Genomic DNA, 72,089 nt, shown 5'->3' with positions numbered 1-72,089 from the left:
CGGCTGGGTGGTCGGGTTGGTGCCGACCGGTCGGCTCGGGGGGGTCGGTCGGTCGGTATAATGAGGTGTTCTGTTATTGTATTGGGTGTTTTTGGTGTCAGAATCCTTTTTCTTCCCCCTGGTGGTGGGGTTTTTGGCTGTAGGGTATTGGCGAGCGGCTAGGAAATCTTCGGCGTTCATGTATTTTTGGGCTTTGAAGAGTAGGGCTTCCATGGAGGTCGAGGGGGTTTTTGAGAGGGAGAAGAGGAAGTTAGATGACCGCAGACCGGCTATGAAAGCTGTAAGGATGACTTTGTCATCGTTTTTCGCTACCTGCAAGGCTTCAGTGTTAAAGCGGGTAACGAAACTGTGTAGCGACTCCCCTTCAGTTTGACGGATGTTGAGGAGTTAGGTTGCCGGACGTCGCTGGCGCTGAGCTCTAATGAAATGGTTGAGGAAGGAGTCACTGAGGTGTTGGAAGGTGGAGACAGAGTCCGCCGGCAGCTGACTAAACCAAAGTCGAGCTGACCCCTTGAGTGTCACGGGGAAAGCTCGACACATAATTTCGTCAGGGAATGTATGGAGGATCATCAGGGTTCTGTAGGTCTCCAAGTGGTCGACTGGGTCCGTCGTACTGTCAAAAGAGTCGATGGTGGGCATTTTGAACTTGGGGGGTAGAGGTTTGTCCCTGATGGAAGTAACAAATGGGGAGTTGGCTGTGGTAGATGGTTTATGCTGTATGTTCTGCATGACCCCTTGGAGCTGGAGCTTCATGGCTCGGAGTTCTGTGTCCCAGAAAGGGATGTTGTCACCACCGGAAGGCAGCGGGGGCTGGATGCTGCTGGCCTCTCCTTCAGGGGTCGGTGTCGGGATCGATGGCTGTGGGCCCTGAGGTGGCAGGTTTATACCTGGGGGAGGGGGTTGTAAGCCTTCCAAGTTGGGAAGATTAGGCTGCAGGATAGTATGGCTCGGGGTTCGTTCTTGGTTGGGGGGAATATCTAGAGGTGGTTGAGGAGGCATAGGAAGGTTTCTTTGGAGAAGAGCATTAATCAGGGCTTGGTTTTGCTCGGCCAAGCGGTTAATGCTGTTGGTGATCTCGGTGAAATACGGTGGTGGGTTATTTGGATTGGGGGGGTCGGCTTGATGATTGGGAACGTTGGGGTGAGAAGCCATGGATCTAGTCGTGACCATACACCTTGGCAGGTGGTAGGAAAGGGGTTATTGGGGAAGGGCCTCCGGCGACAATGTGCACAACTGGCACGAGAAGTAAGAAGTTCCCACAGATGGCGCCAACTGATGATACTACAGGAGACTTGGACGGGTCGGACTCATCCACGCTTCTCTAACCAGCATCTGAGTGATCAAGCCCACCAGAGAACCTGCATAAGAGTTCAACGGGGAATGGGGAGTCCCCCAGCGAACCCTCCGATGAGCAAGTTAGAAAGAGAAGCGGATTGTAGAGATAGATTAGAGATAGAAAAGATTAACCTTCTTCTTGTCTTCAACGTTTGCGTATATCCTCTGATAATCATTTCGTTGTCCCTTCCGGCCTGTCACATTGGCCAAAAGTCTATGCTGTAGCTTCCCTTGTTCAGGGTGAGGACATGCCGTCCCGACGAAGAGAGGTTATTGCAATAAATGCTGTAAGGGGGCCTCATTAATGGCGATGTGCCGTGGTAATAACTTTGCAGATCTTTATCTGTTGATGTGGCTTGCCCTTCTCTTGCCATGTGTCTTGATGTCATTGGTTCTTATTGCTACATGGGGCTTCAGCAGTGCTGGGCTCTAGTATTTGAGATATGTATTGGGCTCTAAATGGTGGGCTATAATCTTTATGGGCTTACCCATGTCAAGGGTTGCATGTATATCCCTGCTCAGATCTTGATTTTTAGTAGAAGCCCTCGTGCATTGGGGTTGCTATATTTTAATTTTTTTTATATTGTTAAAATTTGTGAGTCATTATTATTATTTTTTAAAAAAAAAAAAACCAGTAAATATGCATTTGAACACTTAAGAATGGCTTTTGTTACAACAAATCTTTCACTTTTTTTTCCTTATAAATCTCCCCTCATTTTCATGCATGCTTGCTTATTTTTTGTTATTCTCTCCACCTCTATTATAGGTACTCAAAGTCTATGTTCCTTCATACGAGAGCTACGGGAGGATGTGGCCGCACATAAACGTGCGCATCGTGGCATCTTTATTCTTATACCAAGTATTAATGGTTGGTTACTTTGGAATAAAGAAGTTCTACTACGCTCCATTGTTGATCCCTCTTCCAATACTCTCCCTGATCTTCGCCTTCGTTTGTAACAAGAAATTCTACCGATTCTTCCAATCCACTGCTCTTGAAATTCCTTGCCGCGAATTGAAGGAAACGCCAAACATGGAAGTAATCTTTAGATCTTTCATTCCACCGAGCTTGAGCGCTGGCAAGGCTAACGAAGAAGAGTTTGAAGACGCGTTGTCTCATAGGGTTTCAAGGTCATCATCGTTCGTTTGATGTAGATTATATTTGTTTGTGTTTTTTCCACTAGTTTCCTGGTGTTTACTGTAAGAAAAATGTTTAGGAGCTCTAGGAGGTGGGTCCTACTCGTTGATGTGATGTTTTGGCTTTAGGTTTTTTATTTACTTCTTCTTCATTTTTTTTTTTTTTTTTTTTGAATTTTCACCTCAGTAGTGCTCAATTAGTGCTTCCAATTAGAGGGATGAATCATTGTTGTTATTGTAACTTTGAAGCATGTAAATTTGACTGGTACTTAAATTGTTTGTTGGTAATTAGCACTATTAGGAAGTACGTTTGTTTCTTTTTTTTTTTTTTTTTTTGGTAACATATATATGATGTATGTGATGTAGGACAATATTTTAAGAATTTTTATAATTTTAGTTTTAATATTTTTGATATATTATTTTATTAGGATTCTTGTAATTTAGTATAAATATTTTAGAATTATTAGGTTTCTTAATTTTATTATTTTGGAATTAGATTTTGACTAGGATTTTTAAATAGTTTAAAATTTTAGTTTCCTATTTTCTTAGGTTTCCTAATTTGTGTTGATTTAAGTTTCCTATTTTATTTTAGAATTACTTTTCCTACAAGTATTAGGTTTAGTTTATTATAAATATGTAAGCCTCATGGCAAAGAGGAACCTTTATTCATTTAATCAATAATATTAAGATATTTTCTCTTCCTTGTGGATTCAAAGTTCTATTTTTCTTGTGGATTCGAGAGCCCCTTTCGTCTACTAGAACTGTTGAAATGGACTGAGCTAGGCCCAATCCCTTAGATGTTAGGTCGAACTACGGGCCGAGGTAATGAAGCTTGGTCCTTTATCCCGACAGTTCGGTCAGAGGTAGTCTACCAATGGCCTGGTCTGGCTGTCCTAGACCAAGGTATTGGAGGAAAGAAGACCGAGGTGTTTGATAGCTCTACAGGGCGCCATCTAAACAGTAAAGACTTACGGTGTTGCCTAAAGTAGCACCGAGCTATGTGAGCACGATTGAGTCTGGCATAGGGCATGACCATGCTAGCTTAGTTGAGTTGCTACCAAACCGAGGTAAAGGGGTTTAAGTCATCTCACTAGGTTGGTAGTGAGTCGGATGTTATCAGGATATGCATTATCTTGGGGGTGTGGTTCCTAGGAGGACTCTGTTAAAGAGAGTTGAAGTCCTACTAGGATTGTGCTAGGCGGAATCTATAAAAGCTCATAACAGGATCTATGTACAGGTATCACAATCTTTACTCTCAAATACACAGAGTTTTTGTGCCTATTGTTTATTTGTTGACTTAGGCATCAGAGAGGTTTCCGGCACACACCCACTGGCTAGCTCACGTTTGTGTTTTCAGGTAGTAAAGCGATGACGTTTGGAGGAGTGCAAACTTAATTAACAGGATTATATGAGAAGATTATTTCATGCTCGTACAATTGGCACCATCTGTGGAAACATCTGGAGGAGTCAGTGGCCGCTGGTCACTTGGACCAGTATATAAAGGGGGGACCACAACCAGTCCCCTAGGACCGCAACAGGCCGAATGGGATACCAGTTGACGGCTCACCCCAAGGCATAATCAACGTGATACATGGGATCATCGAACCCGAGCAGGTATGTAAGCTTAGAGGGATGATCAAAAAGGCTGAGCACTTGAAAGAGGTACTAAGTGCACAACCTACCGTCAAAAGGGGAAAAACGGAGGCAACGAACGTCATCTCCTTTGCTGACAGAGACTTAGCAAGGTTACAATGGCTTCACAATGACGCATTGGTGGTTACTTTACACATCAAGAACTTCGACATCAAACGGATCCTAATTGACCAAGGGAGATCCTGCGAGATAATGTACTATGAGACCTTCAAGCAACTAAAATTGAAGGACAGAGATTTGGCGCCTGCAACATCTCCCTTAGTTGGCTTCAACTCAATGCTAGAATGGCCGGTGGGCAAGATAATTCTGCCAATCAAGGCAAGAACAATGACAAAATAGGTGGAATTTTGGGTATTGAAAGTCCCTTCTATTTACAACATAATCTTGGGAAGAGCATGGCTGCACACCATGCGATCGGTGGCATCAACCTACCTTCAGGTGTTACGGTTCCCCAACGAAACCGGTGTGATTGAAGATGTCTTAGGGGACCAAATCATGTTGAAACAGTGCTTCATTATAGTAAACGACAGCCGGGCTGTAAAAGGGTTTGTACAGATGATAGAAGAGCCAGAAAGCACCGAATTGTCCGCAGACATCGGCAAAACAACCGAACAGAAGGCAGTAGAAGGCTTGATAGAGGTAAGGATAGATGAAAAGAATCCAGAGAAGTTCTTTTTGCTCGGCTCGTCTCTGTCTAACACCGAGAGAATAAAGATCATGGAATTTTTGACTTCTAACATCGAAGTGTTCGCCTGGATGCCGTATGACCTACCTGGCATTGACCCCAATTTCATCTGCCATCAACTTAACATCCATCTAACTGCCAGACCAATCATACAGTGAACTCGCCAACCGGCACTCCACCACGCAGAGATAGTGGCGGAGGAAGTGGGAAACTTACTGGAAGCAGGGACAATTAGAGAAGTGCACTATCCTAGGTGGACTTTCAACACTATAGCAGTGCCCAAAAAGAACGGCAAATAGCGCGTTTGCGTACACTACAAAACAGTTAACAAAGCATGCCCAAAAGACAGCTTTCTCCTACCACGAATAGACCAACTGGTGGACCTAACAGCAGGGCATAACCGACTTAGCTTTCTTGATGTGTATCACGGTTACCATTAGATCGCTATGTATGAACTGGATTAGGAGGTCACATCATTTACAACACCCAAAGGATTATATTGCTACAAGGTCATGCCTTTTGACCTAAAAAACGTAGGGGCTACATTCCAACAGATGATCACCAAAATGTTTGAACTATTGTTGAGCAGAACAATGGAGGCTTGCATAGATGATATGGTGGTCAAAAGCAGAGATGAGGGGGACCATCTCAGGGACCTAGATGAGATGTTTCAAATTTTGAAGTCCCACAAGTTGCGACTAAACACATCTAAGTGCGCATTCGGCGTGGGGTCAGGCAAATTCCTGGGCTTTCTAATGACCAACCGGAATGTAGAAGCTGATCCCTTTCAGATCAAAGCCATTCAAGATCTTGAGAGGCCCAACACAGTCAAGGAGGTGCAGCATCTCACTGGCCTAGCAGCCGCGCTAAACCGGTTCATAAGTCGATCGTTAGACATGTGTCGACCGTTCTTCCAGGCACTAAAGGCCAAGTTTGAATGGGATGATGAGTGCGACCATGCCTTGGAAAGCTTGAAAGACTACATGACTTCTCCTCCGTTGTTAGTCACCTAGTACCAGGTGAGGAGCTCCTTTTGTACTAAGCAGTTTCCCAGCATGCAGTGAGCACAGTATTGGTAAGAGTTGAGGGAATACAGCACCTGCCTATCTTTTATGTGAGCAAGACATTGCTGGGTGCTGAAGCAAGGTACTTGCCATTGGAAAAGTTGGCCTTAGCTTTGATGATGGCTTCAAGAAAATTGTCGTACTACTAACATGCCCACACCGTAATCTTCTTGACTGCCTTCCCCTTAAAAGCCTTGTTTGAAAGGGCGGATTTTTCTGGACGAATTTTGAAATGGGCAGTGTAGTTAGGGCAGTTCGACATAAAATTTCAACCAAGAACTGCAATAAAGGCCCAAGCTTTGGCAGGCTTCGTGGCCGAGTGCACACCAGGAAGTCATCATGTTAACCCGATCGACTTGACCAAGGTAACCGACAGAAGGGGGAAAAATGCCGCAGGAATAGTGCAGCCCCCGAAGCAAGACGACCAACTGCGTAGCAAGCCATTTAGGCCTGTCGAAAGGGAAGAAGGAACAGACTGCAGCACTGCTAGCAAGGACTCACCCAAAAGTAAAGTCTTGAGACGGTCAGACAGTGAGGATCAAAACCCAATGGCAGACATTAACCTGGAAGAAGGCATCAACGATGCCCCTGATCCTAAGACATCATCAGATCCCTCCACTTGCTGGAAGCTATTCGTCGGAGAGATGTGGAAACTCTTTGTGGACGGAGCATCCAACAAGCACAGTGTAGAACTAGACATAGTCCTCATTTCATCAAATGGCCTGACAATTGAACAGTCAATCAGCCTTCAGCATCTAACAACGAGGTAGAGTATGAAGCGTTACTAGAAGGTTTGAAGTCAACACTTCGCATGAAGGCCACCGAGCTAATGGTGCACAGTGACTCTCAATCAGTAGTTAACCAGATTTTGGGCGACTACGAAGCAAAGGATGACAAAATGGCTAAGTACCAAGAGTTGGTCAAAAAGGAGACCATGAAGTTTGAAGTAGTCCAGATAGAGAAAATCAGTCGAGAGGAAAATAGTAAAGTAGATGAGCTGGCCAGCTTTGCGTCAATGGCAGATACATCTATTCCACACCCATTGTTGATTGACTTCCTACCTAGACCAAGTATTGAAGAGCCCGAAGCAGCTGAAGCATGTTGTGCTGAGCTAGGCCCTTCCTAGATGGATCCCATCGTAGTGTTTTTAAAAGATGGCATCTTACCTGAAGAAAAGAAAGAAGCCAACAAAATTCGAGCAAGGTCATAGCAATTTCGGCTCTCTCTGTCACTAGCATTGTACAAAAAATCCTTCACAGGACCTTAACTTGAAGTGTGTCCATCCCAGCAAGGTTGAGGCGTTTTTGTTCGAAATACATGGAGGCATTTACGGAAGCCACCAAGGGTTGGCCTACCGAGCAATTTCACAAGGGTATTGGTGGCCATACATGCAAGCAGATTCAAAGAATATGTCAAGAAGTGCGAGAAATGCCAAAAGTTCGCACATTAAATACATTAACCAACCAGAGAGCTCCTACCTTTGACCAGCTTGTGGCCCTTTGCAATATTGGGCCTGGATATAGTGGGACCACTCTCAACTACGTCAAGAAGCAGAAAATTCTTTCTCGCAGTAACGGACTATTTCACAAAATAGGTAAAGGCAAAAGCACTCGCATCTATAAAAGAGAAAGACATCAAAAAATTTGTCTAGCAGAACATCATAACTCGGTTCAGCATACCGAAGACATTAATATCCGGCAATGACACTCAGTTTGATGGCAAAATCTTTAGGGGCTTTTGCGAAGAATACAAGATAGAATTCTACAACTCCACACCGGCATACCCCCAAGCTAATGGCCAGGCTGAGGCTTCCAACAAAATAGTCTTAGATGGTTTGAAAAAGGGGTTGGAAAAAGCAAAATACAAGTGGGCTGAGAAACTTCCCCATGTTTTATGGGCTTACCATACCACACCTCAGCGGTCAACTGGCGAAACACCTTTTTCTTTGACCTATGGCATAATACCCCTAGAAGTGGGCCTCTCCACTATTAGAAACGAAAATTTTGATCCAAACTTAAATGGTGAGGCCATAGCCCTAGAACTTGACCTCACAGAAGAAAAAAGGGAAAGGGCATTGGTGTACATTGCCTCATATCAACAAGAGTTGTCCAGAAAATATAACAAAACAATGCACCCAAGGCAATTCAAGATTGGAGATTGGATATTGTGCAAAGTGATGGGCAACACTTTAGTACCTGGAGATGGCAAGTTAGGACCTAACTGGGAAGGACCATACAAAGTGATTGGTTTAGCGGGAAAATAGGCATATCACTTAGAAGATATGGATGGTAAAACTATTCCCAGGCCATGGAACACGACCAATCTCAAAGTATTTTATTTTTAGCTTTTTCTTAAAACACTTGTAATTTTTCGTTTTCAATAAAACAAGTAGACTTTTTTCTAGTAAAATTCTTTCATTTGTTTGTAAAAGTTGTTCATAGTTATTGCCAACTAGGGGCAATGAAGAAGGTTGGCAGGTTTGACCAACATTTAGCTCGTCCCTCAAGCTAAGATAAGGATCTAGGCTTAGGGAAGTTGGCATGTTTGACCAACACTTAGTTCTCTTCTTTAGCCGAGATAAGGATCTAGGCTCAAGAAGGTTAGCAAGTTTGACCAACATTTAGCTCGTCCCTAAAGCCGAGATAAGGATCTAGGCTCAAGGAAGTTGGCAGGTTTGACCAACACTTAGTTCTCTTCTTTATCCGAGATAAGGATCTAGGCTCAAGAAGGTTGGCAAGTTTGACCAACATTTAGCTCGTCCTAAAGCCGAGATAAGGATCTAGGCTCAGCGAAGTTGGCAAGTGTGACCAAAATATTTTTTTTTTCAGCCGAGATAAGGATCTGGGCTCAAGAAAGTTGGCAAGTTTGACCAACATTTAGCTCATCCCTAAAGCCGACATAAGGATCTAGGCTCAGAGAAGTTGGCAGGTTTGACCAAACAAAATTTTCTTCTTTAGCCGAGATAAGGATTTGGGCTCAAGAAAATTGGCAGGTTTGACCAACATTGAGCTCCTAATGCCGAGATAAGGATCTAGGCTCAGGGAAGTTGATAGGTTTGACTAGCACTTAGTTCGTCCCTCAAGCTCAAATAAGGATCTAGGCTCAAGAACGTTGGTAGGGTTGATCAAACCTGTTTTTTTATTTAGCTGAGATAAGAATCTAGGCACACATTTCGGTTATAAAAGTTTTTTAGTTTCCCAAAGTTATTTTTTAGCAAGGATGAGTATCTCAGCCGAACTAGGAGGGTATGAAAAGGCATAACCGAGCTAACTAGGCCAGCTGGGCATGCAGCAAAACTGATACACTACAAAGCGGAAAAGTGATGTAAACCGAACCAAAAGATGCTAAAAAAGAAAAGTTTTCTTTCATTCATTTGAAATTAAGTACAAAGGGAGGGGCTTGTAGCCCAGTTACATTTTCATAGAGGGAAAAAAAAAGGAAAAGAAATCATGCAAAGAGGTCATCCAACTCAGCATCCAAGTCAACCCGGGCTTCGCCGCTGGTTAGGCCTGTTTGGGTAGCTACCTCTTGGGATAGCTCGATCTCAGACTCTATGTCGACCATGCTTGGCACAGGTTGGCTGAACGAATCCACCCGAGCTCGTGGAGAAAGTTGAAGATTATTGTTGGTGTTGGCAGGAGGGGCGTTGGATGGATCTGGGGTCTCTTCTTCCTCTCCCTCTTGGAGAAACTTTTGCTGGACTGCATTGGCATAGTCCGCCATATAGCTCGGTATAAAGTGAGGGGGAGGGTTCAAAAAGATCTCAGAATCAGGCCCCTGATCGAGCTTGGCAGCCGCAGCCTTCCACCCATATTTAAAGAAGATATCTTTTGACGCCTCGAATTATTGGACGTAGAGCTCCTCACCTTCTTTAAAATAGTGATCTTCAGCGTCCTCTATCTGCTTCTGCAACGCTTTTATTTCAGTATCTTTCTTCTTCTCCAGCTTCGCCAATTCTCACAGATAGCGATCTTTCTTCTCAGCTAAAGCTTTTTGCTTATTAGCTTTTGTCGAGTTGACCAGTCCAGCCAACCGTGCATTCTCTGATTCCAGCTCGGTCAGCTTGGCTTTAGCCTCTTTCAGTTCGGCTGCTTTGGCATCAACCTCAGCGACGGCCGAACGAGCTGTTTTTCGCAGCTGAAGGACATGTTTGTGAGCTACTTGGCTCTTTTGGAGGGCCTGTACAACATTCAGAACAGTGACTTAAAACCGAGCATTAGGTCCATAATGGTATCAATTATTGGGTTATAGAGTTGGACGCCGAGCGAATTGTCTTTAGCTCAGTCAAACCCTCGTGCCACTCCATGTTGGTAGACAGACAAATGCTCTTTGCTAAGTTGAAGGCTAGAAGGTGATCATTCTCAACACTAATAGAGTCAGAGGTTGTTACTGCACAACCCCTGAAGGACACAATTGATGCCCACACCGGAAGGGATGGAGGATTGGAAGGGCCTGGCCAGTTGTGACCTTGGGGCAGAGTGGTTTTCTGGAAGCTCAATTTTCGGCGGCTCGGTGTCATCCTTATCTATTAGGCGTTATGGGGCAGAACTGGTACAGGGCCATCTGTTTGGCCAAGAGGATGCAGCTTGGGTAGTGGGGAGGGCCACCATAGCGTTGTGTGATTGACTGGCTTGTGGTAGCTCGGTTTGAACCTCGGCAGTGGGAGCTGAGGTTTGCTACGTGATAAGGGCACGAACGGCTCGTCGCTTGGCCATTTCTTGCTCTTCAGTCAGAGGAATGAGGTTGATTTGGGGTAGGTTTGGGTCTGGTTTAGGTGATGGTTCGAGAAGAAAGTCAGTAACTCTAATCTTTCTCCTTCCTCTATACCGACAGGTCGGCTCGAAGTATAGTAGCTCGGCCTAATCGCGGTGGCGGTATCGAAGTGTGGCACGAAGGGCGTCTTGATTGGCGTAAGTATAATGTGATTTAAGCTGGTTTAAATCTGCAAAAAAGAAAGACAAGGAACGTAATGGGTTAGCACGATGGTCATTGGAACAGCAAAGAAAATTGAACCGAAGTGTTCTTACCAACAATTCCTTTATTCCAGTTTATATTAAAGCCCGGTATCTGAACTTCCTGACCTTCAAAATGGCTAGAAACCCAGAAGAAATCATCATCGTTTAAGTCTTTGTCCAGTGTGTTTTGGATAATTTTTTCTCGACCTCTTCTTACTCTGAGGTAGTACACCCAACCATCGTTATTTTGGCCGAGCGAATATTGATGAAATAGCTCGACCAATCCAAGTTTCAGGCCGAGCCGGCGGTTTAGCTCGGCGATGCCATTTATTATTCTGCACGTGTTTGTGGAGAGTTGGGTTGGACACAATCTTGTTTGCCTAAGGAACTCACATATAGGGGGTTGTATAGGGAACCGAAGCCTAGCTTTTACGATCGATATCACTGTAAGTGGGATGAAGCCCAGTTTGCCCCAGGGTGTGGTGTCTAGCTCGACTAAGGAGAGGTGGATGTCATTGGGGATATGGTAGTCTTTTCGGAATTCGGCCATGGACAAAGGCGAGTTTACCAGGAATCGATATTTACCGATCAAATTTAATGGTTGTTGTGTAAAAATGAGCACGGCAGCCTAGCTCGGCCCTGATGTGACTTTGGATGGCTCGGTTGAGCAATGGGGGCAAGGTGCAAAGGTGTGCCTGGCTAACCTAGTCAAGTCTGCAAAGTAGAAATAGAAAGGGGTTATGCCCAACCTGGCTAAATAACAAGTTAAGACTGAAGTCTAAGCTCAGCGGAACGTGGGCATTGTAGCTCACACTGCTGGAAATGTAGGATTTAGAGGCGTTTAATAAATGCCGCGATAGGTCCTAAAAACACCGTCAAATCATTTTGTGACGTTTTGCACCAAACGCCGAAGATGCGGCCGTCGCTATAACTCTATGGCGCTTTAGAAACATCGATATATGACTATAGGTAAAACGCCGCTAAAAGTTCCACTAACGGTAACATGACATCACCATGCTATTTAGCGACGTTTTTAAAACGCCGTAGTATCTCTTTTTCCCAAAAAATCCAACCGTTGGGATACTATTTAGCGACGTTTTTAGAAACGCCATGATAGCCCTCTTTTTTTTTCTTTTTTTTTAATTGTGCTAATTTTATGTTATTGAACTAAAAAAATACCTATAATAAAACTAAAAAATAACACTAATATGAAATAATAACTCCCATCCACATAGTAAAATCTTATCAAATGATAGTCCACAATCATTGTGCAAAAAAAAAAAAAAAAAAAAACATTCACACACAAATCAATTAAAAACAAACATTCACACACAAATCATTTGAATAACATTAAGGAGTCACCAAAATATGATGCCCCTCTATTTGAGCCAAAATAGGAATCCGAGTTCAACAAAATAGGAATCTAGACATTTGAGCCAACTTGATATTCATATTCTCATTCACAATAACCACATTCACACAAATCCTTTTCCTACCATATCAACCTAGTTCACCAAAATATAATGCCCCTCTCTATGCAATGTCATGCATCTCTGCAATTACATTAGGAATTTGAGTTTTGTCTCCAATGCACTTTTTCCATTTATTTCTGTTGTTCCCTGAACTTAAAAACATGTATAAAATTTTTGGGGGGGGGGGAGAGAGAGAGAGAGAGAGAAGTTGATATCAGTAATCATAAACAATAGAAAATGCATCTAACCGTTGATAGCAATTCCAAAATCTAGCAATCAGCCAAGACAAAGTTAATGCATGGGGAAAGAAAGGAATTACTGGAGGGTTCTATATCCATGGGATGACCAAATGGCTCCAACAATTTTACCCTCCTCCATTATGAATATATATAAATCATAAAATTAAAACTAAAAGCCATCAATACTTCAAGTTCTAAAAATATAACAGAAGTAAAAGAGCAAGATGTTTTCAGTCCATAACAGAGCTAGCTGATGTGTAAACAGATGATCTTCTTAATCAAATGTGATTAAAGGGATGGTAGGCTTGATCATGCAATAAACAGAGTTGACTACAGAGTTTAGTGGGCAAAACAAGAAACCCAACCTAGGCAAGCTCAAACAAATCAACAAAGCCAAGTGGACACAACAACATTGTATCTATAACAAAAATAACAAAGCAATATTAGAAAATAAGACATCACTGGTTCAAAGGGGTTGGACCTACAGACAATCATTTCGAGGATGATGATTAACCTCCAACCAAACATAAGAGTTAAACATACAGCATCCTCAAAATATATATAGACTCAAAATATATTTGTCTAGTTGGATGCCAATGTGCTGCAAATTTGATATTTCTTTTCTTAAACTAAAATTTTAATAATCAAAAAGTAGAAATTTAAAGCAGACAGGTTGCATGGGTTTATTCTCTTTTGTGTAATCAAATTAATTATGATTTTACACATATTGGGTGGATATATTGTTCTTATAATCATATTCTCGTATTTTGAAAATGAAATCCATTTTTGCCTATCTTGCAGTGACCTGCATTTCTTTATCAATCAAAGAAGAGCTGTACATTTTGCATGGCTTTTTGGAGCCGGTATCTATCATGGTGGCCTAAATTTTGGAGCACAGCATAGATAGGAGATGACTCTCAAGTCTCATCACTTTTGCTTCCTTTTGTGAACAGAACAATAGGCATAAATTCTGGAATTTATTGTTTACTAGGCTCTACTTCTTTGGTTCTCTCTTGAAAAAATGTCTGAATTTCATTTTCTGCTTCTTCTAGGAAACAAGGTTAAGGTACGTCTTTCTGTGCAGCGCACACACAGACATATATTTAATTACACGTACATGATTTTGAACTTTCTTGTCAATTTTGTAAATATGAACTTCATTATTTGCTGGTAATGAAGTTTTAGCAAATGGATCCTGGAGAGCGTTCCATTTTCTTTGTCCACGATGATGGACAAGTTAGGAACTGACTTCAATATTTGTTCGTCAGTTCCCCTGCTTACTAACATTATAGAGATGTTTGCTGTGTTTTTGTTATGTGTTTTAGGTTGTAAATAGAATCAGTGAACAGATCATAGAGGAACTTTAGTTTGATGAAATACCAGAATCAATGTCAAGGAATATCATTGGATTAAAAAGTTATTTACAACGTTAATATTGTTTCTATTTCCCTCATGTTCTATCACTTTCATTCTAAAGAAACTGTAAAGAGAATATACTTTGACTATTGAGTCATGCTAATCACAACTTAATGAATTGTTAAACAAAATATCAAAAAATTTAAAATCTCAATAATACAACTTCAACACATTTTAAAATATTTTTCTACACTTTATAGATATTTTATACATCTACCAATATTATTTATAGCCCTTTAGATTACCATTAGCATTTTTCCAAACAGTTTAGTCATCTAACTTTTTTTGGGGTGAATGTTAAATGAGCTTCATCATCACATACACTGAAACAAAAATAAAAACAAAAGGCTAAAGAATTTCAATGAAGTCAGTTTTAATTGAAATTATGAGGAAACAAGTGTAGTGAATTACCTCTCTGGGCATAAGAGTTTTTGGAATCACTCTGCAAAAGAATAAATAATGGAGTTTATGAGTGGAGAAGAGAGAGAGAGAGAGAGAGAGAGAGAGAGAAATTACCCTAAGACGTGGCGGCCACCATCATAAACAGCTTGGGAGATTAGACCCATCAACCCAACGCTCCCTCCTCCATACACCAAGTCGATGTTCCTCTCAACCTGCCCATTTATTTATAACTTTATTAATTAATATATTATTCACATAAACACTATGACACATAACTCAGATTCAATCAAGAAACCTTCTCTCTCTCACTCTCTGACTCATTCATTCATGTTTTTCATTCTCATATTTTAATCAACAATGTCATAGCTCGAATGTCTCGAAACAATGTTGTTTTGGGTGTAAAATGACATCATTTTGACACATTTAAACCATTTAGATCACACAAATTTGGGCCATCAAACATTTTTCCATTTTAATTCACTGCCAAACAGTTGGATACAACCAGAACGTCCCATGCCCAATTAAAAAAAAAAAAAAAAACGAATGGTTCCAATAAAAAAAAAAAAACAGAGCCCTTTTGTTCTCTGTTTTAGTCTCTGAAATTCGATTCCACTTTTAAGTAAAAAGAATCACAATAAGAATAAGAATGTTTCTTGACAATTGTTAATCAATTAATTACAAGAAAAATAAGAGACTTGTTTTCAAATTCAAATTGTTTCATGATATTTTGACAAGTGGGAAATGGTTACCAGTTCGTTTCCAAGCTGAATAGCGGCGAGCAGGTAGCTAGGCTTGTTGCCGGGGCTGCTACCACAGAAAACACATACTGTCTTGAATCTTGATTTAGATAAATTAAAAATTATGGCCTTATAAATTAAATTTTTTTAGTGTTGTTAAAAAATTAAATTATATATTAAATAGAATTATAAAATTGAGAAAAAAAAAATAAAAAAAAAATTGAGTCACAACCTTTGTTGAACCATTCATGTTCAATGGAGGTTGAATATACTGAGCAACAACTCAAAGTAGTTGACATAAGACAAAAGCATGCTGATCAGAACGTTAAATCAATATAGAATGAACTACCAAAAAAGTAATTGAAAGTATGACATTTACTGCCATTAACTTATGGCAGTATCTTCATTATAGACATGAGTGAATGAACCACACGTAATTATGTAGGTCCCACTACCTTATGTCATAGGTAATAAAATTTGTTAGAAAAACCTGGATTGCATAGCTTCACTAAAATTTAATCAACCTTTTAAGTTCCAACATCCTACATTCAACTTAAAAAACCTGGAAGAAATCAATACCTTCCTAACAATGCTGTGTGTGTCATATGCAAGACGAGCATCCACTTCTGTTGAAACTCGACCAGGGACAAGCTTTGCAAGTTCACCACCAACATTTACTAAAGCCTACAGATTCCATGCTCAGTTATCAGACCACCAAACTAACCACATATATGTGGATGCACACACATCCATCTATATTTATATATTTGATGGGTGACTAACTACATGTTCAATCACATTAAGGAAAGGTATTACCTTGCTAACGAAACAGGACATTCGAACATCTAAGCTGGCCAGCCCATAACACTCAGAATCTGCCAACGCGGTATCCACCGCACTCTACACCCAGGAAACAAACGCAATCATATTCATAAGCTCATGCGCACATCACACCATGCAAATACATTGGCAACCATGTGAATTATGTAACCATACTGAATTTTTATATGTAAATCTCATCTATAATAAGTGGGAACAGCATTTTTAAAATTATGAGAAGTGATGTACCTTTGTTTCAAAATGAGAGGAATCACAATGAGTCCAATTTTTTGACACTCTTTCACTAGAATTTCAACAAGTCTCACCTATACAAGTATATAGGAATATTAAATAAGAATTTCCTAGTGTATATGTAAAGTAAACTCCCTAAAGTAGAAAAAAGGGGCGAAAAGGTTGCAAAATTACCAAAAGGTGAGAAATTTATGGGAGAGCAACTCTTGCTCTATTTTTTTTACATAAAAGGTGAGAAACTTGTAAATATTTTTAATCAAACAGGCTGAATTGTAATTTCTCCCTGTTTTTCTCAAGATCGCTAATTATATATCACCAATTATATGTCAAAATATTTCTTCTCATTCACTAATTTATTAATTATTACGTTCAAATAAAGAACTAATTATGAGCATTCAAGTGAGTGGAGATGCTCAAAATATATATCGATGACTACAAACTGGTTTTATTTATTTATTTCAAGTCAGGCAACGTTCTCATCATACTCTTGAGTACCCATGAGAAAGAAGGTCCAACATGAAAGAGGAAGGAAAACTTCAAACAAAGCATTACCAAATAGATTAATTAATTGCAAACACCCAAATACTCTCATACATTGTCACTCTGAGATCATGAGACCATCTATAGTATGAGCTATCTAATCCGTGACAAAATTACTAAGAACAAATCAATTTCCCAAACTGTCTTGCAAATCAATTACCACCCCTTCTCAAAAGTAATGAAAAACAAACAAATCTACAAAATCTTAAACCATGCCATTTATTTATATAATTCATGCTAAGGTTCAATAATCTGAAACAAAATTGACTACCAAAGAATTAATTGATTTGAAAAATGTGCCTGAAATGAAGAGCCTAATATCATAGATCAAGAGCACATAAGTTCTGTTTTTCATAGTCATCAATCTAACAAGCATGAGCACCACACATTGAAATGACACCAAGCATAAGTGAGAAAGACATATGTTTCAGATAAACAAAGAAAAGAAAACTGAACGTAGTAGTTGTCATCTAACTTTAAGAAAAAATATACTTTACACCTAAAATTTCAAAATCATGTTATACAATAAAGATTCTTCTCCACAAAACAACAATGGAAAATTATCCTTCACATTGATGACAAATGAACATGTTCAGCATATTCAAGAAAATATCTAACGATATGGATATTCATGGTATAGGTAACTGATAAAACCAGACTAGGGTTCTACTCCTTTTCTTGATGGAGACTGTTTGTCGGAATTTGCTGGGGCAAGAAAGTGAGAGAAAATGAGAGAGGAACTGTGGGAAATCAAGGAAAATGAGCGAGCCAACAAATTAACTAAATGGAATCAAGAAAAGCCTAAATCTCATCTTACTCTTAGACCAATAAATAGAGCTGATGAGGTTAAAGTTAAAGCTGCTAGAATACCATACTAGAATTGGAATTGGAAAGTAAATTCACAGCTTCATAGAAGTTAACAACTATCATAAAACCATAAATGTAATTTCACAGCTTCGTATTCACAAAATAAACTACTCTCATTCTCCAAATAACTTCAATAATACAATTTAGAATTGGAGAGTTAAAACAGCAAATTGATAATCAAAACAAAATACGAAGAAGAAGCGATTGTTGATGAAAATCAACAATATAAATGGAACCAACGTCAGAGCCAAGAGAGAAATCGATACCTCGCTGGTGTAGATGGTGGTGGCGGTGGAGCTTCGAAATAGAGAGAGAGAGAGAGAGCTTTGAGATGAAATCAAAGATAAAATCTCTGAGAGAGAGATCTAGAGATAGAATCGAAATCGTGGTGGCAGTGCAAACCGATCTGAATTGAAATCACGGTGGCAGTGCAGACTGATCTAAAATCGGTGAATCTGTGAAATCGGTGAATTGGTGAATCTCGCTTCCTCGCTGGTGCAGATGGTGGTGGTGGTAGAGCTTCAAACTCAATGAATCTGTGAGATTTGAAGGTGAGATTCAAAATAAGGGTTTTTAGAGAGGGTTGAGAGAGAGGATGGTTTATGTCTGAAGGCCTAAGGGCTTACAAAAGCTTTATTCTCAGATTTAAAATAGGCGTGTGTGGCCTACCGCATTTGGAGGCGTTTTTAAACGCCTTCAATTACAAAACTGTGTCATTTTAATAAAAAAAATATGCGACATTTTTAAAACGTCGTTAAATATTAACAAAAATGACATTTTAAAAAACGCCGCTAAAAAAACACCGCAAAAACCCTTATTTCTTGTAGTGTCACCCTTTTTCGCGCCCCTTTCAGAAGGTTTGAAAGAAAGCCCTACAGTTTGGACTCTCGCGGTTATGATTCTAATCTCACAAGTGCAATGTAAAACTGATAATCACCGAAGAGTTCAAATCTGGAAAATCTTTTGGAAAATTGATTTTAGGATAAAAAATGCCAAAATTGGACTACTTTGCCAGATATGATGTCACCACCTAAATATTTTATTTTGAAAAAATTTAGGAAACCCATGACTCGTGCCAAAGGCCACGCGTTCGTCATCACCAAAGTTGCATTGGCTTGGGAACTTAGGTACAAGAGGGGAAAGTCATAAATTGAGCACCCACGCTCACTCGATCAAAGATCGACCTCTACTAATCATGATAGGATATTTTATAAACATTATGTGCTCTTATTTTGATTATTAGGCTAGCATTATTATGTGATGCGAACAAGCAAGTATAGACTAGTTTATTCAATTTGGAACAATTCAACTCATGCTTGTTTGCGAAAATGGTTTGAATTTGCCACCTCTAGTGGGCTTAAAGTTTGCGGATTTGCCACCAAACATAGTGGGCTTAAAACATGATCTACCACTCAACAAAGTAGGCTTAAAATGTACATTCGTTGAATCGTTACAATTCAAACAACAAGCCTTCATCCACAGGCATTCAAACAGTTTAGCATTTATGTATGTAGCCTCATGGCAAGCATTCTAGACATGGCAACATTCACATTCATGCAAGTATGCTAAAGCATAAAAAAAAAAAAAAACTCACCTAGTACTCCAAGCTAAGAAGATATGAGTTAGTAAAATATGCATGATTCCTGACTATGTTAAGTGTCTAATGCAACACATGCAATATGCAATTTAATAGGCTCGGCTACTAATATGGTATATGAAGCAATTTGAACAACATGCGATTAAACGCGTATTCAAAGAAGTATTGAAATGACAATGCAGTTTGAATGATGCGCCGAGCCTCGGTGCATGCAATACAAATGAATGGATGCAAGCATAAGGTATGCTAATTTGAAACATGATGTTCCTAATCTAACAATCAAAAACGGTTAAGTAAAAGGGAGAAAGACGTGAGGTTGGAAAACATACACACACGCACGCACACTTATTACAAAAATACGCCCTCGCGAAGGAGGTTCCAAATAAATGAAAGCTACTAGCTAGCTAAACTAAACTAATTAAGCTAATTATTACAACACTTTAAATGGATTAACTAACTATTCTAAGCTAATTAAGTAAAACAATTAAATAATTAACTATCTAAGTTAATTAAATATTACAAATCAAACTAATTAGCTAAATACTTAACTAATTAATTACAAAACAACTAAGCTAATTAATTACAACATGAATTAATTAACTAATCTACTTAAATAATTACACCATTTGTATGCATTAGCTACAACTAATTAACTAAATGGCCTCGGGAAACGAGGGATGCATGCATGCTCGGGTTTTCACCCGAAAGGCCATTGTTTTGTTACTGCAAGCCTCTGTTGCACAGAAGCACTTACACTTTCTCCTTCTCCAGATCAACTCTGCTTTACTTTAGAAACACTCTGCTGAATTTTCATTGGTAGCCGACAATGGGGCTGGTCGGCCACTGCTGATGGTCGGTCGGCCAACAATGATAGCCGGTGGGCTACTGATGGTGGCCAGTCGGCTTCTGGTGGTGGTGGTCGGCCACTGGTGGCTTGGACTTCCTTGTTGCAACAGAGAGCAAACAGAGCAAAATAGTGTACTTTTTGAAGGTTTGTTTGTACTGTTACCCTCCTTATTATCAAACAAGTTCAAAGGAGTGATACTCTTGGCTCTTAAACCATCAACCAAGAAATTTCATTGCATGAGGGCCAAAGAACCAAGTTTGTACAAGTTCGATAAATGCACAAACAAGACTCAAATGACCATCACCCTATCATGCATGATCAAGGGCAATGAAGACATAGGAAAATGGCACATTTCATCACTTTTGAGTATGAAATGTTCCATCTTCCTTGTGTTCAAACTAACGTCAGATTTGAACACATGCAATGCAAAGAAGTGCTTATTTTATCACTTTTTACTTGCCAATTTTGTTTACACATTTTAGTTACCAAATCATTCTTTAATCAATTTGTCCATTGGTGAGTGTCCTCTAAGATGAAAGAAGTGTTAACCAAGGGATAATGTAAGGCAAGAGAGAGATCATGCCGTTGATAATGAACCCTCAAAGAGGATTAAACCATTAAGCATAACCTCAATCTCAAGCTTAAAGGATCCCAAGCTTGAAACAACCCTTAAAAGCAAATGAAAGAGTGAAGCAAAGACAGAGGTTGTAGAGATTATAGTGCTGAAATAGAGTGAAAAACAACACCAAAAGATGCTATCAACTCAAACAAGAGGTGTCTATGACCCTAAAACACCAACTTGTGAGGACCATTACACTACAACCATACAAAACAAGACCCAAATGAACTAGCCAGCCCAAAACAGTGCTAAAGAAAGCTATTTCAGAGGCTAAAACATGCTGGACTTGAGCTAAGTTAAGTTAGAAAAACATGCTAACACATAAACTAACTAAGCATGCAAACAAAACACAAGGAGGGGAGGCTAACCCCTCCAAATTTGGACTTCAAAATGGGTTTTTTCCCACTGAAAAGCCTCTTAAATTCGGTGGCTGAAAGGCCCAAAAAAGTTGGTTTGAAAGTGGTGAACAAAGGTACAAAAGCTTTACAAACAAAGAAATAAGAAGGGTAAACCACCCCCTAACTGGAAATGGCCTCAAACCACCACCTTTAGGCCACAAAAATAGAGGTTTTCATAGTTCAAAATCGGTTGGAAAACATGCTGGAATGAAGACAAAAGTAGCTAAAACAATAAGCTAATTCATGGAGCAATTTAAGCTAGTAAACAAGCCAAAGGAGGGGTGGCTAACCCCTCCATTTTTGGGACCTCAAAACCACTTTCTTAGCCTCTGAAAACCTCTAAAAATTAGTGGTAAAAAGCTTTTAAAAAGTTGATGAAGAGATGGAAAACACAAGTGGAAAGGCTTAGAGAACAAGGTTCAAAGAAGGGTGATTAACCCCTTTACCTTTAATAGCCTTAAGCCACAAGCTTCAACTCTTAAAAACAATTGAAAAACACTTCAAAGTTAGTAAGAAAAGATAGAAAAGAAGTGCAAAGATGCTCAAAATTTTACCTCTTGAAGAGAAATAACACTTTTGCTCACAAACCACAAGTCCTTCACTCTCAAAGGCTGAAATTTGGACGCAACAATCTCAGCAAGGAGAGCTCCAATATTGGTTTAGGAAGTGTTTGGTAAGGTGTATATGTTGCAAGATAGAGATAGAGAGAGAATTCCAAGAATTGAAGCTTTTGGAATTTTTTGTAACCTTAAATCAAGAGGTTTGGCCTGGTATATATAGAAAAACAGCCTAACAGGTCGAAAATATCAAGCCTTGAATAACTGGAGCTTATGGGGGATAGCTGGTCAAAAATATCTAGCTTTTTCACCAGTGGTCGACCGGCCAGAAGTGTGGATTGTCGGCCATCAAAAATTTGCTTCCGGGCCCAACTTCAAATGGGCATATCTTCTTCATCCGAACTTCTTTGCAAGTCATTCCTAAGTCTAAATTGAAGCCCCTGAAGTCTTCTTTCCAATGGTGGTAGCCTCATATCTAAATTCTAAGTGTACTAAGACATATGCCTATTTTAGTGAAGGTTGTTCAGTTTTGGCTTAACCAGATTGATGCCTAACTTCAACCAGCCATATCTCCCTCATCCGGACTCGGCTTCAGGAGATTCTTAAGTGTAAAATGAAGCCCCAGAAGTCTACTTTCCAATGGTGGTGGCTTGATAACTTAAGTCCAAGTGTACAAAAGGATAGACCTGATTTAGTGAAGGCTGTTTGGTTCTCTTTTAACGGTTTATGCCCAACTTCTACCCCAACTAGGTTTCTTCCCTCTCCTCCAATTTTCTTTAACTCCAAACCTCTAAATAAGATGTTTTAAAATATTTTTGAAAGAGTTTACCTCTCTTCCATTTATTTCCAATTTGTCCTTGCTCGATTTACCGAAAATATTTTTGAAAGAGTTTACCTCTCTTCCATTTATTTCCAATTTGTCCTTGCTCGATTTACCGAAAAGTGCAATTTTTAACAAAATGCGAGCCTCGGAACATCATAGAAACTTTTGGGAAAAATATTTGAAAAAGAGGGTTTTAAGGTCTAAAATGATTTTGGTCAAAATCATTTTGGTCCAAAATGGGGTGTAAGGTTGGGATTTAGAACCATTCTTGCTGAAGAAATCGAACATTTGCATAGCACAACTTTCATCATCGAGTGATCAATCAGTGGCGCCCAACTCTTAAGGGCGGTAAAAAATGGGGTGTTTACAGGCATGTATTGGGTTTGTGTTCGGCTAGGGACCAGTTGGAAGAACATAATTATTTTTGTCTGGAGAACCGGGGTATAATCGGTTCGGTTAAGGGCAAAATTTTAGCTCGGTTTGTTCGGCCTGTATTCTTTAGTCCGGTCAAGACCGAGCGTAAAAACCACGAACGGGATTTCATTCCAGTTACGGTGTGGTTTTGGATCAAACACACAGTGTAAAGACTTAGTTTAGTCCTGGCTAAATGTGTTTTCAATGTTACACATGGAGTTTCAAGGTTCTTAGCACTAGTGCAATCCTTAAGTACATATGTGGTTGTAACAAGCCCGCGGGGGACCTCGCTACAGCTCGGACTCGACTTTCGTAGTCACGGTTCTAAGTCTGAACCAAAGAGTCCAAATCCGGCAAATCGTTTTGAGAAAAAACAGATTTTTGAAAGAAGTGCCAAACATGGACTGCTTTGCCAGATACAGAGTCGCCACCTAAATATTTTATTTTGGGAAATTTAGGAAACCCTGACTCGGTGCCAAAGGCCACGTGTCCGTCATCACCAAAGTTGCCTCGGCTCGGGAACTTGGGTACGATTGGGGAAGGTCACTTCGTGAGCACCCCCGCTCGCCCGATCAAAGATCGGCCTCTACTAATCGTGATATCTATTTTTGAAAACTTTGTGTGTTCTTATTCCGGTTATTAGCCTAGGTTACTATGTGATGCACACAGCATATAAGTATAGACTGGGTCGCCCGAATTGGAACAAAACATTTCATGCTTTTGAAAATGGTTTGATGATGCTACTCGCAAGTAGGCTAAGACGTGGATTTGCCACCCTCGGGTGGGCTTAGAAAAATGTGATTTTGCCACTATCTAGTGGGCTTAAAACTCACAGTCAATGATTTGTTCCAATTTAAACAACCCGACCTTCACCCACAGGCATTCAGGCAGTTATATCACATAAGCACATAGCCTCATGGTAAGCATGCTATTCATGGCAACACTCACACGCATGCAAGGATGCTAAAGCATAAAACTCACCGAGTACTCCAAGCCAAAATAGAAACCTCATTAGAAATCATGCATGAATCCTAAGTATACAGAAATGCCTAATGCAACACATGCAAAATGCAACTATAGCAGGCTCGGCTATTCTAAGATGGTATATGAAATGCTACAACTATCATGTATTCAATTTAGAATTGAAAGTACAATGCAGTTAGTATGGTGTGCCGAGCCCGGTGCATGTAATACAGATGAATGATGCAAGCATGCTGTCATACTGTATGCTAATTTAAATATGCCCTAATCTAACCATCACAAGCGGATAAATAAAAGGGAAGAAAGACGTGGGGTTGGAAGACATACATCACACTCACGCACACTTATTACAGTTATGCCCTCGCGCAGAGGGTCCGAATAAATAATACAGTCCAAATATTACAGTCCCCAAAATAAAAGAATATTACAGTCCAAAATATTACAGAATTCTAATTAATTAATGAATTAACTAGAAAGCAAATAAACTGGCGTGCAAGCCAGGGACTGTCTTGCTTCTGGTGGATGATGCATGTCCGGGTTGTCTTGCGCGGAAATCCACCGGAATGCCCCAATTAGCCTCTGTTTACATCTGTTCTTGAAATGCGTGCCAAGCCCCAAAAAAAATGCTGATTCTTGATTTTGCTGCAACAGAGAGCAGGAAAGGGGCATAGCAATGTATTTGCACAGATATATGCATGTCTCGACCCTCGTGCCACCAATCACGCATACCGAGGCATGATGGCCGAGGAGTCGAAATGCACAACTCAATATAGGATGAATGCACATGAAACTACAGCTAAAACCTAACTCCATCATGGATAATCCGGAGTGTCGGTGACTGGGGGAATTGAGACACATCCCGTCACTCGGAGTACGAAATGTACCTCGTTTCCCGTGCCCGGGCTAACTCCTATTCCGGACATGATGCAATATGCATGATATGCATGAAATGCAACTAAGATATAATCCTAACATACACAATGCTATGAAATGACATGCCTCGAAATGCGTGTACACGGGCACGCGAATCGAGAAAATAATGGAATGCTAAAAATGAGATGCCTCGAAGTGCGTGCACACGGGCACGCAAACCGAGGCGATGACAGATGCGGTGAAAATGAGATGCCTCGGAGTACGTGCACACGGGCACGCAAATCGAGGCGATAGTAAATGCAATGAAAATGAGATGCCTCAAAGTACGTGCACAAGGGCACGCAAACTGAGGCAATGATAAATGCAATGAAAATGAGATGCCTCGAAGTACGTGCACACGGGCACGCAAATCGAGGCGATGATAAATGCAATGAAAATGAGATGCCTCGAAGTACGTGCACACGGGCACACAAACCGAGACGATGACAGATACAATGAAAATGAGATGCCTCGAAGTACGTGCACACGGGCACGCAAACCGAGGCGATGATAAATGCAATGAAAATGAGATGCCTCGAAGTGCGTGCACACGGGCACGCAAACCGAGGCAATAGTAAAATGATATGAAATGGCAAATGGGCTTATACCAACATGAGCGAGCCTCAGCCACACTCACATCGGATGCCGTCGGATAAAAATGGAGTGTCTCGAAATGCGTGCACACGGGCACGCAAACCGAGGCGATGCTAAAATGACATGGAAATGACAAATGGGCTTATACCAACATGAGTGAGCCTCAGCCACACTCACATCGGATGCCGTCGGATAAAAATGAAGTGCCTCGAAATGCGTGCACACGGGCACGCAAACCGAGGCGATGCTAAAATGACATGGAAATGACAAATGGGCTTATACCAACATGAGTGAGCCTCAGCCACACTCACATCGGATGCCGTCGGATAAAAATGGAGTGCCTCGAAATGCGTGCACACGGGCACGCAAACCGAGGCGATGCTAAAATGACATGGAAATGACAAATGGGCTTATACCAACATGAGTGAGCCTCAGCCACACTCACATCGGATGCCGTCGGATAAAAAATGGAGTGCCTCGAAATGCGTGCACACGGGCACGCAAACCGAGGCAATGCTAAAATGACATGGAACATGGCAAAAATGATATGCAAGCATACTAACAGAATTTCAGCAACAAAATATGGGGAAAAACAGTCCCGAAATGTAGCGAAATGATACCAAATGTATGAAATTGTCCCGAAATACAACATTAGGCACCCGAAATGGCCTATAGCCATGCTAAACATGCACAACATGGACATGAAATGCAAAGACAGAAGCTAGACAGCCCCAAAATAAGCACTTTTCCAGTTATAAACATGGCCAAACAACAAATATAGGTATGGCAAAAATAGCATACAAGAATAGGGGCCAAGATAGGGGTAATGAAGCAAGTGGTATAAGCTAAACCCAAACTGAAAAATCTCCTTCTACAACACTGAAGATGGACCAAAAATATGAACATTTACAGTATATGGCAGCCTCAAAATCAGTATACAAATATGCTAAAAATGGGATGCAAAGCAAGGCCCAAAAGGTGCTATAACATGAAGTATATAAAATAATCACCAAACAGAAAAAAAGTGTGAATGAAACATGAAGTATAGGCCAAAATAAGGCCACTTTCAGTTCGGACCAAGGTCCAAAAACAGAAGCCAAAAGGGCTATCAACTTATGCAAAAATGGGGCCAAATAAGGGATTGAACTACAAGTGACACATGGAGACACCAAACAATGTTGAGCCCTTCTCCAATGTTGAAGAGGGGCTCAAAATAAGCCCTAAATCAGTTTACCACATGCTCTAAAATAAATTGCTCATGGGTTAAAAATAGCATGCAAAACTATGACATACAAGATGGTCAATGAAGCAAGTGTATTATGGAGGGCTCAAACAGGGTTGAGCCCTTAATGAGAAGTGAAGATAAGCTCAAAAAATGGCCCTTTTCAGTTAGGGCCGGAGCTTGAAACAAAAAGAAAGAGGGGCTTATAAATAGAACAAGAAAAAGGGTCAAAAGGGTAAAAGTGTAACTTACCCTTGAAGATTCGAGATTTTGTTGCTTCTTGGATGGATTTGGAGCTTCTTTAGCCTTCAAGAATCCCTCCTTGCTGCTGGAAATGTAATGGTAGTGGTAGAGTTTGGTGGTGTATAAGAAATGAAGGTTATGGACTTAGGGTTTTTTGAAGAATTGAAGAAGAAGAAGATGGAGGTGGCTATGGAGCTTTGAAGAAAAGTTTTTCTAACCCTTGTAGAGGAGGCCATCAGCGGGTTAAAAGGGCCAAAAGGGGGTGTAAAAGGTGGGCGAAATGGAGAGGAAAACTCCCCCACAAAATATCCCCCGGATACAGAAAATATCTGGGAGATATTGCCCAACAGCTGGAAAGGGTACAGTGAGGAGAATACGGCCGGCCTCATACTTTTACAAGAGGTGGCCGGCCGGCCACACCCCCTAGCCGGCCGGCTAGGGGTCAAAAGGGTCAACAATATTTTTTGGCCGGCCAGGTATTGGGGAGGTACCCCTATGTGTGTACAACACAACCATGTAATTGAAATTCCAAGAAAGTGGACCCAAGGGGTTCAACAATGGCTCGGAAAAAGGGGGTCAAAAGGGTCAAGTGACCTTAATGGCCGGCCACCAACTTTTAGTGGCCTCCCAGATGTGTAGATCACAGATATGTGGTTCAAAGTTCAAGAAAAAAGGTCCAAGGGGTTCAACATTAGCCCGGAAGAAAGGGGTCAAAAGGGTCAGATGACCTTAATGGCCGGCCACCAACTTTTAGTGGCCTCCCAGATGTGTAGATCACAGATATGTGGTTGAAAGTTGGCAACACTACCCCTAAGGTATTCAACATTAGCCCGGAAGTTGCAAAAACGGGCGCCGGGAGGCTCCGGAGGAGAGATAACTGGTTGCTGCAACAATTGTTGGCCTCCCACCCTTCAGTGACCTTCCTGGTGATAAAACAGAGGTACCTGCCAAAAATGAACGAAAACCGATGCAAAACGAATGTTCGGGGGCCAAAACACGCAGTTCGGGGCCCCGGAAACTGCCCGTTAAACACCGAAAGTGGCGTTCGGCCACGAAGTGGGTTTCTCAGACCCCAGTGTCCCTCAAAAGGGAGAAAATAAGAAGTATGCCAAAAACCGGAGCAAACAGAGGTGTTTAGGCGGTCCCGAACCGAGGCACACGGCCTGACGGCTCCGAAAATCGGAAACCGGGCTCCGAAATGGGAAAAATGGCCTACGGCCACCAAATGTAGCCCACGGGCACTGAGAGATAGTCTACGGGACCTCTCCCTTCCCTCAGGAAAAGAAACAGAGAAAACCGAGTCTGGTTCGCAAACCGAGACAAGGCACAGAAGAGGGTTCGGAAATCCGGAGGCGGGGCTCGCAGCCAAGACTCTGAAACTTCTGAACGAGCACATCATGCAACATCACCAAGCGCTCAATCGGTGACGTCTGAGTCTTAAGGTCGGTCAAAAATGGGGTGTCTACAGTTGCCCCTCTTTGACAGAACTCGGAAGTCACAAGTGACGGGAGTGAATGTCAAAGCCCAGAGACGACCCATTTTTGACAAGGCCGAAGACTTAGACAAACATACAAAATAAAAAGGTGTGCCCGTAGGCATGCCCGCAGGCATGGGCAAAACGCAAAATGATATGCGAGAAGATTTTGAAGATTGGACTTATACGCTACGCGAAGCCGGTTTTTGAAAGTTGGACTTATACGCTACGCGAAGCCGATTTGAAAGTTGGAGATTCATGCAATGCACTGTAACGTAGTGGCTAAAACGCAATGTAATAGCTAAGAGGTAAAGGTACCTTAAAGGGGCAATTGGCAATGACTTACCTCATGCTGCTGGGGATCTTCCGCTTCTTCTTGGTTGAACTGCAGGTACTACTTTTCTCCCTGACTATGGTCGCAGCTTTCCCTATTCTCCAACAGGGTGACAGACTAGGTTGGATCAGTATCCAGAATTGAGGCGCATACAGATGCTATCTCAATCTATGGGGCTGCCATACAGATTTCAAGCCGAGGATATACCCCTGGGTATTTAAACCAGACTTTAGTCTCGGAAATCCCGAACCTTTGCGTTCTAGGCATAAGCCATTCAAACTCTAGTTTCCACCGTCGCAGTTGGTCTCCTAGGAACTCACTGCAAACACAGGCAGGTGGCTATACCGGACCACCGGAAGTCGTTTGGGCACGACAAACACCAAAGGAATTACACCTTTAGAGGATTTAAGGTCTCCTAGACCGGAGAGTGCTCAAGACAGTGCGAATAAAGATGCAGGATTTAAGGTCTCCGCAGACCGGAGGATTTAAGGTCTCCTAGACCGGGGAGTGCACAAGACAGTGCGATGCAGAAGAATGCACAAAACAGTGCTAAACAGATGCACAAAATAGTGCGATGCTAAAGGTGTACAAAACAGTACGAGCAAGGTGAATACACAAAACAGTGCGATACCAATAAGGTGCGCAAGATAGCGCGATACAATGCACTAACAAGTACAGGTGAGATGCGCAAGATAGCGCGATGGAATGCATGCAAAATGCAAGTAAGGTGCACAAAATAGTGCAATGCGCAAGAAAGCGCGAGTGATTTGAAATGCACAGGACAGTGCGATACGCTAAACAGCGCGATTGAAAATGCACTAAACAGTGCGATGCGCTAAACAGCGCGATTGAAATGCACTTAACAGCGCGATACGCTAAACAGCGCGATTGATTTTGAAATGCACTAGACAGTGCGATACGCTAAACAGCGCGATTGAAATGCACTAAACAGTGCGATACGCTAAACAGCGCGATTGATTTGGAATGCACTAAACCGTGCGATACGCTAAACAGCGCGATTGAAATGAAATGCACTAAACAGTGCGATACGCTAAACAGCGCGATTGAAATGCACTAAACAGTGCGATACGCTAAACAGCGCGATTGATTTGAAATGCACTAAACCGTGCGATACGCTAAACAGCGCGATTGAAATGCACTAAACAGTGCGATACGCTAAACAGCGCGATTGATTTGAAATGCACTAGACAGTGCGAGTGAGATACAACCACAAGATGCACAAGACAGTGCTAGTGAGATACAAAGTGTAAGTGCACAAGATAGTGCGAGTGAATGCATGTTCTATGCAAATGAGGTGCATTTTCTATGCAAATATGGAAGAGTGCATTTTCTATGCAAGTATGGAAGAGTGCATTTTCTATGCAAAAGATACGAGCATTTTCTATGCAAGAAACAGGAGCATATTCTGTGCAATATTGAAAGCAAATTCTATGCAGAATCGAAAGTAGGCATATTCTATGCATGAATCATAACGGTGTGTGGCACGCATGCAACAGAAGTGTATATGAAAGTGCACATTCTATGTAGTAGAGGAGCATCAAATATGTACTCTGGTGCCTCTGATTTATCTCTTAGAGGACTTTGCAACACACTCAGCTCAAAAGGGGCACACCCTGTTCATATTGGCGGGAGATAACATCTGCTGCTGCTGCTTTAATTGCCGTTCCGACTTGAAGCATGCTTAAGCTTGGAGTAGAGGCAAGCTCATTCTTCAGGGCACTGGCAAGGCCTGAAGAGGTACATATGGAATGTAATCTCAGAATTTTCTGAAGGTGAAACACACTCAGATGCTCAAAATTTTCCCTATTTTCTTTTGCCTCGTAGTCCGGAACTTATATAGCTTCAGATAGGTCCTTGTTTTACCGTTCACACTTATTGGGGGTGGACCCTGCAGTTTTATGAAAGAACAAATACTGTTTTGCACAAATGTGGAGAATGGCACAGCACTCTAAGCACAAGATGATTTTTTTTTTTTGGAAATTGAGAAATGAGTTCTTAACCGGGTATTGAGCCGACGACTGGCCACAGCCAAAACGACTCGACAAGGAAAAAAAAACAAAGGTAAACAACCTAAACACATCGGGTAACACTCGAAACGACTCAAAACAAGAATCGAGATAAAACAAAAAGACACGACACTCAAATGTGCACAGGGAGCCTGTTTCACCGGGTAGTGTTTCCCACCCTTTCTTATTTGTGGTTCTCACATCACTCGGCCCTCAAGCTCTGTTTTTTTTTTTCTGAAAAAGCCCCTTTCTCACTTTTTCTCTCATCGTACATCTCTCTATTCTTCAATCTCTCGTTTTTCATCCCTCCCCTGGGTGGTTGATGGATGAACAGGAAGTTGCGGGCTCACGCCCAACATAATCAGCTCGCGGCTTTTTCCTTCGGTGACATCTGTCGATGCGCCGGATGAGGGAATAGAGCATCTTGATCCATTCCGAATTGTGCTTCGCACTTGGCTTGATACCTTGCTGCTTGGAAGATGAGGGAACCTTCAGCCGTTTTGTGATCAGCCTCAGTGGTGCCCTTTTCTGGCGAATATGGTGCCCTTTCGGCAAGTAGAGTTCCCTTTCTGACAAGTAAGTTGACAACAGGAGGAAGACAGGACATCTGACTCAACTGTGCCCCTATTTCATCATTTTGACCATTTTTTAGTTTTAGTTTTCTCCTAAAAAAAAATTTGACCAAAATGAGAGTTAGATTAACATACTTGTTCAATTTTCTGATTTAAAATCATGCAAGTTAGGCAGTGAGCACTGAGAGTTTTCCTTTTTTGGGTCCAAGAAATGGTCCAGTTTTGAAAATGGAATACTTTTCGAGAAGATTAGTCAACCTCAGTAAAAATTCTCAAAAACTATTTTCGTAAACGACCACTGCTCTACGAGCATGGGACCTACTCTTGAGATGCGCAACCTCGGATCCATGGCAATGAAAAATTGCCCCTTGTCTGAAGGACACTGCATGGCAACGGAATGTTGCCCCTTGTTTGAAATGGCACCGCGGCGTTCTGAATGGCAACGGAAAGTTGCCCCTTGTTTGGATAGCACCGCAGCGCATTGAATGGCAACGGAAAGTTGCCCCTTGTTTGAATGGCACCGTAGTGTATTATAGTCAGTCCTCAGAGCGACGAACGCAACCAGACTCTCAGATATAGAGAAGGCAAAGATTATTAGAACCATTACATGGACATGATTGAGTTTGAAGTGTTTTACGGCTGGACTTCAGAATGAAGTTGCCTACGTATCCCAAAGATGGGAATCAAGCCTTACGTAGTTCGGGGTTAAGGTACACTCGGGTATTAACCTCTCCTTTTTAGGCTCTAACTTTTGCCAAGGCGCCCGTTGCGGGTTTTCGACCTTGCGAGCTTTGTTCTTCTTTTCTTTTCAATTCTTTTCATTTCTTTTTCCTTTTTTTGATTTTTTTCGTTCTTTTCTTTGCATCTTTCTTTTTTGTTCTCTTTTTTTCTTTTTGCATTTTTTGCTTCTTCTTTTTTGTATTTTTCTCTTGCTCTAACTTTTGCCTGGGTCGCCCTTCCGGGTTTTCGGCCCAGCGAGCCTCTCAAGGGTAAAAGTATAACAAGTCCATGCCAAATGGTTTTGAGATCCTGGAGTCATCTGAATCCGGGAGAATGGCTGCTGCTTTGCTTTGTAAGCTTCTTCTGATGAGATCTGATCTTCTTGACCTGACTTCGGTGCCTCTTGTTCGAGGGCTGCTTCAAATCTAGCCACGCAGGCCTCACATCGTAGTTGACCGTCGAACCTTCTGATTTCAAGTTCAAGGTTTGGAAGCGAAGGGGTTGAGTCTCGAGGCTGAGAGCGATCCTAGGCTGCACAATCTCAAGAGCGATTCCACACAGGTCTTCGCAAGACCGCGCAAAACATTTTGTTTTTGAAAATTTTTAAGAAAGCGACAAATCGCTCGCGCTGAAGATAGTGTAGAACCAATCTGGATCAAGCCAGGGTCCTTCTCAGTACTCACGCTAACAAGCATGATTTCATTCATTAAGGGCTTAGCATGCCTTTCTTTCTCTCAAATGATCAAAGTTTTGCGAATCCCGAGGAATTCCTTCCTCTTCGTTTTCACCGCAGTGTTCAAAAAGTTTTGAAAAACTTAGGTCAATGCAATGATTTTGGGGTGCAGAAAAGTAAGCGAAAAAAGTACTATCGTTTCATTCAAACTTTCTGGCACAATTGGCACATGGCAGAAGTGAACACAAAGCATGAAAAAAAACACTGCTGTTTCATTCAATATCTGTTGGTACAACTGGCTCCCTGGCAGAAACAGACTCAAAACAAAACGAAAAGACAAACATAAAACAAAATGGTGACGCCCGAGGTAACACCCCCCCCGGAATCACCCGACTCCTATACAACAGGACTGACTTAATACAACAAGACAGACCCAAAACAAAAAAAAAAAAGACTGACTCAAAACAAAAGACAGACTCAAAAACAAAACAACAAGACTGACCCAATACCCGAGTCGGAAACCGGCATTCGCAAATGCTCAAAACAGTGCATGCCATCCACCATGTCTGGAGTAAATTGAGCGCCACCCGCAGCTGGTTCAACCTCTGATCAGATCACATTATCCCCCAAGTTCACTGATCAAGTGCCAATAGACTTTGCAGGACTTAGCAGGGGGATGACCCCATTGTCGATCAGATCTTGTATTTCGTGACGGAGACGAAAGCACATGTCAGTGTCATGACCGGTTTGCTGATGGAAGGCACAGTAGTCGGCTGGGTTGTGCGAGAGAGGGAGGTTCTTTGGTAATGGCTGCGGCTCCAGGGGCTTCAAATCCCCCTCTCTAACCAAGATCCTAAAGGCCGCTGATAGAGACATGTATAGTGGTGCGAACACCCTCTGGCCTCGAGGTGGGTATTTTGAGGTTTGTGGATTTTTACTGGGTGCACCAGCAAAGGGATTGGCAGGTGCTGGCCTGGTTTGCCGATCTCTTCCGAGTAAGGGTTTAGAGCTGAAAGGAACATTCCTGGTACAGCGGCCCTTCTCCCGGATTGCCCCTTGATTCAGACTAATCTCATGCTGAGTGGCGAAAGTGTTATCTACAATTTCTGCAACAACTGCGAGTACTTGCTGCTTGTTCAGCCCTTCGGCTTTCAAAGCCTCAATATCCCACCGAAGGTGTTCATGGGGACCAATGCCTGCCCCTACCTTGCTCTTACCAGTCGCTTCCACTTTGCCAAGGGATTGGCCTTCCTCAAACGCAGCTCGTCCCAACATCGGGGAGTCTTTTGACATGAAGTTTCCGGTATGTGGTGTGGTCGATGATGGAGCCAATGTCCCGGAGGCCAGATCTGTCACGGTTTTTTGAAGATCTTTAATCATTCCCATCAACTCAGAAATAGTGGGTTCACGGGTTTGAGATGGTTGAGGTTCAGGTGCATCCATCATGCATAGGTCTATGCTTTCTGGGATAAACACCTCAGGCTTGGGTAGATGGGCCGGGGTGATGCATATGCTGGGGTCAAAGGTGGATGGCAGTATGTGGATGTGATTGAGGTAGGCAGGAGATGTTTGGTCATTAGGGTCTGAAGGTGGAGCTATCGTCCGGTTGTCGATGAGATTTTGGACCTCATGACGAAGGCGGTAGCAACGGTCGGTGCCATGACCGCGCTGCTGATGGTACATACAATACTTGGCGGGGTTATGTCTGGCTGGGAGTGGGTTGGGAAGAGGTTGAGGATCGAGGGGTTTGAGATGCCCTTTTTCCATCAAGGCTTTCAGTGTGCTAGTCAGGCTCATATAGAGGGGGGTGAAAGTTCTACCCTGAGCTCGGACTGGGCCAGCTGTTTGTAGGCTTGGTTTGGCAAAAGGGTCGGCTGTGGTGACCGTATTGATTTCGGTGGGTTTGGGAATGCTACTACCAGCGTTGGTACTCCTTGAAATTACCTTCCTTGTCAGTTCCCTTGTCCTGGGAATGATCCCGCTGTTGAACGCATTCTCGACTTGAACCCCCAGTTCATGCAAATTTTTGAAAGTGAATAGTGGAACGACTATCAACTTTTGCAACATATCATGCTCGAGGTTTCGGACCATCATCTGCACTTGATCCTTCTCAGAAGGGCGACGATCTGTCATTTGTGCTGCCTTGGCTCTCCACCTTGCAATGAATTCCACAAAAGGCTCTGTTGGGTTCTGGCGGGTTGCTTCAAGCTCTTGGATGGTCATTTCAACTTGGGTATTGTAGGAATACTGATCGACAAAGGCCTCAGCCAGTTCTTCCCAGTTTTGCTTCACTGTATCCTCCAGTTTGGTATACCAAGTAGCTGCTACACCCGACAGGGTTCTTCCATACAGAAAGAGTTTCTGTGGCTTAGTCAGACCCATCGGCTTCAGGACATCCAAAAAAAGTCGGATATGTACCATTGGATCTCCAGACCCGTCGAAACGGTCGATATATGGCATTTTGAATCTGTCTGGGAGCCGGATGGAAGCCTCGGTGTGCCCATCCTCAATGCCAGGAATGGAGTTAAGGCCCTGTGCCTTTTTGAATTGTTTCTCAAGGTTTGCAATTTTCACTGCAGTCAGATCGGGGTCATTAGCATCAAGGGGATAACACCTCTCATTAGGCTGCACCAGGGGTCTAAAAACTTGAGCTTGAGCCAACCCTTCTCGAGGATCTGGATCCTGCAAATCTTCAACTGGCGGAATTGGGTCAAAGTTCGGCTGGGGTCCCAAGGCTGGATGTGAGGCAGATGCCCCAGATGGGCGCTGCGTTTCAATACTGGTCTCAGCCTGCATGGCAGTTCCCTGACTTAGCGCTGCTGTCACGGCCGCAAACTCTTCCGAACCTTGTGCCATCACAGTCTGCTGAGTCCGAACAAAGGTGATGTGACTGGCGACTGACGGATTAGATGAACAGATGAGCCCTGACCGGCTTTTCTTTACCTTGCCTCAGCGAAAGAACACTGATTACCCTTGAACTGAATCTCTGACCTGGCAAAGTCTATCAGCACAGACCCAATGTACCCGGGGGATATCGGAGCCTTCTGAAGCGACAGTTCCAAGACTACCTAGCAAAAGAGAAAACAGATAGCACCTCAGCCTGATTTCACCTGAACAGATACGAGCATAGTTGAATGAGTGTGCCCTCTACTGAATTCTGCCCAAAATTCGGCCTCAAAATCTGAGTCTGATACCCACAGGTAAAGCTGACTCCCAAATACTGATAGTAATGCCCGCAGGCCTGATGCCCAAACTCGCAAACTGGTGCCCGCAAGCCTGATGCCCAAACTCATATACTGATACATGCATTCCTGTAGAGACGCACTCTAAAGCACATAACAGATAAGTGAGAGCCAAAACACCCCTATGTTGGGGTAGGGTTTCCCTGTCCTATTTTGTCAGGAGCTAGGGTTTCACTACGCACGCAGCGGTTTCAAACAACCTATAAACGGGTAAGCAACCTGTCCTAGTTTGGAATGGTCACTATGGATCCGAATATGCACTAGGTCGAATGGTCAAAGAGGGTGCCCCGGTAAAATCGGGGTTCGTGTTCCCATACTGGCAGAGCCCACAACCGGTCAGCCTTATGGTCATGCCTTGACAAGACAAGCCTCCGGCAAACCGTTCAGGAATAGCAGATGGCAAACACGGTGTCCTAGGCGCACCAATGCAAATGCAATGCAAAGAATCACACAAGTGTAGTCAAAAACAGATATCATGAGTTCGAGTCAAGTTCTCTAAATCCCCAGCAGAGTCGCCAGAAACTGTAACAAGCCCGCGGGGGACCTCGCTACAGCTCGGACTCGACTTTCGTAGTCACGGTTCTAAGTCTGAACCAAAGAGTCCAAATCCGGCAAATCGTTTTGAGAAAAAACAGATTTTTGAAAGAAGTGCCAAACATGGACTGCTTTGCCAGATACAGAGTCGCCACCTAAATATTTTATTTTGGGAAATTTAGGAAACCCTGACTCGGTGCCAAAGGCCACGTGTCCGTCATCACCAAAGTTGCCTCGGCTCGGGAACTTGGGTACGATTGGGGAAGGTCACTTCGTGAGCACCCCCGCTCGCCCGATCAAAGATCGGCCTCTACTAATCGTGATATCTATTTTTGAAAACTTTGTGTGTTCTTATTCCGGTTATTAGCCTAGGTTACTATGTGATGCACACAGCATATAAGTATAGACTGGGTCGCCCGAATTGGAACAAAACATTTCATGCTTTTGAAAATGGTTTGATGATGCTACTCGCAAGTAGGCTAAGACGTGGATTTGCCACCCTCGGGTGGGCTTAGAAAAATGTGATTTTGCCACTATCTAGTGGGCTTAAAACTCACAGTCAATGATTTGTTCCAATTTAAACAACCCGACCTTCACCCACAGGCATTCAGGCAGTTATATCACATAAGCACATAGCCTCATGGTAAGCATGCTATTCATGGCAACACTCACACGCATGCAAGGATGCTAAAGCATAAAACTCACCGAGTACTCCAAGCCAAAATAGAAACCTCATTAGAAATCATGCATGAATCCTAAGTATACAGAAATGCCTAATGCAACACATGCAAAATGCAACTATAGCAGGCTCGGCTATTCTAAGATGGTATATGAAATGCTACAACTATCATGTATTCAATTTAGAATTGAAAGTACAATGCAGTTAGTATGGTGTGCCGAGCCCGGTGCATGTAATACAGATGAATGATGCAAGCATGCTGTCATACTGTATGCTAATTTAAATATGCCCTAATCTAACCATCACAAGCGGATAAATAAAAGGGAAGAAAGACGTGGGGTTGGAAGACATACATCACACTCACGCACACTTATTACAGTTATGCCCTCGCGCAGAGGGTCCGAATAAATAATACAGTCTAAATATTACAGTCCCCAAAATAAAAGAATATTACAGTCCAAAATATTACAGAATTCTAATTAATTAATGAATTAACTAGAAAGCAAATAAACTGGCGTGCAAGCCAGGGACTGTCTTGCTTCTGGTGGATGATGCATGTCCGGGTTGTCTTGCGTGGAAATCCACCGGAATGCCCCAATTAGCCTCTGTTTACATCTGTTCTTGAAATGCGTGCCAAGCCCCAAAAAAAATGCTGATTCTTGATTTTGCTGCAACAGAGAGCAGGAAAGGGGCATAGCAATGTATTTGCACAGACATATGCATGTCTCGACCCTCGTGCCACCAATCACGCATACCGAGGCATGATGGCCGAGGAGTCAAAATGCACAACTCAATATAGGATGAATGCACATGAAACTACAGCTAAAACCTAACTCCATCATGGATAATCCGGAGTGTCGGTGACTGGGGGAATTGAGACACATCCCGTCACTCGGAGTACGAAATGTACCTCGTTTCCCGTGCCCGGGCTAACTCCTATTCCGGACATGATGCAATATGCATGATATGCATGAAATGCAACTAAGATATAATCCTAACATACACAATGCTATGAAATGACATGCCTCGAAATGCGTGTACACGGGCACGCGAATCGAGAAAATGATGGAATGCTGAAAATGAGATGCCTCGAAGTACGTGCACACGGGCACGCAAATCGAGGCGATGATAAATGCAATGAAAATTAGATACCTCGAAGTACGTGCACACGGGCACGTAAACCGAGACGATGACAGATACAATGAAAATGAGATACCTTGAAGTACGTGCACACGGGCACGCAAACCGAGGCGATGATAAATACAATGAAAATGAGATGCCTCGAAGTGCGTGCACACGGGCACGCAAACCGAGGCAATAGTAAAATGTTATGAAATGGCAAATGGGCTTATACCAACATGAGCGAGCCTCAGCCACACTCACATCGGATGCCGTCGGATAAAAATGGAGTGCCTCGAAATGCGTGCACACGGGCACGCAAACCGAGGCGATGCTAAAATGATATGGAAATGACAAATGGGCTTATACCAACATGAGTGAGCCTCAGCCACACTCACATCGGATGCCGTCGGATAAAAATAGAGTGCCTCGAAATGCGTGCACACGGGCACGCAAACCGAGGCGATGCTAAAATGACATGGAAATGACAAATGGGCTTATACCAACATGAGTGAGCCTCAGCCACACTCACATCGGATGCCGTCGGATAAAAATAGAGTGCCTCGAAATGCGTGCACACGGGCACGCAAACCGAGGCGATGCTAAAATGACATGGAAATGACAAATGGGCTTATACCAACATGAGTGAGCCTCAGCCACACTCACATCGGATGCCGTCGGATAAAAATAGAGTGCCTCGAAATGCGTGCACACGGGCACGCAAACCGAGGCGATGCTAAAATGACATGGAAATGACAAATGGGCTTATACCAACATGAGTGAGCCTCAGCCACACTCACATCGGATGCCGTCAGATAAAAATGGAGTGCCTCGAAATGCGTGCACACGGGCACGCAAACCGAGGCGATGCTAAAATGACATGGAAATGACAAATGGGCTTATACCAACATGAGTGAGCCTCAGCCACACTCACATCGGATGCCGTCGGATAAAAAATGGAGTGCCTCGAAATGCGTGCACACGGGCACGCAAACCGAGGCAATGCTAAAATGACATGGAACATGGCAAAAATGATATGCAAGCATACTAACAGAATTTCAGCAACAAAATATGGGGAAAAACAGTCCCGAAATGTAGCGAAATGATACCAAATGTATGAAATTGTCCCGAAATACAACATTAGGCACCCGAAATGGCCTATAGCCATGCTAAACATGCACAACATGGACATGAAATGCAAAGACAGAAGCTAGAAAGCCCCAAAATAAGCACTTTTCCAGTTATAAACATGGCCAAACAACAAATATAGGTATGGCAAAAATAGCATACAAGAATAGGGGCCAAGATAGGGGTAATGAAGCAAGTGGTATAAGCTAAACCCAAACTGAAAAATTTCCTTCTACAACACTGAAGATGGACCAAAAATATGAACATTTACAGTATATGGAAGCCTCAAAATCAGTATACAAATATGCTAAAAATGGGATGCAAAGCAAGGCCCAAAAGGTGCTATAACATGAAGTATATAAAATAATCACCAAACAGAAAAAAAGTGTGAATGAAACATGAAGTATAGGCCAAAATAAGGCCACTTTCAGTTCGGACCAAGGTCCAAAAACAGAAGCCAAAAGGGTTATCAACTTATGCAAAAATGGGGCCAAATAAGGGATTGAACTACAAGTGACACATGGAGACACCAAAAAATGTTGAGCCCTTCTCCAATGTTGAAGAGGGGCTCAAAATAAGCCCTAAATCAGTTTACCACATGCTCGAAAATAAATTGCTCATGGGTTAAAAATAGCATGCAAAACTATGACATACAAGATGGTCAATGAAGCAAGTGTATTATGGAGGGCTCAAACAGGGTTGAGCCCTTAATGAGAAGTGAAGATAAGCTCAAAAAATGGCCCTTTTCAGTTAGGGCCGGAGCTTGAAACAAAAAGAAAGAGGGGCTTATAAATAGAACAAGAAAAAGGGTCAAAAGGGTAAAAGTGTAACTTACCCTTGAAGATTCGAGATTTTGTTGCTTCTTGGATGGATTTGGAGCTTCTTTAGCCTTCAAGAATCCCTCCTTGCTGCTGGAAATGTAATGGTAGTGGTAGAGTTTGGTGGTGTATAAGAAATGAAGGTTATGGACTTAGGGTTTTTTGAAGAATTGAAGAAGAAGAAGATGGAGGTGGCTATGGAGCTTTGAAGAAAAGTTTTTCTAACCCTTGTAGAGGAGGCCATCAGCGGGTTAAAAGGGCCAAAAGGGGGTGTAAAAGGTGGGGGAAATGGAGAGGAAAACTCCCTCACAAAATATCCCCCGGATACAGAAAATATCTGGGGGATATTGCCCAACAGCTGGAAAGGGTACAGTGAGGAGAATACGGCCGGCCTCATACTTTTACAGGAGGTGGCCGGCCGGCCACACCCCCTAGCCGGCCGGCTAGGGGTCAAAAGGGTCAACAATATTTTCTGGCCGGCCAGGTATTGGGGAGGTACCCCTATGTGTGTACAACACAACCATGTAATTGAAATTCCAAGAAAGTGGGCCCAAGGGGTTCAACAATGGCTCGGAAAAAGGGGGTCAAAAGGGTCAAGTGACCTTAATGGCCGGCCACCAACTTTTAGTGGCCTCCCAGATGTGTAGATCACAGATATGTGGTTCAAAGTTCAAGAAAAAAGGTCCAAGGGGTTCAACATTAGCCTGGAAGAAAGGGGTCAAAAGGGTCAGATGACCTTAATGGCCGGCCACCAACTTTTAGTGGCCTCCCAGATGTGTAGATCACAGATATGTGGTTGAAAGTTGGCAACACTACCCCTAAGGTATTCAACATTAGCCCGGAAGTTGCAAAAACGGGCGCCGGGAGGCTCCGGAGGAGAGATAACTGGTTGCTGCAACAATTGTTGGCCTCCCACCCTTCAGTGACCTTCCTGGTGATAAAACAGAGGTACCTGCCAAAAATGAACGAAAACCGATGCAAAACGAATGTTCGGGGGCCAAAACACGCAGTTTGGGGCCCCGGAAACTGCCCGTTAAACACCGAAAGTGGCGTTCGGCCACGAAGTGGGTTTCTCAGACCCCAGTGTCCCTCAAAAGGGAGAAAATAAGAAGTATGCCAAAAACCGGAGCAAACGGAGGTGTTTAGGCGGTCCCGAACCGAGGCACACGGCCTGACGGCTCCGAAAATCGGAAACCGGGCTCCGAAATGGGAAAAATGGCCTACGGCCACCAAATGTAGCCCACGGGCACTGAGAGATAGTCTACGGGACCTCTCCCTTCCCTCAGGAAAAGAAACAGAGAAAACCGAGTCTGGTTCGCAAACCGAGACAAGGCACAGAAGAGGGTTCGGAAATCCGGAGGCGGGGCTCGCAGCCAAGACTCTGAAACTTCTGAACGAGCACATCATGCAACATCACCAAGCGCTCAATCGGTGACGTCTGAGTCTTAAGGTCGGTCAAAAATGGGGTGTCTACAGTGGTGCAGAAATGCAAATTATTTGGAAGTAAATGGGAACATGTGTTACAGAAATAGGTACAAAGATGAAGAACTTACCGATTGGGGAATGAGATCCGAATCCAATCTGAAGAAACAACACTAGCAGCTATAATGAACGCAGAAGATGCGACGGCCCAGTTTTGAAACGTAGGAAGATTAGGGTTTGAAGATTTGGAGCTCAAGCGGACAAGGGTTTTTGCAAACTGGAAGATGAACAGTAGGAGTTAGTATTCAAGGAAAGGGTTTTTGTATAGGCATCAAAATGGCGGGACTTTTCAAACTTTTTTGATAAATGTGAAACGACTGTCATAGTACAGAGGAGCAATGGATGCATACCAGGTGTCCCAATAAGGACACGATGTCAGGTACATGAAACGACGGGCCGTATAACAAGCACAGTTCTAGAGAAATCGGGATACCTAGAAATGGGCGTACTTGTAGATCAAGCGGGAGGAGTATTTTATCACGGTTAGGTTACTTTTTGGTTCGGTTGGGTTGAGAAAATTAATCTCATTCATGTTGTGCAGAAAGAATTGAGAGGGTAATTTATGTGTAAATTGGGCTGAGCTAAGTACAACTATTGAAATGGACCGAGCTAGGCCCAATCCCTTAGATGTTGGGCCGAACTATAAGCCGAGGTAATAAAGCTTTGTCCTTTATCCCGACAGTTCGGTCAGAGGTACTTTACCAGTGGCCTGGTCTGGCTATCCTGGACCGATGTATTGGAGGAAAGAAGACCGAGGTGTTTGATAGCTCTACAGGGCTTCGTCTAAACATTAAAGACTTACAGTGTTGCCTAAAGTAGCATCGAGCTGTGTGAGCACGATTGAGTTTGGCGTAGGGCACGACCATGCTAGCTCGGTTGAGCTGCTACCAAATCGAGGTAAAGGGGTTTAAGCCATCTCACTTGGTTGGTAGTGAGTAAGATGTTATCAGGATATGCATTATCCTTAGAAATATGATTCTTAAGAGGACTCTGCTAAAGAGAGTTGAAGTCCTACTAGGATTGTGCTAGGCGGAATCTGTAAAAGCTCATGACAGGACCTATGTACAGGTATCACAATCTTTACTCTCAAATACACAGAGCTTTTGTGTCTATTGTCTATTTGCTGACTTAGGCATCGGAGAGGTTTCCAACACACACTAGCCGGCTAGCTCACGTTTGTGTTTTCAAGTAGTAAAGCGACGACGTTTAGAGGAGTGCAAACTTAATTAACAGGATTATACGAGAAGATTATTTCGTGCTCGTACAAATAACTATGTAAGCCTCATGGCAAAGAAGAACTTTTATTCATTCAATCAATAATATTAAGATATTTTCTCTTCCTTATGGATTCAAGGTTCTATTTTTCTCGTGGATTCGAGAGCCCCTTTCGTCTACTAGAACGATATCTAGTCCCGGTGTATTCTGCTGCGTCAAGTGGTATCAAAGCAGGGTTTCTCCTGGCTCGATGTCATTCATCGACAGAGGAAGCACAAGCTCTATTGACAATGATCGTAGAGAAAGATCTAATAGGATTCGAGTCAAGGGACTTGCCCAAGGCCAACCTGTTAGTCACAACGTTAATAGGAACCCCGCTATGGGATTTGCCCAAGGCCAACCTATTAAATACCATGTCTTGAGACGATCTTCTTGTTATCAATGCGATAGTGAAGACGAATCTGAAGATGAGTTATTTGAAGATTATGGTGAGTATCAGTTGATAAGGCGACAACGAAGATTTGATGATGTGTTCAATAGGAATAATTGCATCAATCATTACTTTTCATATTATCAAGTACAACTAGAAATTTCCTATTTTGATGCTTCCTGTCATGCCGAAGATTTTATTTATTGGTTTCGCAAAGTTGACAAATTCCTTGAGTTTATGGAAATCTCTGAAGAAAAGCAAGCCAAATATGCCACAAGTAAGTTACAAGGTTATGTTTCTACATGGTGGAAACAATTGCAGTATGATCGAAGGTGACAATACAAACAACCTATTAGGATGTGGCATAAGATGAGGAAGTTGATAAGTTCTAGATTCCTTCAATCAAATCATGGGCAAATTTTGTATCAACAATCTCAAAGAAAGCTTGAATCGAAACAATTGTTCCAAGGTAATTTTGATTCACAATATTCTTCGCAATTCAATAATTATTATGCAATTGTGGATACAGAATATTCAAGGAACATGACTGTGGTTCTGCCAAGTTTGGGTCAATCAAGTCTTGTAGGTCAACAAATTTGTCACGCTCAACCACATATTGAAGAAGAAAAGATTTTGAGTATCACAATGTTTCAAAATTTTGAAGACCCAAACAGACATTCAATTAAAGTAGAAAATCAAGTCGATTTGAACAACGGTGAGAACGTTGAAATTGATGAAAGAGAGGTCACTGAAATTACTTTGATCAAGAAGTTTGAAGAAGACGATGAAGAGGTGAAACAAGATAAAAACGTTGAAGTTAGCCAAGAGCTTCTAATAACGGAACTATCATCTCATGATTATTATAATGGTTATGAGATTGCAAAAGGAGATCAAGTTGAACTTAATGAAAAAGAAGATATAAAAGATGAGGTAATAAAGTTGACATGTGCACCAGAGAAGTTGATTGAGGATGCAATTGATGTTCGAAAGATGATAATTGAATGTCCAACTGAATCTAAGACAGAGCTCAACATCAACATAAAATACACTTTATTGATTTTCTTGGTGTGGAGCAACTTAATTTGATTTTCAATGCTTGTCTAATTGATTTTGTCAACCAGTTGAAGCATATAGAGAATAACTTTCAAAAAGTAGACTTCTCTGCATATAATTTTTGGAAGAGAGACAAACAACTAAAATATTCCAAGTATCTTTTTATTTGGCATGGACGATGGCAGATCTCTAATATAAACTTGAGGGCGAGTTCTTTCAAAGAAGAGGAGTCTGATATAGGACAAGATTTTAAGAATTTTGATAATTTTAGTTTTATATTTTTTATATATTATTTTATTAGGATTCTTGTAATTTAGTATAAATATTATTATTAGGTTTCCTAATTTTATTATTTTGGAATTAGATTTTGACTAGGATTTTTAAATAGTTTAGAATTTTAATTTCCTATTCTCGTAGGTTTGGATGGTTAGCTTGGCATGGCAAGGTCAAGACTGCCAGCTTTCTCTGCAGAATTGGGGTCCTGGACATAAATGTTAATCAAGATTGTATTTTCTGTCATAATGAAGCTGAATCTGTGAATCATATCCTCCTGTTCTGCCCTTTTGTTTGGCTGATATGGTCAAACATTGTTTGGTGGTGGGGTCTCCAATGGGTTTTACCTAGCTCTGTGCCTGGCTTATTGAACTGGTGGTCTGGCTGGAGGATGAAAAATCTGGAAAAGAAAATCTGGTTGGCTATCCCTCTTGCTGTCCTCTGGTCCATTTGGAAACTCCGTAATGAATGTGTCTTTAATGGTGCTCAACCAAACTAGGAGGTGTTGTGTGATCTTATTAAGGTGAGAATAGCATTGTGGGTTAAGGCCTCAACACCCTTTCTGGTGTTTTCTATCAACGACATTGCTTCAAACCTGCAACAGGTCTTATTTTGCCTCAGACATGGTGGCTGATCTAGGCTGCTCTGTTGTGCTTGGCTGAGTTCTGTTTTCCTGTATTGGGTTTTATGTTGGTCTGTACTGCTGCAGTGGCTGATGTGGTCTGTTAAGCTGGTGTGGCTGGATTGCTGTACTCTGGGATGCTCTGTTGTGCATGGCTAAGTTCTGTTTTGCTGTATTGGGTTTTGTGTTGGTCTGTTCTGTTGTAGTGTATTGGGTTTTGTTGTTCTATCTGTTGGTTGCTTGCTGATCTTGTCTGGTTTTAGTCTGCTCTGTTGCACTCATGTTTGGGAGGTGATTCTGCACTATGTTATGTTGTTGGTCTATCTGTTGATGTTCAATCTGTTGGTCTTGCAGCAGCATCTATAGTGCTGCAATGGGTGTTAGTTTGGTCTGGGGGGCTTTTGAATTGTTGCAGTATCTGTTGGTTTTACAACAGCATCTGTTGTGCTGCTGTGGGTGTTTGGTTGCTGCAGCTTTACTGCTTTTATGTCTTTCTTTTCTGTTTGTTCGGTTGGTTGCCCACCAACCTTGGTGGTGCTAGCAAATGATAGGATGGGCTTCTTTATGCCAACCTGGTTGGGATGATTGAGCCCATTGTGATGCTTTTGCGCTCGCCTTTCTTTATTGATGTATTTTATCTTGTACTTTGTACTATAATTTCATCAATAAAGCTTCTTTGTTTTGCCGATCAAAAGAAAAAAAAAAAAAACATAGCTTGATTATCCTGCAAATGAAACGTGTAAACTTGAATTATTCTGGGTGTTGCTCATTGAATTGAATCTACATGTATTTTATTTTCATGATATTTTGAATAGTAGTTTATTTTATTTTTATTTTTGGAAGTTAGTCAACTTTGATGAACATGGATCGATTCAGATAGTGGTGTGCTTGAAGTATCTTTTCGATTCTCTAATATATAATTTGCATTCATTTGTTCTTGTTGTCCAGGGGAAGTGGAACTTTTATTATTCCATTGCTCTCCAACTTTATGAGGAATAATTTCATACCCAAATCATGAAATTTGTATTAAGAATAATCCTTCCCTAAAATATCCCAGAAAAGTGTATTTTGATTTATGAAAGAATTTATAGAGGGGGAAAAAAAAAATATCAACTATGATGAGAGAAAAAAAAAAAAGAAAAAGTACCAACTTTATACTTTATTTATTTTTTTGTTTTTTCTTTAGACTGTGTTTGGATCTTTAATTTGGATAGAAATTTATAGAGGGAAAGGGAAAAAAAAAAGTATCAACTATGATGAGAAAAAAAAAAACTTGCAAAATTTTTAAATGTAAATTATTTTACACTTTATGATGTAAATATTTTACTTACTTTTTAACCAATCAAATAATAGAAAATAAATAAAATGTTGTTAAAAAGTATTTTACAGAAAAATAAATGGAACCTAAGGCCCCGTTTGTTTTCAGAGATAGAATGGAGAGGATTGATAGTGAGGGAATTAATAATTGTGTTTGTTTTGATGGTAGTTGTTAATGTGGTTTAAAAAAAATGCCCAGCATGTAAGTAAAAAAAATAAAAAAACCTAATCCCATGGGACTAATTTCTTAATACCATCTCCACCTCCTCCATCTCAATCCCAACACCAAGGCCCATCCTAATCCCATGAGATTATGAATCCCCTCTTCATCTCCCAAAACAAACATAACATATAGTGGGTCCCACCTCCATCTCAATCCTAATCCCACCTCTATCTCCCAAAACAAACAAGGCATAAATGTGAACTCGCCAATAATTTCTTTGGTAAAAGTCTACAACTATGCTATTTTTTTCTCTGAAAGTGATTGTCTAAAACCATGCAAATCAAGACTTGTATGTCTAAATTAACTTTTATTTTCAACCTAATTGCAAGTTGTACTAAGTTGATTGACACTTCTGATCTAAATGATATGTTGGTAATAAAATGGACGATTCGAATCATCAAAGAAGGCTCGAGGCGAACCACATTCAACTAGATCTTCCGTCCAATTAATGGACCAGAAAGAAGTCCTTTCCTTTCAATTTAAACCAGGGGTAGATAAATCTCGGGGACTTATACTATATAGTAAGAGAATATGTTGCATTCTAAGCCCAGCTTGGCCTAACATTAGGCCTAATTTAATCATCCCAAGCTCGACCTTATAAAAATTTCAAATTCTAAACCAACGAACTTAATCTAATAGATATGAGCTATTATTATTTTATATTTATCTTGAATGGATATTAAATTATTTAGATCCTTTTATTTGTTATTTCAATTTTGAACATTAACAAAATTCAATGATAAAATAAACATGATTTTTAACAAACCTTTTAATTTAAACCCTGGAAAGAAGGATATATATACTTTTTTTGGTCTTAAATATTTTTTTAAACTTTTTTTATAATTAAAATAATAGAAAAATTTATTAATATCTTATAAATGGGCGAGTGGGGGCAGGTTGGGTTGGACTGAATTAGGTTACAACTCTTTATTCCAAACCCAATCCAAGTATCAAATGGGTACAAAATCTCAACCCAGCTCGTCCTTATGAGCAAAATAATTTTTTCACGACCAAAAAATAATATAATTTTTGTTGTACAAAGTATAACTTTTTACAGAAATGTTTTTTTTCCCGAAATTTCCCCCCTTGAATAGCCTGAAATGAGAGAGAGAGAGAGAAGAGAGAGGAAGAGGAGGAGCTCCGCCCGTCGTCGCCTCTGCCCGATCATCGCCCGTCGTCGCCTGATTATCACCCGTCGTCATCTCGTCACAGCCCCGCCGTCGCCTCTGCCTCTGCCTCGTAGCCCCCGCCTGTGCCTCCGCCTCCACCCCCTGCCTCTACCTCTGCCTCCGCCCCCTCACCCCCGCCCCCGCCCCCGCCCCCGCCTCCGCCTCCGCCTCCGCCCCCGCCCCCGCCCCCCACCTTCACCTCCGCCTCCAGCCCGATTTTGTTGGCCCCCTCCAGTCCTTCTTCTTCCTCCTCTTTCTTCTTCCTTCTCTTCTTCTTCTTCTTCCTTCTTCTGATTTTCTTCTTCTGGAAAAAAAAAAAAATCAAAACGACGAAACGACGTCGTTTTGATTTTCGGGGGGATTCGGGGAAAGAAGATTCGAGCTACCAATCACTTCTGAACTTTTTATTCATCACAAAAAAAAACTTATTCATAATTTTAATAAAGGTTTAGTCACTACAACAAAATGCACATTTGGCGACTAAAACATTTTTGTTCACCAAAAGTCAGACCTTTAGCGACTAATTTTCTTATTGGTAGGCAATGTTGTGAATTTTAGCTACTAAAATTTTTTAGTAGCCATATAATAGCTATTGGTGACTAAAACAAAATTTAGTCACTAAAAATATTCAAAATATGCGACCAAAAAGTATTTTAGTAGCCATATAATAGTTATTCCTAACTAAAAGTTTTTAGTCGGCGTTTGTCAAAATTTTAGGCTACTAATTCTGCTTTTAGTCGGCATACGCTACCTTTTGCCGACCAAAAAATTTTAGTCGCTAAAAAAAAGGGTTATTTTTTTGGGAACTCTTTGCTAACTAAATAATTTAGTCGTTGATTAATTAGTTTCTGCCGGCAAAAGAAACATTTAGTCGCTAAAGGTAGGAAATTTGTTTCGGAGGGAAGCGTAAATATTGGCGCCCTCCCCTTTGTTTCACACACACACACAGACCACTCAGCACCAAACCTGACGCCGGCTCCACCGTCGCTCACCACTATCGCAGGTTGCCACCGCTGGAAATCATCACCGCCACTGCTGCAAATTACAGGTTTTTGTCTCTCTCTCTCTGTCGCTGTCGGTCTTCTCATTCTCTGTTAATCTGGGTCTTTTCCCTCTCGAGCCATCTCTCTATTTCTCTCTCTCTCCCTCTCTTCCCGTATTTCCCCATCTCTCACACTTCATCTAGGTTTATTTTTTTGTGTTGATTTCGTAAATGGGCTTGGTTGAAGTTTTTGATTTGTACGAAATTAATTAATTCTTCATGTCCAAAATGGGTTTTAATTTTAGTTTTGTGGGTTTGATTTTGTTCTTATGAAATTATGGGTTTATTGTGTTTGAATTGAAATTATGGATTTTAGTTTTATGGGTTTATTTGATTTTTTTGTGGGTTTGATGTTGTGACTACACACTCTCTCTCTCACTCTCTTACAGTTCCAATGACTTCTTCCATGTCCACTGCCTTGCCAGTCAAATGAAGACTCTATTTCTCAACCTCTCTCTGACCTGGTAGATTCGTTTGAAGAATGAGGTATTAAGGACTTGAAATCTCTTTCTGCTGAGCACTTGAAACCCCAATATTATACTAAACCACCACTATAGAATTCACCCGAACTATATCTTTCTTTCTTTTTTTCATGGGATTTTCCTCCACTTGAATTTCATGTCCTCAACAACTACTATGTATGTTGCTGATTCATAAACGATCCTGAACTACAAAAAGACTAGGTGTATTCAATTTTATGGAAGCTTTGAGCAGTGTTAAATGTTACTTTGTCACCTCTACGATATCTGCAAAGCTGAATACAACCCAAAAAATGATTTGTTGGATCAAGAGTTCATGCTGAAAGGGAAATGGTACGAGTGGAAAGATGTGGAGGTAAGATCTAACTTCTGTATGAAGTTTCAGCTCTTGTTGTAACTTTTAAGCTATGAACATCTCTTTTTTTGGTTTTTGCCACTATATAGATTGAATATTGTTGGCTTTTGTCCTCCAATATTTTTCTCTTGCCACTCTGTAGTTGGTGCTTCAAATGTGGAGGCATGCAAATTGCACTATACACCAAGTCATAGCATAAAATTTGAACTCCAGCTAATTCGAGAAGTATTGAGGTTGCATGTGTTTTTATTGTGGAAAGGGTTTAAATCATAGTGAAACAAGTCATGATAGAACTGGTTCCTCTCTAGTTGAATATGTAATATGTGATCAAGGTTGTTCATAATTATTTCTTAGGAAAAACAAACAAAAAACAAAATTAAGTTTTAGAGGACAATCATATCACTATTCCTTTTTTCTTTTTTGTTTGCAGACTATAGTGGTAGTCATCCTTAATTGTGTTATGATTTATTTCATGTTCAGAATCTTGGAGTTCCTAACTAACTTTTGGCCTTATTTGCGTTCTGCAGGTTGTAAACAGTCGAGGAGATGTTCTTCAATGTAGTCTTTACATGCCTATTTTTCTTCCAGAAGGAAAGGCTATGCCTTGTGTAATTTACTGCCATGGCAACAGGTTAGCAAATAAATTTGGCTGAATAGAAATTGTGGTGTCATGTTTTAAGAGCTTGCTAATTACATTGCACTTTACCGATATTGTAAAATTTCAAAACATTGTACTGTGAGAATCAAATTGTGGTAGTTCCAAAAAGAACTAAAGGTCCTCACTTGGTAGAAAACTTCTTGTTCTCACAAGAAGAAATGCATCTAACCATATGGGCACTCACTAAGGAACCAAGGTCTGAAATGGCATTATTTATTATGCCAGAAAAACTATATCGTGTTTGAACTTGTCTTGTTAAGAAACTCAGTTTGAAAAGGCAGGCTTTTGACCTTGGTTCGAACTAAGAAACAGGCAAGTGATTGCAAATGCCCATCATCTATTTTATTTTATTTTTTTCTCAATGATGACATGATCAAGGCTATTTTTTCCTTAATATTTAGATCTTATGAACATTAGCCTGGTATATAATTGAATTAGCTTTTACAAAAAAAAAAAAATTCCTCTAATTTTTTTTTTAACTAACTTCTTTTGTCTTGATTTTACACCAGTGGGTGCAGGGCTGATGGGAGTGAAGCTGCTATAATACTTTTGCCTTCAAATATTACTGTATTCACCCTTGATTTTTCAGGGTCTGGACTTTTTGGAGGAGAGCACGTCACTTTAGGGTGAAATGAAGTAAATGGCTGAGAAATTTAATTATATTTTATTAATATAAAGTTTGTGAGGAGGGAGTTTATGATGTCCACACTTTGATCTTTAGCTTTACTTTTTATTATTTATTTTTATATTCTATGGCCAATTGGGGTTGCTCTAGTCATTGATGTATATTTTAACATGATGTATGTTTACCCCTATTATTAAGTAAAATCCACCACACAAAATGATGCATTTGATTTTATATGTTATACATGGAAAATAATATGTATCATTAATTTATTTCATAAAACTTGATTGTATTTGATACATTGTGTCATTTATAAAATAATAGGGGTACGAGGATCTCTAGAGGAAGTTAGAGCCAATAGGGGAAGGGGAAGCTAAAGTGGAATATGGGTTTCTAAGCATTTACACATCTAAAAGTGATCACTACAAGAATTTACACATTTTGCGACCACTTTTGCCGACCAAAAAAATTTTGGTCGCAAAAAAATGACATTTGGCGACCAAATATTAATTAGTCGCGAATGATCGTTATTTTTGGCGACCAAATATTATTGGTCGCAGAAGGTTATATTTTGGCAACCAAAAAATATGTTGGTCGCAGAAAGTGGTATACTTTTGTCGACCAATTACAAATTTGGTCGCGGAAGGTCACATATTTTTTGGCGACCAAAAATTTGGTCACGAAAAACTTATTTTCAGCAACCAAAAAAAATTAGTCGCCAAATTAGTACTTTTAGCGACTAATATTTTAGTCGCCGTTGATTAAGATTTGGCGACCAAAAAAATTTGTCGGCGAAAGAACCTATTTTTGCGACTAATTTAATCTTTTGGTCGCCAAAAGTTTGGGGGGAAATTTGAAAGATGGCGAGGAGAAATGAAATTTGAACCACCGTGGCACTCATTAGTTGTATCCATGTACTACTGTTGCAACTTGTGTGGAACAATGAAAGGAACAAGACTTTCGAAGTAGCAGATGACTCCCAAACCTCATTTTCTCTCTTACGTCGAAAACCCTTCTCTCCCGCATCAAACCTCGTCACAACCCCAAACCCAGTTCTTCCCCTTCCTTCTCTTTCAAACCCCACATCAAGCAACTCGTCAACGAACTCTGTGACATCCTCAAAACCCACCACCACAATCAATGGCAAGACACCCTCGAAACCCGCCTCTCCGAAGAAGAAATCGTCCCATCTGACATTGCCCATTTGGTGCTCGACAGAAAAAAAATTAAAGCCTGATGGTTTTTGTGGACATTGCCTGTCGCACATCGCCATCGACATCGCCCTCTGTCTAATGGACTCCTCATTTCTGGGCCGTGGAAGCAGGGTTGGAGGGTGAGATACGAAGGGAACGAGTGGGATTCGGAGACCTTGAAGGTTTTTGTGGTCCCTCATTCGCATAATGACCCGGGTTGGAAGCTCACTGTTGAGGAGTATTATGATCGACAGTCGAGGCATATTCTTGATACCATCGTCGAGGCTCTTTCGAAGGTGATCTGGGTTTAATTTTGGGGTTTGAAATGTTGTTCCTTGATCTGAATTCAGTTGGGTTCTGTTTGTAAACTGAGTTTAATTAGTTAGTACTAGTTGCTTGATCTAAATTTTGTTGGGTTTTACTGATTTCAAAGGTGATCTGGGTTTAATTTTGGGTTTGAAATGTTCTTTATTGATCTGAATTCAGTTGGGTTCTGTTTGTGAACTGAGAGTTTAATTAGTTAGCAGTAGTTGCTTGATCTTAATTTTGTTGGGTTTTACTGATCTTGATTATTGATGAACAATGATTCTGCTTTCGATCTAGCTTAACTATAGTGCCGGTAAACTTACTGAGAAAAAAATTATACTTCATGCAAAAGAATCTAATGGTCTTCATTACGGAATAAGATACTTCCACACAAATTCACATTTTTGGTTGAATTTTGACAAGTTATATATTTCATCAATTATTGGACCAAGTGAATTGGATGTAAGTGATGAAAAAAAAGTCTGTAATATATAGTAGAGTAATTTCACAAATGATTTTTTAGATACTCAGGCATTTAGTTTATTGGATGAGAAAATATATGCAAACTTGTTGGCTTTGAAAACTACTAATGGAACTAAAAAGTGAGAGGCTCATTAGCAGGTTTCCGTTACCAAATGCTCTCTCTCTCAAGAATGTTCAATCTAGTAGTTTAACAAATGATTTTTTGGGTACTCAAGCATTTAGTTTATTGGATGAGAAAATATGCATACTTGTTGGCTTTGAAAACTACTAATGAACCTAAGAAGTGAAACGCTCACTAACAGGTTTTCTCTCTCTCTCTCTCTCTCTCAATTATGGTGTGTGTCAATTGCCTTGAACTTAATTGGGGTTGGATTGCTAGTTTATTGATATTATCTTTGCCTAGTCTATGGCAAAAAGTTATTAATGTTGAATGCTATACTAATTAACATTCTTTGAACTTGGATTTGCAGGATCCTCGCTGCAAATTTATATGGGAGGAGATGTCTTATTTGGAGAGATGGTGGAAGGATGGAAGAACCATGATGCTGCTTCTTCCTGGTTGTTGCTGCCTTTGTTCTTCTTCCGCTCTCTTGTGGCCCTCTTTTCCTCTATGTTCTGTTTTCTTTTAAAATCCTAGAATTTCCCCTTTCATACCCTTAATGTTTTTTATGCTTAATACCAGGAACTTTTGTGAGTATGCATAATGTGTGGTTTCCAAATTACTATTGTGCATGTGATATGACCCCTTGGGCTTGACTAGTAGGAAGATTGGGAAGCATGTGGGAAATGTATATAGATATTATTAGATCATCCTACTTCCTACTTCATTACAATCTGTTGGTCCTTGTAGGATAAAGTATTGCAATGCAGAATTAAGAAAGAGACTAGATTATTCTACGATTAAATTAGAAAAAAAAAAAAAGAAGTTAAACAAACTAGAAACATAAATTGTATTATTCAAAATTATGAATCCTTGTTGCAAAGATAGTTATTGGGATGCCTAAAATAGCAAAATATCTTGAGTTTGGTGCCAAGAAGTAAATTCTGTGGTTAGGATGGAAATGTAATGCAGCCTTAGGTTTATTAAATGTGTGCAGAGAAACATATGTGAAATTGTAAGGACTTATGTAACTGTGCCTAGAGGGAGGCCCAAATTCCAGCGTACTATCATTTTGTTCTCTAATAAAATTCTTGTCTCTAAGGGTAAAAGAGAGGGGAAATGAAGAGAGTGGAAGCAAACAGAGAGTATAGAACTGTTTATTATTATGTTGCTCCATGCAGCTAAAAACTTATAAAATTAATAGGGCAGGAAAATGGAGTGTTTGTTAGGATGGGAAAGTTCCCTGCTTTGGTTCACTTTTTGAGGTTAATGCTCAATGCAAGAGTTGGATTTGTCAATGTTCGATACTGTCTTTAACTGCTAAAAAAGGTTTGTTTGGTTAAGATTTTTTATTTATCATGGTGCAGCTGGACATGAAAGATTCAGAACACTAACTAGTTCATATTATAGAGGAGGTAAAGGAATAATAACGGGTAAGTTCTCTAGTTCTTCATTGTTTCTCTAACTTTAGTCCCTTTCTGTATCGATTTAATTTTGACATATGTGCCTTCAGTGTTACTTTCTGTATGATAAAATCCTCAAGTTATGCACACGGAGCTTGATATTTTGTGACTGGTTGTAGTGTCCCTCTCCTCCCCCATTTTTTCCTTTTGCAGTGTTCCCCATCATGTATATTGGTTATTCAGTCACAACCTTCTGAGTTATTAAAGTTGAGATGGAATCATTTGGCAAGAACTTCCACACATGGGTAATTTTTTAAAACTATGACCCAAATGAACTAAATAGTCTATTCATTGTGCAGTGGATATAGTTAAGTGTGAGAGTTTGGACACCAAATTGTTGTCTTTGTATTTATTTTAGTTTGTCAAAATGTGCAGCTGCTTATGTGTGCCACTTCAGGTCTGATTTACATGTGGTATGTAAGCTATCCGTAATTGATTCATACGCAATCTGAACACTTTTCTGGCTGCTAACTTGTCTAAGATTCCTGTTGGCCTGGCAATGTTCTATGTTGTATTGCTGCTTAACTATATTTATCTGTTTATTAATTTCTTATGAGAGTTATGGCCCAGGACAGACAACTGCCGAAAGAAATAGTTGGGAGCAGATTTTGTTGAGTTGAGTTTTATGTATTTATTTCGAAGTTTAGATACTTGCACATCTCAGAGTTTTAATATTTGAGTTAACCTTATCAGAGTTTTAACATCTCAGATGCTTTTGATGCAGTTTATTTTTATAAGATTTATTAATTTATTTAAATCATAATCTCTACATGTTTTCAATGTGAAGTTATATTTCTGTTTTGCCATTGGTTTTTCGGATTATACTAATAATTTGGAGTTTGGTTAGCAACTTTATCAATATCTCTTTCATTGTGTAGTTATTTCACCAATACCCTTATTATGCCCGTTATCAATGGGCCTATGGAGGGTCTAATGCTAATATATTTGTGCCATTTCTTTACCGCTATACTTGGTATGGCCCTTTACCATATTTAAGGCCCTTTTACATACTGTAGGCATTCATTATAGATATTGATATATTAACCAATTAATAAATCCTAAGGCCTCGTATGGTAATGTTTTCATTTTTTTGGAAACTGGAAAAAGAAACTTGTTTGGTATATTGATTTTGTTTTTAAAAACAATGGAATTGATTCCAAAATTTTTGGAAATGAAAAAAAGTCACTTGTCTTTAAAGTGTTCACTCTCCTCACTACCCCACCACCTCACCACCGGCCATCGTGGCTATCACCGGTTATCTGGCGGCAACCTTTTGGCGAGCTCTGGCAACCTGCTGGCAACTCATATTCATTGATTTTTATTTTTTATTTTTTTTAGGCGGTATTATACTGTAATAATATTATTCCATTCTTTTTCAGGTGCTGATTGGTGGGCTCAACCTTTTGGAAAGTCTCTGCCATTTCTGAGCTGGGTTCCGTTGATAAATGGTATGACCTATGTATATGTAGAAACAGATTTGTATGACACAAATAACTTGTAGCAAATTCTTTTGTGCCTATGTTGTTGATCCTGTGTTTATTGCTCTTACCTAGCCAACTAAAATTTACCTTAGCAGTTCTGTGTGATATATTTTTAGGTGGGCATTATATAGAAGGAAGTATCATCTTTGACTTTGTATGTGTGTACTCTACTCTTAAAATATGTTTTGTCCCAAAGTTACTTGGAATGTGAATCATTCCAGGACAAGAAACGGAAACCGGGACATAGTTTGTTACATGCTCTAAAATGTGATACGTTAAAGATGGGCTCCTCCTATAAATCACGATATTAAAATTTGTTGAGGCACTTACAGACATGGGAGTAATTTTTTGTTAACAAGTGGATATCTAATGGAACATATTATATTATTTTGCAAACTAATCATGTAAAAACAAGCTTCTAGCTAGGAGCATTATGGCCTCTTGCATTTTGTCTTTCCAAAACTCCCCTCTCTAGATTTTCTTTCAGCGTATTTGATTTCATTTTGCTCAAGGAAATAACTAGGAAAATATTTTTGGATCGATTAATTTACTTATTTGGAATGAAAGTGGTACCATGTTTCGGAATGTGTGTTCCAAAATGTATGGGGTATTAACATTTTCTGGTAATACTGGTCTGTCCTACTTGCTTCTGAAACATACTAAAAATGTTATAATGCGACAGTGTTGCTTTAATTTAATTTAATTTTTTTCATGTTGTCATTTATCCACCTATTTTTTGACTGCAGAAATCCCAACAAACAAGGTTACGCTGTTTGCAATAATAGTTTTTGCTATTATACCAACGAGCTTATTCAAGTGAGTAGTTCTTCATATTCTTAATGCCAAAAAAATTACTTACTTTATTTGTTTGTATCTGTAGCGATTTACTTTGATGCCTTGAGAAAAAAAAAAAAAAAAAACTTTTGACTTTGAATTATTAGGTTTATTATGGATTAAGCAATTTTCCTGATGCTGTAAATCTGAATTATGTGTTGTTTCAATTTGTTATGCTAGATGGATGTGACTTGTGAATGAAAACTTAGAATAGTTGTATTGTGTCGAATGTTAATGATTCAGTTAATTTGAATGATACTTTAAAATTATAGGTTTATTATGGATTGAATGAATTATTAGGAATTACAGGTGTATTGTTTTCCTGCTTTGGCGACCAATTTATTAGTCGCGACAAATAAATTATATTTTTTCGCAAAAAATGACAATTGCCGACCAAGAGTTTTGGTCGCAAAAAATACATCTATTGCCGACCAAAACAGCTCTTGGTCATGGAAACTCACTTTTGCCGACCAAAAGTTTTGGTCGCGAAAAGTAACAAATGGCGACCAAAACCTTTTTTGGTTGTGGAATGTCACAATTGACGACCAAACTTTTTGGTTGCGGAATGTCACGATTGGTGACGAAAATTTTTTTGTCGCGGAATGTCACGATTGGCGACCAAAATTTTTGGTCGCGGAATGTCACAATTGGAGACCAAACTTTTTGGTCGGGAAAATATCACTTTTCGCGACCAAAGTGTTTTGGCGACAAAATAAATTAGTCGCGGTAATTAAATATTTAGCGACCAAAAATTTAGTCGCGAAATCCAACTTTTGCCGACCAACCACAATTTTGGTCGCGAATTACTTTTGCCGACCCTCAATTGGCGACCAAAGTAGCGACCAAAAAAATTGGTCGCGGATAACTTTTGCCGACCAAAAATTAACTTTTAGCGACCAATTTTTTTGTTGCCAAAAGTGTTAATTCTTGTAGTGGATGCTACTAGGTATAACAAGTCAAGTGCCTCAAAGCAAGTCATGAAAGAAGTGAAAAGACTAGTAAAATTTCACAAGACAAGAGGTGAACAAGTGAGCCTCACAATCACTGGACATAGCTTAGGAGGTGCATTGGCTCTACTCAATGCCTATGAGGCTGCAACCTCTATCCCTAACCTTCCCATTAATGTCATATCATTTGGAGCACCTAGAGTTGGCAACATCGCCTTCAGAGACGAAATATATCAAATGGGTGTTAAAACACTGCGAGTGGTTGTAAAGCAAAACCTAGTCCCTCGCACGCCGGGGATTGTTTTCAATGAAAGTTTACAAATGTTTGATGATTTCACTGGTACACTAGACTGGGTATACACACATGTTGGAGCAGAATTGAAGTTAGATGTGCGTTCTTCACCTTATCTTAAGCGTGGCAGGTTCAATGTGCTAGGGTTTCATATGCTAGAAACATACCTTCATCTTGTTGATGGATTCATGAGTACAAGCTCGACGTTTCGCTCAAATGCTAGAAGAGATGTTGCCTTCGTAAACAAGGCATGTGACATGATAGTGGATGAGCTTAGGATCCATGTTGGTACCAAATGGAAAACAAGGGATTAGTATGCAATGATCATGGAAGGTGGGTTAAACCTAGAAGGGATCCAGAAGATATACCTTCACCCACTAGAGAAGAAGTGCATGACCAAGCAATTGATGAGATGGAGGAAAGTTACAAAGCACTTGGACCCTTGTTAGGTGTGGAAAATTATAATGAATCTAAGATTTTCTTTTGTATGAGAATCTTATTCAATTTGAAAAAGAAGTTTAATTAATATTTTTATATTTTTAGTATAAAATATATCTGTAGGCCTTTCTTGTGATTTGGTCATCAAAATTTTTAATTGGATAAAATACTCCACTCCAATGGTCTTTTTCTTTTTGGATTGGCAAAAGTAAAATATTATTTTATTAATTCAATAAAACAATAGAATGGGACAGTTGGCCAGAAGTCAAAAGTCAAAAGAATCACTCCAATGGTCCTTCAAGTATGTAGTTTTTGTCACTTTGATCCTTTTAAATTTTAACATTTTCAATTTCGTCCTTAAACTTTCTATTTTGTTCTCTTTGGTTTCTGACTATTTATAATCTTGACTCTTTCAGTTTTTATTTTTGTATTCTTGCCTCTTAGGTTTTGTTATATTATAAAAACACCTTTCTAATTCTTCTAGACTATAATTATTTAGATCAATTTTTTGATTTTTATAGTAGTATTAATTCAAAAGGTTCCAGTTCCCCTTGTAAAGATAAAGATAATTAATAAAAGGTTTTAGGGTTTTTCATCAATAAAGCTCATTCTTTTTCTGATCAAAATCTAAAATAAAAAAAAAAGACAAAGATAATTATATATAGTATTTTCTTGTTTATTTTCTATAAGGCTCATTTTGATTAGGATAAAAATGGTAGAGAGTGAAGGAATGGAATCCCTCCCCCCCCCCCAAGTTTGTTTAGTATGAAAGTGGTAAGTTATAAGACAGTTAATTTTCTTGTACAACTTATAACAACATGGTAACTAAGTTTTTATTTTCTTGTAAAAAAACATAGAAAAATGCAAGAAAGTTTAAATTTGTTATAAAAGTAGTTACTTATAATTAAAATTCTTATTTTCTTGCAATATTTTCATCCTAATTAAATTCATATAAGAAAATATATTTCTTTTTCTTTTTCTTTTCTTTTACTTCACTTTCTACCATTTTCACTTTTCATCATTTATTTCTTTCTAATCAAACAAAGCCTAATAGTTAATTGCTTACCTTTATCTAATAATAGATGTTGTACTTCATAAATAATTTCTAGTTGATTTTTTAAGGTTTTCGTTGAGTTTTTTTAATGACCTGATTATATTATCTTGTTCGATTATTATTTGTAAAGCAGTACTACTGTTATTTAAATTATTTGATTCAATTTCTTCAATATATCTAATTCTTATATATTAATATCGGCAAGATTGAGAAACCAAATTTCGATATCAATTCTAAACACAATGCTTTAATAATAAAAAGGGATTTCGTAATTATGACTATAAGAAAATAGGGCCTTATAGTAATTAATAGAACCTTTGAGTTTATATTTTATTTTTTATATTATCTTCCAGACTAAATTGATTTGAATTTAATATTTTAGGAACTTAATTTGATAAAATCGAAACGTTAAACACTTAAATGAAAAAGGGTGTTAAACTTTAGAGACTACGTAGTTTATCCTTTTTAATTTTGTCAACTTAAAATTTTGATTTTAGTCAAATTGATTGAATTTGAAAATGTCGTTTAAATTACAAATAAAATATAATTCTAATTACTATAATTTTTTTTATTTTTATCAGTAAAATTTTTTGTTGATGAAAATCAATGATTGTTTTACAAAGATGAATATCAATAAAGAAAGGAGAGTGCAAAAGCATCAAAGCATTGCAAATCCACCCCAACTAAGTTGACACAGAAAAAATAAGTCTAATTATATGCTAGCACTACAGCTAAGTTGGTGATAAACCAACCGAAATAAAATAAAATAAATACAAAGATAGCACCCCAAAGAGCAGAGCAAAAACAGAATCAGCAGCCCTTGATCTGTATCAGCCAGAGCAATAGCATCAGAAACAATCAAAGCCTTCCAAAGAGTGGGTGTTGCTGCTAACCCAGTTTTTTTTTATGAATTTTCTATTTATAAATTATTTATATATTCGGTAAATTCTGTTCTGGTTCTAATGTGCAAGAACCTATAGCAAAATGCACCGAAATGCAACTATATCCAGGAAAAAAAATTAAGGACCAAAACCAATAACCAAGTCTATGGATTCACAAAGTCAAGCTTAATGGTTAATCTAACTTATATTTCAAAACTAAATTAACTATGATTATGATATCAATAAAGCAAGCCCAAAAATTTGATTTAAGATTTAGGACTATATATATAAATAACATTAAAGTTAAATCAACATCCAAGGATGCACTTATTAATTTCGAAAATCACAAACATAATAATGTGGAAGAAATTATTTCTTCTCGAGTTTATTTACAATTTTCAACATACCGAAGTCTGATCTTCTTGATTGATACTAGGACATCCTTCATGATCATCCTCTCCTCAGGTGAGTCTTCAGAGCAATTCAAAGCCAATTGCATAAGAGATGACACACATTGCACCTTTGCATTGTTGTGTTCAATGTCTTGCCTAAGCAAGTTGGCATCTAGAACTTGAACTATTGCATTAGGCAATGCGTCAACCACCCAACACTTCAAACTCAAACCTCCATCAAATCTTGCATCAGTGGGCTTTGTTCTTGTAAATGTTTCCATCAACATGATGCCATAACTGTAAACATCACATTTTGTCGAGACTAATCCTGCTAGTCCATACTCTACATTACATTCATGAGAAGTAACATGGTGAGAAAAGTAAAATAATTTATCATAAACTTAAATTGAAACTTAACCCTCTGCTTGTGTCCACTGAAAATGTTTTATGCATTTTCTGGCGTTTGGTATGATGGAACACGAAAGACAATACAAACATTTTCCTAGTCAACAAAAAATAATGTTATTTGAGCAAAAAAATGTTTTGCAAAATAAAGTATTTTCAGTTGCAGCACACTTCCATTACCACCGCTACCACCATATCACCCTACCACCTCCACTAACACCATCACTAAAACATTAGTTTCAAGGTCGCAATCAAACACAAGAAAGTATTTTCTATCTGGAAAAAAAAGGAAGTACATTTTTTGTCGAAACAAATAGAGGAATTAAAAATAATGAAAGCATAGACATGAAAAGGAATTGTAAGATAGAAGCATCACCTGGTGCAATATATCCAAATGTTGCTATTGTCCTTGTTTGTGCAATGCTCTCCCCCACGCCTAACAACTTTGCAATGCCGAAATCACTCACATGTGCAACCATATCATCATCTAGTAACACATTGCTTGGTTTCAAATCACAATGAGCCACGGGCACTGAATAACCATGGTGAAGATACTCAAAGGCGCAGGCCACATCTATCATTATGTCCATCCTTTGCAGCATATCTAAGAAATAGTTGTGAGAATACAACCATTTTTCCAGAGTGCCATTAGGCATGTACTCAAGTACAAGGGCTTTAAAATCAAGGGTTGAGCAACTGCTAATGACTTTGGTGAGATTTCGGTGGCGAATGTTGCGCAATATTTCACATTCTGTTTCAAAACTTTTGAACGCGCCATCTAGTTCCAATTTGAACACCTTTATAGCAAAAATCATCTTGCCAGGAAACATTCCTTTATAAACAGAACTAAAACTCCCTGCACCAAGCAAGTTGCTTTCACTAAACATATCGGTTGCTCGTGAAAGTTCATGGAATGTAATTCTTCCATGTCTTATTCTTGCAGGTAGCAAATCAGTTTGAATTGGATTTTGATTTCGTCTTTGGCGGCATCTTATAAACGCAAATACAAAGGTTATGGCAAGCAATACGGATGCAATCGGCAACAAAAAGTATACAATTAGCAGCATTTGTTTTATCCTCGATTGACGATGAGAGTCTGCATGGCATGGTGGGACTTGCAACCGAGGAGCACCACACAATGCTTCATTCGACATGAAAGATTGATATGTGAAGTTTGCGAAAGACCCTCTACTTGGAATTTCTCCTCTTAATCTATTGAAAGATACATTGAAGTACCTTAGTTGTAAAAGTTCCTCTAACGACATGGGAATTACACCAGATAGATTGTTATGAGATAGATCACAAAATTCCAAGTCTACCAAACTACCAATTGACTGAGGAATTGGTCCCTGTAATCTATTATGTGCCAAAGAAAGATTCATCACACCTTGTAGACCTCCAATGGTGTTTGGAATTTGTCCTGAAAATTGGTTCATCGATAGATCAATGCGAATTGCAACCTTTAAATTGCCAAGTTCTAGTGGCAAATATCCACTTAAATAATTCGAGGATAAGTTAAGTTTCAATAGATCCTTGAGACTCCACAAACTTGTGGGTATGCTTGAAATTAATTTGTTTGAATCTAGATCCAAATATCTTAGAGAAGTAATATTCCCTAAGCATGCTGGTATCAATCCAGAAAGGTTATTTTTTCCCAATTGTAAGTCACCCAGGTTCTTTAAATAGCATAGATTAACAGGTATGAATCCTTGTATTCGGTTGTCATAAAGATTTAGTACTTGAAGCTTCTTTAAACTTTTGATTGTGGTCGGAATGAGTCCTGTCAACTCATTGCCATCCATAACTAAGGAAATTAAATTGCTTAAGTTTGCAATTTCACTAGGAATGCTGCCTCTGATTTCACAATAACTAGCATCAATAATTTCCAGAGAATTTGAGAGATTCCCAATAGAAGTTGGAAGAATGCCATTTAGAGGATTGAAGGCAATCCACAATTTTCTTAAACGTCTGATACTTGTCAAGGAATTGAGGAAGCTCAATTCAGAAGAGGAAGATTCACAAGTGAAGTTGTTTCCTTGTAGGTCGAGATACTCAAGGAGTCTTAAGTTGCCGAGTAAGCTTGGAATTGAACCATTAAACTTGTTATCGGAAAGACCTAATTTAACGAGTTTAGAAGCATTTGAGATGGAGTCGGGAACAATTCCACTGAGTTCATTTTCTCCAAGAAAAAGTTTTTTAAGGTTGGGCAGCGAAACACCTGTACTTGATGGAAGTTTACCTGAAAGCTGATTTTGCATTAATGCAACTTCTTGTAATGTTGAGATATTGAAGATTGTTGAAGGGATGGAGCCCATTAAGTTATTGTTTTGGAGATATAGAGTCTCCATTTTTTGAAGCTTACCAAACTCCTCCGGTATTGAACCTGGAAAAATTTAAACAACAATTTAGCTTGTAGAAAGTTTTGCTGGGAATACAATTAAAAAACTAATCCAGAGTGTCGTCGGTGTTGTTCTTTAAAATTTGCCAAAAATCTTGTCTTTATGATGTGGATGTGCAACTAGCTTTGCTGGATTTAATTTAGTTCTTGTAAATATATAAAGGGATCAGTGGCGGCTATTGAATTTTTGTTTATTGGGGTCAATATATTTCCGCAAATTATACACAAAAAAAAGGGAAGCATTACAAAAAAAAAAAACCCCTAAAGTTTGACCATTGTAACGAAACAAACCCTGATTGTTTACTTATCAATTTAAATATCTGACCATTTGCCTATTTCTATAAAGTAAAATTGACTGAAAAATGAGTATTTTAGTCATTAAACTTAATAAAATTGGGTATTGTAGACATCTTATGTATACCGATATTGAATTTAATAACTAAAATATTATTTGTTCGTTAATTTTAGTTAACGAAAATAGGTAAATGATTTAAATTGAAAACAAAATTAAATTATTAGGGTTTAAATTGACAAAACTGAAAACTCAGTGTTTATTTACAATGGTCAAATCCTTGAGTTCTTTTTTTTTTTTTTTTTTGTAATTATCCCAAAAAAAATTGAAAAAGATTTACTCTTATGAATATCCATTTTTAATAATTTAACAAAGACAATTTAAATTTATTTAAATCATAAATAAAAACTAATATTTTTACAAAAAAGAAAAAAGAAACATACAAATACATAAACTTTAGGATACTCATTTTTGTTGTATATGTTACGCATTTTTTGGGGGTAAAATTATGACAATTTGTTGTTGAGAAATGAAATTACACATTTTGTAATAATGTTATGAATTTTTGTGATAATCTTGCACAGTTTTTTGTTAGAAAATGTTTGGATAAAAAATTTTGTAACATTACTACAAATATGCATGATTTTACCACAAAATATATAACTTTATTTCTGAATCCCAAACTATCGTAACTCTACCAAAAAAAATGAGTAACATTTACTACAAAAATACATAACATATACCAAAAAATTACGTAACAGAGTGCAAATGGTATACACCTTTTGACAAGTTTTTGCATTTTGAAATCATTGCATAATTATCACATTATAATGTTACCAAATACCTCATATTTCAATGTATGTGATGAAACATTAGTCATCCATTAATCTTCTATTCGATTGAACAATCAAATCTTTACGAATTTCATTACTAAAAAGACTCTTTCCACCATTTTAGTCCTTATTGGTAAAAGTAATGAGATAGATCTTTCGTATTCAATTTCCTCCATCATCTTGTTCTAAGCATTCTCTCTATCACACGATTAATCTTTCCATCATTGTGGTGAGAAAGAGTTTTGAAATAGATGCACAGGAGATAATAGGACAAAGATGATTTATACTTTAAAAAAAAAATGCTAATTTCATAAGCAAGTGATTGAAGATTCTAAAATTTTGCTTTTGACTATTTGCAATGGGTTCAATTTTTATAAATCAACGGGGTCAATTTTACTATAAAATAGAAATAATAAATTATTTTTTTTCAAAACCTAGTGGGATCAATTGACACCACAACTCTCTATGTGAAGTCGCCCCTGGAAGGGATGCTGTTTTTTTATTTTTTAATGCCGGAGAACTCCAACCGGCCCACCTGTCATCCAATACAAGGTTTTGATGTTTTCTTTCCTAATTTGTATCTAATCCGTTTTCTACATATTCTTTTTTGGTATTGTTTGTTATTCTGGCTTTCTGAATTGAACATTTCCGTGCAATCTAGATTTAGCTTGGTTGGTTGTAAGTTTAAATAGCTCCACTGACCACTGGTCACATTTCTGGCCGAAACATGTTGTGATTCTACTGCTTTTCGTCTCTGAACGTTTTTGGTAGTTTTAGAATAAGAATTTTCTGTTACCTTATGTGGTTGTTGATGTAGGACAATCTTCACTGTATTTAATTAAGTTAAATTCTGTTGTGTACAAAACAACAACAAGAATAAAAAGAGATAAAGAAAATGAGAGAATTTGTTTGATTACAAAAATCAAACTCGAAATAATAAATAAATAAATAAAACCACAGATTTTATTTTATTACAAAAACAAAAATAAAATCTGATTAAATAAACAAATAAAAACAGAATAAAATTAAACAACTTACTTGGTTAATTTATTTGAATAACTTTTCTGATCAAGTCCAGTGTTTAACACTGTGTCCTTAAGACAGATTCGTCCTCTCCACGGTGCTATCAGAATTTGGACGTCTATCTCCCAGGATAAAATGATCTTATCAACGAATAAAAGCACCACTACAATTTAATCGTTCGTCGAACACACAAAGTGTTTACACTCTTTCTTTCAGAGATAAAATGCAGCAAAATGCAAAGATTTAAAGCAAAGGATGGAGTACGAAAATTGGAGTGAAATCCAAATGGGAGGCTAGTCTCTTTATAGATGTAAAGGTGGCTCTTGGTTTTAAATTGAACAGGTATGAAACCTGTTAGTTTGGGTTAATAATTCAAACAGATAAAAAACGAGAAAGGCTCTGTTTGGATGAACAGTAAATCCAAACCAGTTTAATTCTGTTTGAAAACGGGAATGGCCCTGTTTGGATGAATAGTAAATCCAAACCAGTTTAATTTGAATTTTGAATTTTATTTTAATAAAAATAAAATAAAATTCAAATGTTTTTGACCCAAAAAGATTAATATCGGGCCAAACAAGCCCAACCCAACCACACACCCGCGTGTGTGGTGATTTTTGAGTCCAATGGGTCTAGCCCATTTTGCCCATAACCTCTCCCTCTAAAACACTTGGGTACCCCTTTGGGGCACACCCCAAGTATCTAACCCAAGCCTTATAAACCCTTTCAAAACTTCCCACCAAATCAATGTGGGACAAGCCAATTAACAACCTTAAGGAATTTCCACCAAAACTCCATTTCCATGGAGCACACTTTGGCTTCAATTTCCCATTCACTCGGTAATGGTTTTGAGCAACCAAATATACCACGTGAATCACAACGCGGCATAGAACGCGTTACCACTTTGACCCGAGTAAATCGACGCTCAGGATCCACCTAAAAAATAGACCAAACTTGAAAAAAAATTCTGGTTTTACCCAGAATTTTTCTACCATTTCCAACCGTTGAAATGGTGGATTATTTGATTGCTGCACAAATTCTTGCATTCTGGCCAAGTGGGTGTCAGTAAAAATACAAGAATATGAGGTTTTTCATGGATTCAATTTGAATTTCTGTTTCCAACTAATTTGTAATAGTTCTATTATGTATCCAAAAAAAATACTAAGAAAATGTCCAAATTTTGAAGGTATGGTGATTTTGGGCCACACCCAGGATAAATTCATCTATATGTTTCAAATTTTGAACTCTTTTTAGATACGTAACATTGTTGGTTGTATTAATTTAAGGATTGAGCATTTTGGTGTTAAATTAAATATATGTCTGCCTTGGGGGTTGAGAATTTCAGTGTGCCTTTCATTAAGCCAATTGAAAGTACAGAGATTAAAATAATATAATAGGCAAAATATAGAGATTACTGGTGTAATTTTCTATTTTCTTGTTTTATTCATTACTTGTTTATTTATTTTGCTTTATTATTGTTGTTGTGTTTTTAGATATTTGGATAATAAAATGAAGATAAAGCCCTACTTTGATAAGATTAGAGTCCTAAAAGATCCAAAATTACAACCAGAATGGGACCAACCAAACAAGCTCTAATTCTTTCTAAAATATTCATTGATCCTGTGTCATTGATGTTTGAAAGACTGGTTATATTTTATCTCCCACACATATATGCTTTGTCCAATAAGTTGTTTAATCATGCATATCAGATGATTGATGTACTGCTTTGCTATAATAACCAACACAACTTTAATTCTTACAATTTGAAGAAAGCAAAGTTCTTGAAAAATCTTGTCCATAGATCAAGTTACTCTCGCAAAAAAAAAAAAAAAGAAAAAGAAAAAGGAATGTGTAGTGTGATTAAGACCAGTAGTGTCCCTTTCGGTTCCCTTCCCTTCCCAAAGTCACCAACAAAAGTTTGAGAGATAGATGGGTTACCTGTCAAGTTATTAAAGTCAAGATAAACTTCTGAGAGCAAGCTACAGTTGCCGATTTCTTTTGGAATGTTTCCCGTCAATTTATTCAAAAATAGAGCAAGCAGTTTCAAACTACGTAGGCTACCCAGTTCATGTGGAATTTCACCTGCAAAAATAAAGCTACTTTTCAAATGGGCAGGCATCATGTAGTTTGCACACTTGGATAGGGCAAAATTTTGGTAATCCTTTCATTTAGGCAAAGTTTGGCATATGGGAAATAATCCATCTTTTGATCTTTTTATTTTTTTTCTATCACATCACCTCTTTACTTTTCTGCACATCTTTTCGTAAAAAGATAAAAAGTGCACTTATTTAGGTCATCCCAAACAACCCCTTGAATTTGTTAAAATAAAGGATGATAATTACTTGGGGAAATTACAAAAAAAAAAAAAAAAAAAAAAAAAAAACCCAGAGTTTGACCTTTATAACAAAATAAATCATGAGTTTTTAATTTTGTTAATTTAAACTTTAAACTTTTAATTTGTTTTCCATCTAAATCATTCTCATATTTTCGTTAACTAACTTGTCGAAAAATATATATTTTAGTTATTAAACTCAATGTATGTGTATGAAAATGTCTAATATATCCGTTTTCATTGGGATTAATGACTAGAATACACTTTTTCTGGTAGTTTTATTTAATAAAAATAGACGGATAGCTTAGATTGAAAAAAAAAAAAAATTCAAAGTTTAGAGTTTAAATTGACAAAATTAAAAATTCAGGGTTTATATTGTTACAAGGCTCAAATCCTGAGTGTTTTTTTTTTTTATTATTATTTTTTAAATTTTCCTAATTACTATACTTCATCAACTTTTATGGATAAAAAAAAAAAATCCATTTTCTTATTATTTTTGTAAGGCAACCAAAAATGTAATTGTATTGTATCGAACCCACATTAAATTTTAGAGTCATTTTTAAAACAATCAAAATTTGTAATCGGATTCGGGAAGGGATTTGATTAAAAAAAATATATATAGTTTTTGTTTCATCCATTTTCACTTCTCTTTTCCTTTCTAGTCACTATTCTCTTCACAAATTCAGGATCCAACTATACTCTTAGACTAGTGTTTTCCAAATCAATAATTCTATGATAACCATGTTTATCTACCATATTTTGTTTACCGTTTTTGGTGTCATTGTTGTACTGATTATAGATATGAGTAGTAGAGCTCATTACACCAACAACCACCGCCACCACGAACAACACCATCACCACTGCCGCTACTATTACCACCACCATTAATGTTGCCAAAACTACGACAACTACAACCATATCACCACCGTCACTACCATTATCACTCTCGCTACCTTAATTACAACCACAACTACTACCACCATCACAGCCACCATCACTGCCGCCCCAACTACAACCACTATTATCGTCGTTGTTACTACTATCACTACCACCACCATAATCACTACTGCCACAACCACAACTACTACTTCTACAACCATTAAACCACCATCACTATCGCTAGAACCATTACTTTACTACCACCACTTCCACCATTGCCTTCGCCGCCACAACCACTACCTTATCACTACTATCACTACCTTCACAAAAATCACACCACCACCACCACTATCGTGAGAACTACAGCTCTAGAACTACCGACACAGCGAAATACACGGAGACTAGATATCGTTCTAGTAGACAAAGGGGCACTTGCATCCACAAGAAAAATAGAACTTTGAATCTACAAGGAAGAGAAAATGTCTTAATATTATTGAATAATAATTGAATAAAAGTTGTCTTTGCCATGAGGCTTACATAGTTATTTATAATAATGTAAACCTTAGAGATCAAGTATTCTTGGACACCAAGAAAATTCAAATTAGGAAACAATAAACTAATCTAATTCTTGGAAAACAAGAAACCTAAGAAATTAGAAAAACAAAATCAAAACAAATTAAGAAACCTAATAATTCTAAAATATTTATACTAAATTACAACAATCCTAATAAAATAATATATCAAAAATATTAAAACTAAAAATATAAAAATTCTTAAAATCTTGTCCCATATCAGGCTCATCTTCTTTGAAAGAACTCGTCCTCGAGTTCATATTAGAGATCTGTCATCGTCCATGCCAAATAAAAAGATACTTAAAATACTTCAGTTGTTTATCGCTCTTCCAAAAATTATATGCAGAGAAATTAATTTTATGAAAGTTATTCTTTATATGCTTTAACTGGTTGACAAGATCAATTAGACAAACATTGAAAATCAAATTAAATTGCTCTACACCAAGAAAATCAACCAAATTTACTTTATGTAGAACTTGTATGCTCTGTTGATGTTGCACTATCCCAAATTTAATTGATCCTTCAATTATCAACCTTGGAATATCAAATGTAGCATCAACCAATTTCTTTGTTCCATGCAATGGTTGTATTATCCCTTCTTCTATTTTCTCTCTGTTATTAGGCTCAATCAGATCTCCTTCTTCTTCAATATTTTTATGATTTGTATGTAAAACTTTCTCCCCAATATTCAAATTACCATGTGTTGATGCATTATCAACTCTAAGGTCAGCGAGCAAGGTTCGCTCCGCGACTCCTTTCTTGGCGAGCAAGGTCAGCTCGGCAAGGAACTCCAAGGCGAGCTAGGTCCGCTCCGCGACTTGCTTCTTGGCGAGTAAGATCAACTCGGCAAGGAACTCCAAGGTCGGCGAGCAAGGCCCGCTCGGCGACTTTCCTCTTGGCGAGCAAGATCAACTCGGCAAGGAATTCCAAAGACGGCGAGCAAGGTCCACTCCGCAACTTCCTTCTTGGCGAGCAAGATCAGCTCGACAAGGAACTCTAAAGATGGCGAGCAAGGTCCACTCCGTAATTTCCTTCTTGGCGAGCAAGATCAACTCGGCAAGGAACTCCAAGGTAGGTGAGCAACGTCCGCTCCGCGACTTGTCACTTGGCGAGCAAAATCAGATCGGCAAGGAACTCCAAGGTCAGCGAGCAAGGTCAGCTCAGCGACTTTCTTCTTGACGAGCAAGGTCAACTCGGCAAGGAACTCTAAGGTCGGCAAGCAAGGTCCGCACCGCGACTTCCTTCTTGGCGAGCAAGATCAGTTCGGCAAGGAACTCCAAGGTCGGCGAGCAAGGTCCGCTCGGCGACTTTCCTCATGGCGAGCAAGATCAGCTCGGCAAGGAGCTCCAAGGTCGGCAAGCAAGGTCCGCTCAGCGACTTGTTCTTGGCGAGCAAGATCAACTCGGCAAGGAATTCCAAAGAAGGAGAGCAAGGTCCGCTCCGCAACTTCTTTCTTGGCGAGCAAGATCAGCTCAGCAAAGAACTCCAAAGAAGGCGAGCAAGGTCCGCTCCGCAACTTCCTTCTTGGCGAGCAAGAACAGCTCGGCAAGGAACTCCAAAGAAGGCGAGCAAAGTCCACTTTGCAACTTCCTTCTTGGCGAGCAAGATCAGCTCGGCAAGGAACTCCAAAGAAGGTGAGCAAGGTCCGCTCCGCAACTTCCTTCTTGGAGAGCAAGATCAGCTCGGCAAGGAACTCCAAGGTAGGCGAGCAAGGTCCGCTCCGCAACTTGTCACTTGGCGAGCAAGATCAGCTCGGCAAGGAACTCCAAGGTCAGTGAGCAAGGTCAGCTCGGCGACTTTCTTCTTGGCGAGCAAGGTCAACTCGGCAAGGAACTCCAAGGTCGGCGAGCAAGGTCCGCTCCGCGACTCTCTTCTTGGCGAGCAAGGTCAGCTCGGCAAGGAACTCCAAGGTGAGCGCTCCGCGACTTGCTTCTTTGCAAACAAGATCAGCTCGGCAAGGAACTCTAAGGTCGGCGAACAAGGTCCCCTCGGCGACTTGTCTCTTGGCGAGCAAGATCAGCTCGGCAAGGAACTCCAAGGTCGGCGAGCAAGGTCAGCTTGGCGACTTTCCTCTTGGTGAGCAAGATCAGCTCGGCAAGGAACTCCAAAGAAGGCAAGCAAGGTCCGCTCCGCAACTTTCTTCTTGGCGAGCAAGATCAGCTCGGCAAGGAACATCAAGGTAGGCGAGCAAGGTTTGCTCCGCGACTTGTTTTTTGGCGAGCAAGATCAGCTCGGCAAGAAACTCCAAGGTAGGCGAGCAAGGTCCTCTCCGCGACTTGTTTTTTGGCGAGCAAGATCAGCTCGGCAAGGAACTCCAAGGTCGGCGAGCAAGGTCCGCTCCGCGACTCCCTTCTTGGCGAGCAAGATCAGCTCGGCAAGGAATTCTAAAGTTGATTAAAACCATCAAAAAACCTCTTGCCGAGTAAAATTCATCGGACAAGGAATTCCAGAGTT

At 39.6% G+C, this 72,089-nt stretch overlaps 1 long non-coding RNA gene and 2 other non-coding genes across 5 annotated transcripts; 2 read left to right on the top strand and 1 right to left on the bottom strand.

Moving 5' to 3' along the window:
• Positions 1–14,531: 14,531 nt before the first annotated feature.
• On the bottom strand, positions 14,532–16,010 carry LOC145799050 (uncharacterized). Its single transcript, XR_014341047.1, has 3 exons — positions 15,909–16,010; positions 15,672–15,776; positions 14,532–14,567 (listed from the first exon to the last, which is right to left on the bottom strand). It is a non-coding gene; the product is annotated as an uncharacterized LOC145799050 (long non-coding RNA).
• Positions 16,011–49,643: 33,633 nt separating this feature from the next.
• Positions 49,644–58,665, top strand: LOC114314581 (phospholipase A1-Igamma1, chloroplastic). Its single transcript, XR_014341246.1, has 6 exons — positions 49,644–49,757; positions 50,188–50,196; positions 50,285–50,388; positions 50,925–50,982; positions 51,383–51,455; positions 57,834–58,665. It is a non-coding gene; the product is annotated as a phospholipase A1-Igamma1, chloroplastic (transcript).
• LOC114291738 (uncharacterized) lies at positions 51,973–57,108 on the top strand. Of its 3 annotated transcripts, none has more exons than XR_014339450.1 (7): positions 51,973–52,529; positions 53,493–53,614; positions 54,490–54,537; positions 54,739–54,830; positions 54,961–54,998; positions 55,965–56,033; positions 56,813–57,108. It is a non-coding gene; the product is annotated as an uncharacterized LOC114291738 (transcript). The 3 variants fall into 3 exon arrangements; XR_014339451.1 differs by lacking the exon at positions 54,961–54,998 and adding an exon at positions 55,464–55,558 and having other exon boundaries at positions 54,490–54,555; XR_014339449.1 differs by having other exon boundaries at positions 54,490–54,555.
• Positions 58,666–72,089: the final 13,424 nt, after the last annotated feature.

The sequence above is a fragment of the Camellia sinensis genome, chromosome 9, assembly GCF_055761805.1.
Source record: "Camellia sinensis isolate YWXY chromosome 9, ASM5576180v1, whole genome shotgun sequence".
NCBI classification, from domain to species: domain Eukaryota; kingdom Viridiplantae; phylum Streptophyta; class Magnoliopsida; order Ericales; family Theaceae; genus Camellia; species Camellia sinensis.
This window is presented reverse-complemented; position numbering and strand designations above follow the sequence as displayed.